Here is a 72089-nt window from a genome sequence, read left to right on the forward strand (position 1 = left end):
TTACACAAGGTTCAATCGGGGCAAGTATCCATCCTGACATATTACCTGTCTACATACCTTCTGCCCACATGTGACAGAGCACATTTGATATGGATGGGTCGGTGAAACAAACTTGTTTAGAGGAGTGAAAACATGTGGCTTATTGTCTTTCATAAACAAGCCTCCCCCATTTCAAAGGCATTTTTTTCTTGGATTTCTTGGGTATAGTAATTAAAACTTAAAATGTAAATTTGGCTCTCACCCTTACTATTTTTAGTTAAATAGAGTTTAAGAACTATTTCTTGTTTCCATAAGTCTGGCTTTGTGTTAGGTCACAAATGACTAGAAATGATGAATATACTATTTTTCATTGTATTGTATTTAAATCTTAAAGCAACTGAGATTTTATATCTATTTAAAATTGTAAATAGGCTGGGGTAGAAATAAAATAAAGGATTCCGGTTTTCTAAGAAGTTACCTTATTGCCCATCTGTAGCTCCTTCTGCTACACACACACACACACACACACACACACTTCTAGATTATGGAAACAAAGATGGAGAAGGCGAGGCATGTTCCATCAGTTTCTACATGCTGACCCTCTTTGCTGATTCACTTCCCATGTTCAAAGACATCCTCTACAGGTGGCAGAGTGACTCCCAGCAGCAGATGGAGAGCAGATTGGATGGAGGACTGTTTGGAGAACTCCAAGGGAATGCTTCCTGGGAGCTGTTCCTTTTGTATTTGGTTGAGCATCTTCCTCCATCTAATTGAGTTGAACTGGTGCCTCTAGTTCATTTTGAATGGAGAGAAAAGACAAGTCAACTAGGATTGGAGGAGCAGTCTTGTGGGACAAAGGAGGAATACAAAAGTGCCCTAGAGGAGCTGCCTTCTGTGGAATGGACAGATAGAAAGTCAGAATGATGAGCTGTGGTATGGCATGAGGTCAGGTATCTACCAGAACAGCAGGAGCAGGAAGGGTGGACTAAGGGGAAACCACTCAGACTTCATGTAAGAGTTTGTTATTTCAAGTATCTCATACAATTCCCATTCTCAACCCTCAAGTTGCTTTCTAAGAAGTTGCTTTCTAAAGACTTTCCCAATTCTGCAGGGTCAGCTGCCCATACCCAAGTACAAGGGTGAAGCCATGGGAAAGGTGAGTCTGAGGGGAAGAGGAAGAAACCACCCTCACTTGTTTATCTTGAATTTCTATGAAAGATTTGGTTTTGAAATGTAACCATGCGAGTGTGGTGAGGAAGAAAACAGGTAAGAAATGACTTAAGAGACAGGCAGAGAAGCATGCAGACAGACAGACACATGCTCTCTCTCTCTCTCTCTCTCTCTCTCTCTCTCACACACACACACACACACACACACACAATGGTCATTATAGAACTATCAATGAGTTTTAATAGCCTAGATCAGTGTCCTTTCCTGTGATTTCATTCCCACTTTTGCTGTTATTTTGTAGAGACCTGATTAGACCTTTTTAGAGGAAGAATTTTGCTTGATTGGAAGAAGGTAATAAAAAGGATGAAAAATAAATAAAATGTTTGCCAGCCAATACCAGGCATCCACTGGATAAAACAATAATTAACATTAGTAAACATAAACCAAAGGATGAGGACTTATAAAACTAAGAGATATCAACAAAATGTAACTGGTTCCTTAAACTTATCTGTGAATTATTGAATTTGAAAGCTGATTTAAGTGTTTAGATGGAAACATATATGAGAGGTTTAAACCCTCTTCAGCAGAGACTCTGGAAATCATCTTTCCCTTTTCCTTCTCCTCCATCACCAGTGATAACTGAGATTATCAGGTCACTTTGTGTTTTCATGATCTTTCTTTATGTCTGTCTATGTTAGTGTTCATATTTTTTTCTTAGAAAAGAAAAGTAGCTTCATACCACACCTGTCGTTCTTCTGCTTTTGCTTTAAGGGTCTTGATCAGCACATGAATTCCACAGAATTAAACCACCACAAATCATTTAAGCACACCCCATATGATACACAATTAAAACTTTAATTGTTTTGTAGTTACAAAGAACCCCACAAAGTCATCCTTGGATTGTTTTTGTAGATAGAGGGGTTTGTCAGGACTCTTAGATTTACTGGTTGCATACTTAATTTGATACAATGACATCACTCATAAAGCTGGATTGATATATATGTCTACCCAAAGAATCTAACTGCACATTTATTTGCAACTTTTCCAGTAATGTATATCATCAAACTATTTATATCTGGTAGGCAACAGTTAATGTTTCCTATTTTAATTTTCTACTTCTGGTTCACTAATAAGGTTAAACACTGACAAAACTATTGGTGATTTGTATTTCTTCACTAAATTATATGTTCATTGCATTTTGAAAAATATTTTCTAAGAAATATCATTTGAGGTACTCTATTTGCTGTTTCCTTTTATCACTAGTATTCTTTTTCCAATTATGTGGACTGAACTCATGGCCTTGCACTTTTCAGTGAGTAGGAAGAAGCCCCAATTCACACACTCCATTTATTATAACCACTAAGTAATTGTTCTCACAAGTAATACCCCTTTGGCTCTTAGTTTCCAGGCTTGTCTGTCATAGTTTTCTCTGGACAGAATTTTCTCATTTATGTTCTGTTGATATCTCTGAGTTTTATAATGCTTGTCATACTTACACTTCATTATTAAAATTATTTCATTGTTACAATGCAATATCATAAAGAGACTTAAAATAGTGGGAAAACCATTCCCAACCTTATCTTATTGAAATAGTCTGTATTTTCTGTGTCTTATATATTCTATATATTTACATTTAACTGCTAAAGTATTAGGAATTTACTCAGTTCTGGTAAAAGTATATGACTTTTTTTTTTTTTACCCAAATAGGTCCTAGTTTTATTTATTGAAGGGTCTATTATTTTCCTAATGGGTCAAAATCACTTGATTATATAAGTTTGTATATATGCTTGGGTATGTTTGGGGATTCTTTATTCTTTCGATAGCACTTGATAATATTCTTTTTGTTGATCTCATCTGTTTAACAATGCAGCTCTGAGTTACATTATATTACCCAATACTCATAAGACCAGTTTCCCAATGCCTCTCCTTACTTCTATTAACAATTATTATTTTGCAATTTATCTTGACTAGTCTTATGCCTCTTCTCTTTCATATAGCTGTAAGAATGTTTGTTGAATATTATAAGCAAAATCTATGAATCAGCACATTGACTGTTTTAGAGCATTTGAGGATTACCGAGGTAGCCAAAGTTGTTTTTTAATTATTATACCTAAGAGTACCATTAAAAAAATATAACAAGCCACATGTTTTCTCTCAAGTAAACAAAATTGTTTGCTGGGTGTTGGTGACACATGTCTTTAATCCCAGCACTCGGGAAGCAGAGGCAGACAGATCTCTGTGAGTTCGAGGCCAGCCTGGTCTACAGAGTGAATTCCAGCACAGGTTCCAAAGCTACAGAGAAACTCTGTCTCAAAAAAACATTAAAAAAAAAAAAAGATTGTTTGACCCAATTGTACCAGATGTGCTTGATCACATGTAGGTGGGAGATACCTAGGCAGGAAATATGTCAGGATGTATTCATGCCCCTGATTATATGTAGGCAGGAGGTGTGCAGGCAGGAAGTATGTCAAGATATATGCTTGGCCGTGGTGGGAAATACGTAGCCTCATGGGTTTGCCTTTATCCATCTCTGTGACTTGTCATTTTCTGGGAACTCCAGAATGGACCAGGCCACAGTCCTTTATCCTGGCCAGGGTTTAATTAAAGATTATTTCAAATTACCAAATAAGCATGGTTATAAGACAGCTTCTGCTCGGGAGTGTGGTCTATGTTTCCCTCAGTCTAGACTTTATAGCCACCCTCAAAGTTTAAAAATGCTTGTTTATTACACTGTAGCTGTTCATGATAATGGTTCTTTTACCCACTATTTTAAGTCTCTTTATGATATTGCATTGTAACAATGAAATAATTTTAATAATGAAGTGTAAGTATGACAAGCATTATAAAGTATCATATGTAAGAGTTGCAGTTATATAAGCAACTTGCTTATATTCGTATTTTACTTTTGCACCTAATATTTTGGAAAACATTTGCTAAGTTTATTCTTCCCTTCTTTGAAATGATTGATACTATGTTGACCAGGCTGGCTTTACCTCCTAGGATCATGCAATCCTCCTGTGTCAGTGTCCTGAGAGGCTGGAATTACTGGACTGTAGCATGGTGCCCAGCTAACTGCTCTATAAGAGCTGTCTATCTTGGGGAGGATAGTCAGGAGAGCCTAGCATCGCTACATTATTTGTGTGCATGGAGTACAAGAAGTGGAATTGCCAAAAACACTGACCTTTCAATATTATCATGCATCTGAGGATATTTTACTTTATATTAGATCACTTGTTTCTGTTGAAACCTAGCTTGCTTGAGATTTTTTTAAAGTAAAATTAATACTTAGAGTGCCTCAACCTCTGCCTGAAGGGTGGCTGGATGCCACAAGGCTGTCTTTGCCAAGCAAGCAAGTATGGTTCCGTTCAGCTCAGGCCAAACTGAGCAAATGCATAGAAAAAGTTGGTTCTAGAAAAGATTTAGGGAAACTCAATCAGGTTTCTTTTAACTGATGGTGACACTGTTTGCTTTGTCTCTTTATTGAAAGAGACTTATTTTCCCCCAGCGCCCTCCAAAAGAGAGCCATGTCCATGGAAACTGGAGGAACCGCTCATGGCTTGACACTCTGTTACGGAGGAGTGAATAGGCTATTGTTCTTCACACACTGGGTTTAGGCTCCTTTCTGTCTTCTACAGGCCTGCTGTTTTCGCTTGGCTTTTATTTTTATCACCTAAGTAAATTATGCAGTATGGAAGGAATACCACACAAAGGGATTCACAATAGAACTAGTCCAGGTCACGGCCAGGCTGGAAGTCAAAATTGGGTGTGTGCGCCTATCACCTGTTACCCTTGTCGACAGGAAATTTAATGAATTTCCTTTCCTCTGGAAAGAGACAACTTCAAGATTACTCACTCACTGCCTCTAAAACCCCAGAAAAGGCTTGTACACTGCCACATAATTTTGGCTAACAACTGGAGCCGTACACAGGCGAAGAAGGTAGCACACATTCCGGCTCCGAGTGACTCGCACAAGCCTCTTTACACTGATAGCATGACTTCTTACAGACCTATTTTAGCCATGTACCCATTGCTGTGTGCATGCTCTCTAGGCTGAAGCAGGGAGGGACGGAACTTTTATGAAGTCGTCAGTGATGTTGCTCTGTGATAACTGAGTGAATGGGTGTGGAAAGACATCTATTTTTACACTTGAAGACAGAGTTAGCTCACCCGATTACTGCAAGAAAAGCTGATCTTGATAAGACAAAATGCCTTTAGGGGCCTCCCTAGGGTGATAATATGGTCCACCCATAGCTTCATGAGTAAGTGAATTGAAACACGAATCGGTTAGAAAATTGTTTCCTTGTTTGCATATTAAGAACATTCTGTTAGTTATTGTTGATGTTAGGGTTAAAATTTTCTCTTTTTTGTTTAAATATGTGTTGGTAATTCTAATGGTTCTAATGTTATGCTTCTCAACACTATAGTTACAGGAGCTTTAATGAGCTGACTCTGTTACTTTTCTTCCTTGAACTGGCTACTCTCTAGGGACAGTCTTTGCAGTATAATCTTAGGTTGCCTTTTTTTTTTTTTTTTTTTTTAAGACGAATCCTTAGTTTTGTTTTGAGAATGGTATCTAATTCCCATCGATTCAGGGAAAAGGGAAATATCAATCTGCCCAAGCCAGTCATTAAACTAGGGTGGTAAGGATGCTAGAGAGATGGCACAGTGATTAGGAGCACTTGCTACTTTTCCAGAGGCCTAGAGTTCAGATCTCAGCACCCATGTTGGGCTATTCACACCCTCCTGTAGCTCCAGTTCCAGGAGATCTGACACCCTCTTCTGGAACATGCATGAAAGTACATGCTTACACACACACACACACACACACACACACACACACACACACCTACCTCAAAAATGTTTTTAAAAATCTTAAAAGAATTAAGATGATTTGTGTATTCAAAAAACAAAATAAAGAATTTTACAAAATTAAATTTACTTTCTGCAAATTCAAATACATAATAGTCCACTTTCATCTATATGGCATTGACTTTTGTCTTTCTTATGTTCAGGGAGTCAAACAAAAGTTTTCTGCATAATAAAGGCCTAAAATAAAACAAACTACTATGGTATTCTAGAACGCCAAAGAAAATCTTGAACAAATAATGTCACAAAGCTAGAATGAAAATCTAACTAAATGGCTGTGGAAGTCGCACTCAGTACCCACTCACTTGTCTTCCATGTTCATGTGAATAAACAGATATATTGAGCTAAAAGGGATACAAAAATTTAGGAACTGGCTCTGACATTGTTCTGTGAACACATCTTACTACAGGGACTCACATGTCATCCAGCTTAGTGTTCTGTAAGGGAGATGAGGGCCCTCTGCTTCACACGTGGACACTGGTAGTTGACAGGCAAGTTCATGTGGAGCTAAGGTTGTTTGCTCTCAGCATTCCTTTTGAGTTCTTTTCACTAGTAATAGTTTCTTTTGTACTGTATGGTACTCATGGGCTCTTTTATCTGTTCCTCCTAAATGCTCATTTTAAATATGTGGAAACTGAGGTTTAGCGTGTATATGAAGCAGCTCAGGCTGCTAGACAATGGCCAACATAGCAAATCCTGTAGTATAAGACTCATCATACACTGGGTGGCTCTACATATATTTTTGTTTTCAGGGTTCTGGGGGCTTCGAAGTCCAAGATCAAGGTACTTGATCCACTTGATACTGTGGATCTCTTCCTGCCTTTAGATGCTTGCTTTCTTGCTGTGTCCCCATATGGAAAGAGATCTCTCAGATGTCTGTTCTTACAGGAACATAGTCTGTTAGATCAGGGTTCCATCCTGCTGACCTCAGCTGACCTTGATTACCGATTTATCCAATGGCAGTCCACACTGGAGGATATGGCTTCAACAGGGGCACACAGTGAGACACTCTTTAGTCTCTATTCTTAAACCATCAAAGCCAGAATTTGAATCTAGGGGGTCTGGCATCAGAGCAGTGGGGTCAATATTCTTGTTGTATTCATGGATGGTTAGCAGGTTGGCCACAGTTTCTTGAAGAACTTCCTACCTTTCTGTCTGTGTTCTGGAGTCAGCATGTCTCCTTACCTGCCTCTACCAAATCTTCCCGCGTCCATCAGGGTTAATTCACTTCATTCATATTAAGGATGGATTTCTACATATAAACAAAATGCTCCAGGTAAGAGGATTACTTGCCTCTAGACAATGGAAAGTTAGTTTTTGGAGCACATGGCAGGTAATCTTTTAAAGAGATCTGTTCTCACACTCAGAGCACCCTTGAGGAACACAATAGCTCCTTTGGAATGACTTTCTCTCTCTCTCTCTCTCTCTCTCTCTCTCTCTCTCTCTCTCTCTCTCTTTGCTTCTCAGGTTGGTTTTCCTTTCTTGATGCTTTAGGAAATTAATTTTAAAATATGATTTATTTCTTATTTTTATTGACAGACATTTCCTTCACAATTTTTGCATATAAAACATAAATATAAACTTAAAGTTAAAAGATGTCTTTTGATCTTAAGAAAATGAGAGGAAATGGTGGATTGACATAGAAACAGTCTTATATGTGTCTCACTATGACTCACATGTAGTATTTAGGTCTTGAAGGAATGATCTTAAAAGTATGGCTAGCCCCTTCAGAGATAGAGTGAGAAAAGAACTCTGAATATGTCTATTTTGTCCTATGGACAGTGAGGCATACCTGAGCCCTTCATGGTGGACAGCTTGACTAGATCATCTTCAGCAGCCCCTCCTCACAGTGGTGTAGAGGCTAATGGGGGACGGGAAGCAGGCACTTACTATACTCTGAAAGTAAATCCTAGAGGACAACAAGAAACAACACAGAACTTCGAAATCTAAACAGTAAAACACCTTTGTAAGCCAACAATGTGAGGAAAAGCTACATTGTCATTGAGAGATTAGTGTTTCACTGCTTGGTATCACAACTGACACTTCTGATCAGGATATAACTTACAATATGTAGTAACATATTATATTGCAGTTGTTACAATATGTAAGGTTTGACACAGGCCTTAAGAGTTAGAACAGAGCAGAACCATAGGAACTGACCAGTTCACAAACACATAATCAGTGGGTGTGACCTGACTGATATGTTATGGGCAGGGAGCAGACCTACCTTTGCCTGATATTTATATTCACGGAGTACACAAGTAAGTATACTTATTAAATGACTCAGCTTGTTAAATGCATTTGGTAACTCATATAGTGAAAAATGCTTCCTTATTTCTCCAGTTAATCATTAAGGTCTGTAGTCTACAGTCTAATATCTTGTAACACTGAACTCATATAATTTTAGTTTCCATCTATAAAACTAGGCTTAATTTGATGTTTTGAAATATTAGCACACTTACCTAACTGTAAAGTTCCTAGAGGACAAAGAATTGATGTTATCCATTAATTGTGTAACATGCTTCATGACTTCTCTAATATCCCCTTCTAACACACACACACACACACACACACACACACACACACACACACACTTATAGTATGCACTTACATAGATGCATATGCACTACTTGAATGCTTTTATGATCCATTTTGTTTAGCTACTGAGGTCACTGCCACTCCCTCTTGAACTATACTTCCCTGTCCCCTAAAGGTGTGTGTGTGTGTGTGTGTGTGTGTGTGTGTGTGTGTGTGTGTGTGTGTGTGTAAATTCTGACTTGGATTTTATATGTTTTGGTGGACACCTTTTTGCTTCTATTTTAATCTAGTCCTACAGTAAGAAGTCATGCGATGGTAGGGCTTCACCATTTCCTTGCTTGGCTCCCTCTTTGGATTAACTCTGAAGACTTTATAATTCACATTGGGCAAGTTCTGCTTGAGCTCAGTTCACCTCAACTTCTAGTACACACATTCCATTCTGGCTGGAAGCTTTTCTATTTCTTGTAAACTCTGGAAGTGACCTTCCAAATGACTTTTAGATGCATGTTTGACTTTTGTGCTGTTTAAAACTTCTCCTTTTTTTTTTTTTTTTTTTTTTTTACTTTTGTTTTGATTCTACCTTCGACTTTCCTACTCTGCTTCTCTGTGGAACGAGTTCTCTATAAATGACTCAAATAAAAAAAAATTAAAAAGCAACTGTTTTCAAGTACCGTGTGATAGCACATATCAACAATGGGCCACGCTGTGCTGTCTTAGCTTGCCTAGTTCTTTCTTGCCCACCCATTCTTTTCCCCAATGCTACAGCTATGTTCAGTCCCCGATATGACCAACACTCTGCATTCTATATGTTGCCTTTCCCCCCTCATTATGCTCTCTAAAGATAATGGATAATTTAAGTGAGGGCATGGCAGAATAAAGGCAACCCAGGGGGATGTCAAATGGCTACAGCCCAAGTGATAGAATGTCTTCTTGATGAACTTTAACGAACTAGGTGGTACTTCAGGGGAGGGACACTGCAAGTACTTTATGGAAAACAACATGACCAGCATGTGTGATGCTTACACACGTTTGTGCTGTCTACCTTGTGCACTGAGGGTATGGGTAGGAAATAAATGACAGAACTTGAGCAAGGTTCTTTTTCCTTTCTTTTAAAAAGTGGAAAATTCTGTTTTGAATACACCCAAGCATAGAGTATCAAATTCTAAGTGTTCTGGTTGTTGGAGGGAGAAAAAAGTAAGCTGATTTCCCTCCTCCCTGCCTTTTTTAATTGTAGAAAAGGAGCACCAGCTTCACTCAGGAGCTCCAAGGAGTGGGAGTGAACTCCTAGATAGGGTTTGTGTAACTGTACCTCAAACCACAGTAGTCACATGGGTCCTTTCTGCTTTGCTACTTTTTTGACTGCGTGTCAGAGGGTTGTGCATTTTGCTTCCTCCCTCCTGCAAGGTCCCTGCAGCATGTGCTGGCAGGATTAATCTTTGTCCACAATGTCTTTGCAAAGGCTTCTACAGCATCAGAACGGCAATGGCAACTTGGAGTACTATGTTGATTCTTCGTACAGCTCCTACTCCACACTCACAGGCCCGCTCACAATGGAAGACAGCAGAAGGGTTCAAATGCTGGCAGATACTGTGGCTACTTTGCCTCGGGGACGGAAGCAGGTATGAATGCCCTTCTGTCTAGAATGTTCACGCTTGTCTAACTACTGCTGAAAGTGGTACTTGCTCCTTCCTGCATGGCTCCATAAATTCCTTGACTCCTGGCTTCACTCCTCATCCTTAATAGGCATTTTGGTTCTTATTCAAGACAGAATTCTTTTCTCCCATGAGAACAACCTCTGCCTAGGAAGTCAATTTACTTAGGAGTTAATGACTGAGAGAGAACATGTGAGGAAGAAGGTGACAGGCCCCACAGAGATAGAGTAGCAGTCCAGAGATGGAAAAAGTCACTTTTTTTTTAAAGTAAGACATAAGTATTTCTTTTTAATTTAAGGATGTGCTCAAGTTAATGAAGCAGTTGAGCACAGGCTTTTGCCCTCAGTGTCTCTGTTGACTCTCTCCGTTCTCATCTCACCTCCAGGCCTTGGTAGTCCTATTAGTTTCCAATCAAGAGAAGACATCTCCTGGAACACAAAGGTTGTCAACTAAGTTGTGCACTGACTCAACCAGAGGATGTTGGGAAGTAAGGCTTATGGGGGGAGATAAATGTTGGGTGGAGACCCAGCTTGGCTTCTCAGTAGCTGTGGCATCTTGAGCAAGTTGCCAGCCACCCTCACATTATGTCCTTTAAAAAAAGAAGCTGTTGCATAAAATTGCATTCATTTGATGAAGCAACAACAGAAACATCATTCTTGAATTCTCTGTTCCTTAAGTAAGGAAATGTTCAGGGTAGTAGGCACTCAGTAAAGGCTGTTTAGAAATTTTTATTGCATAAAATTTCTTTAGAGATGAACACCCACTTAGACAAATCTATGTGTATACGAATTTCTTGTGAATTTTTGGTCTTTAATTAGCCATATACCCCCGTATATTTTGATCATATAAATTGCTATAAGGATTACTGTGTATACTTGGACTTATATACAACAGTTGTGCACAAGAAGTTGAGAGGTGACTGAGAGCATGAGAGTATAGCTCTGTGGCCTGCATTCTTGTGTGCATCATGTTCTCCTCAGAATGCTTTTAACTTCAGCATTACAGCATCCCAGCTCAGAGGAGAGGCCGGTTCTTCTTTCAGTGATGTGGTGAACCAATTCCTTGGCATCTTACTCAGTGAAGAAGATGATGGAATTATTTGTCAAGATTTGGTTATCACTGTCAATCCAAAGTCTCATGATACAAAGTTTGATGAACATCTGCATCCATTTATCATCAAATATCAAACATCTTTACTCAGATTCCAGATAGAGAACAGTCCATTTTTGTTTCTATTTGCCATGAAGCTGTTAAACCAAATTCTGTTATTTGTTTAGCCTATGATTCGCTCTCTGGGTACATTACTTATCAAGAAAGCAACTTGTTAATTTTGCATCAAGGGTGAGATCTTTCCACATCTCCTTTTCAGTTCAGGCATTACATCATCCTTGACCCTTGCAAGGTAAAAAAAAATCAAGGATGTGTTTCCTTCCTGGAGGATTCCAGTTTAGGGAGAGAATAAACAGGTATTATACAGCAGATATGTAACAAGTTTCTGCAAACCATCCTGCAGTCTGTGTAAGCAAGAAACTCTCTAAGGTTGAGGCATAGACTCTTGGGCCTTGGGCCTTGGGGGCATGTTTGCATAGTCACATAGTGCTTGGTGTGTCAGGAAGATCTAGTGTCCCTGTGAGAGGACAGAGGAGAGAGAGGTGAGAGGAGAGAGGAGAGACAGGCTTGTGTGTAAACTGAAAAGGCGGTGCAGTTGACTGTTGCTATCCATGTTGGTTCTAAAACCACCCCCCATGAAAATCAAAGACCACAGATGCAGGAGTCCCTGATATAAAGTGGAAGCCAATTTGCATATAAACTACTAGTATCAGGGCTCCTACCTAAGTCAATATCATTAGCTGTATGAATAGCTGTCACATTATATCATTTGGAGAATGATGGCAGTAAAGAAACATAATACATGTTCAGTACAGATGCAGTGTTTTGTTTCTGTGGAGTATTTTCATCTGCAGTTGGTTGCATGAATGGATGCAAAGAGCTGACTATGATTGGACCAGCATCCAGAGCCACTGAATAGGCTTGAGATGTTGTGGATTTTAGGAACTTCATTCTAAAAAGTGGCATGTTGATGGAAGGGCTTTTACAATAGTTGGAGAAAGAGGGAAGGAAGCAATGGAGAGGAAAGGTAAAGACTTGGTAATCAATGGAACCAAAAACCGATGAGGCATATCTGGCTTTTAAGCCTGAGTGAAGATAGTATGAATTGGAGAAGGACAACCAGTAGCATTGGGTGATTATTTGAGGGAATCATAAGAGGGATTTCGGCATATAAAAATGTGTGAGCACACAGACTTCCTATACGAGAAACTTATGTACATGCACCTCTGTATTTCTTCTCTTTTCCTTCTTGTATTCTTTAACACACTGTGTCATATAGTTCACCTATTCTCAAACCTTTTCTTGGCCTGGTGGTGGTGGTGTACACCTCTAATCTCAGCACCTGAGAGGCAGAGGCTGTTGGATTTCTGAGTCATGGCCAGCCTGCTCTACAGAGTGAGTTCCAGGACATCCTGGACCACACAGAGAAACTCTGTCTCAGAATTTTAAAAACTAACAAAACCCTTTTTCTAAACCAAACATTTGGAGCATGCCCTGGTGGTTCTACATAATCACTGTCAGTGATATGCAGGTATATACGCCAAGATTTTATGATTTTCCACCTGGACATTTACTTATTAGCTAATATTAATGAGCAATTAAAATTTAATTAGCAAACAATCGTTATTTTTAATTGTTTTCTTAGAAAAGCAAGCAAACAACATTAGCAACCACAAAACCCCAACCCTCTGGCACTGACTGAACTGTCTGCTTCAGGATTCCTGTGAAGTAATAGTAGCAGCAGCGGCAGGTGTTCCTCTGTCTGCTGTTATTTTCAACAGTTTGAGGGCTGACGTCAACATTCATACTTCTTGTTATTGTGGCTTTGGTTTCTGCAAAGCTATATCTGGCTAGCTTCTAGCTTCAGCTTCAGCTTCAGCTTCAGAATCCACAGGGTGTTTGCATTCAGAACTACTTAAAAATAGATTTCTGTGTGTGCGTATTATTTCAGTACCTGCATTGGTGGGAAGTGCCAGACACACCAGTGATGCTTCTAATTTTGAACATAGTTTTTTGGGGCAAAGTCCCTGCAATATAAAACCCTGAAGGAGGTTGATAGAAGAGAAGGGAAGTCTTGCAAGCATTCCATGTCCCAGGGGTAGAAATTGTGCCTGGCTGGATGAAGGTGGCTCTTGCCTAGTTTGGCAGTGAGAACCAGTAGTCTGGCACACAGGTGTGAAGTTCGACTATGAATTAGACCCAAACTGTCATTGTCTAATTTTTGAGTGGTGAAATTATAGCTAAATAGGAACCTTGTAGAAAGCTGGTTTCACATACAATTTCAGTTAGGGATGGTGCTAAATGCTTGTAGTGAGAATAATTATGGCTTGGTTTCCATCCATAGGGACATTCTTTGTACATCTGCCAGAATCTTATTAGACAGCATCAATATCACAGTGTTATGCTGGGGCTAATCCCCAACCATTCTTCTTTAAAAAGAGGTGTGGGGCTGTAATCAGACCTTCCATGGAAGCTGGAACATGGTATTCACCTCCCATAAGGGTATTATAAGTTGAGCTGTTGACTTGAAGTTCATTCTTCTGTTGTGTCTTTGGAAAGTTTGATGGTTTGTTCTATAATAATGCTCTGACTTTCAAAAGATGGGGAGAGATGTATGCATGAAAAAGTTTGGAATAAAAGTGAGATAGGCAGGGGATTGGAAAGAGCCAAGGACATAATTCGAAACAAAGTATTAGAAGAAAAAAGCACCCCTCTGAGTCTGTACCATCTCCTAACCACACCCACAACTTTTGCAGGAAATGAGTACACAGAGCCAGGACAAGAACACAAGTCTGCCTTCGAAGCAAAAGTGCCTTCTGTGTTGGTCTCTGAGCTGCTCTGAGGAGGGTTCACCATCAAGCCATGTTTCCGATTTCCTCTCTGTTTTGCACACTGACAGCTGCTGTGTTTGGTCTTGATTTCCCACTAAAGAAAGACCTGCGAATCACTGCATAGCTGGGGACATTGTGTGTAGAATATTAATGCCTTGTCTTTTAAATCATCTCCCTGAAAGCAGAGGAACCTTCCTAAGATCAGCCCCAGACATCACTAGACTTCTGGCTAGGAAGAAGCTAAGAAGTCTCGTTTGCTGTAGTTAGAGCCGAATGTGTGGCTTTCAAGCCTGCCAAAACACTAAAGCTAGACTTCTCATATTAGATGATGTGTAATAAAAGACAGCTGTTGCCAGCATATGCTGTGATTTGCACACCAGTTCTCCATTCATGATTTCTTTTTTGTGTGTGTGCCATCACTACAACTCAGAAAGACTTTGGCTAGGAGGGCAGTCTGTCTGGGCAACACCTACTCCAAGGCCACATCTTCAAATAGGACTGATGCATGCTAGAGAGAGGCAGCATCTAGCTCAGAAGACGCTTGATGAGGCCTTAGGAACACTCCAAGTAAGTAACAGGCAGTTTTGCAGGTGAGCAAGGCAGAGCCTTGAGAGTTTCTTTTTATATCATCACTTGGACAGCTCAGATCAAAACCAGGGAGACTCTGTGTCAAGATGTTGCTGGCCACCCCACCACCAGAGAGTTTGATGGTAGCTAAAGTATTTAAATTGCTCTGTATTTATATGTTCCCTGTTTACCATCTCTTTACCAGTCCAGAAGGAAACGAATTTCTAACCTGATTTTGTCTGAACATTTTGTGTCACTAATAACCCAAACATATCAGCCACGAGAGTTTTCCTCATTAGTTCTTAGCCAGCAAGCTACACAGAACTGATACAAGGAGAGATGTGAGGAACAATCTCTTCTGTATGGAGAAGTCTGATCTAGTTGGTGTGCTTAAAATATTTTAGATTTGAATCTATTCAAAATAACCTGTCACTTAAAAGGCAGGTTGAGGAAATCCTAAGGTCCCTATCAATTATATGGATATGGGTCTAAGATAGTGGCATTTAACATTGTAGTAGTCAGACATTTTATGAATTCTTGCCAATTGGTTAATTCTTGAGGATTGATTAATTCTTGTTAACATTTGTTTATTTAGCCTTAGATATTAAAATGCCACTATTTTACTTTGATTCTCTTAGCTCTCTTTCTACTACTTGATGGTTTTCTAAAAAATCCTTCTACATGTTTGAGACTTTCCTATATTTTAAAAATTGTCTTTGAATTTTTCCCATGAAACTTTAATTTAATGAAGGACAAACTTAAAGAAGATCTTAGCAAATCCTATTGAACTTGAATATTTTACTTGGGGTCTCTCACCATCATTCAGTCACAGATGGCACTGAGGCTCAGTTCTGTCTGTCTGGTTTACTATTTTTAAAGTTACACTCTACTCTAGGCCTCGTGGGAAGCACCAGGGTGGAAAGTAAAACCAGTGTATTTCCCCAGAGTCCCAAAGCATACAGATGGTTAACTGAAGAAGCGAAGCATTTGATCAAATATGCTCCTCATATAGATGTGTACATATGGACACACATAAACCTCCATGTGGATGGCAATGGGAGGGATATGATAAACCATAATAGCAACAGCAATGTTTAACAAACACATACCCTTTAATTGTGATTAGAGTTAACAGAATTAAATAAAGCTGAATTAAGTATTTGACAATCTGAATGAAGGGTGAAATCCAAGGAGATAGCAATAATGAAAACAGATCAAGAAAAATGAACACACTGTAAGGGTGAGATGCTTGCATGAGTTTTACTCCCATTCACTGGGATGCAGTCTTCTGATGTAACTGAAAAGTTCCCATTCTTGTTAATCTCTCTCTGTCTCTGTCTCTGTCTCTGTCTCTGTCTCTGTGTGTGTGTGTGTGTGTGTGTGTGTGTGTATGTGTGTGTGCTCACAAGTGTGTAGGCATGTACATTAAATACTTTAGACACAAAATCAGGTTATGACAGACTACTCAAATTGCTATAGGTATCCTATAAGTAGTTCTTATAAATCATGATTAGAAAGTTATTATAAGCCTACAGAATAATTTGGGGTCTGAGCCTTCTGCTTATGAATCCAGGTATAGTTGACAAAGAAGACAATGTAGTTGTTACACAAAGTTTGTGGGATGACATCATCTCTCTATTATATATAGTGACTGGTGGCTGAATTCTTAACACCAAGGCATTCCAGAAAATTTGTGAAATTGTTGGCATTTGGTACCTGACAATTTGAATTTATGGTAATGCAAGCTTCTGTGGAACTTGTCCTGTGTGCATTAATTTCTCCTATGTATTTTCTGTGTGTGGTTTTTATCCTCACATTATTTTTATTTATCTATATCAACTGCCTTGATTTACTGTTTTACTTATTTGCTTATAAATGACAATTACATTGTGTTAGCAGTTAAATGCCATGGCCTATAGGCTGGAGAGATGGCTCAGCATTAAGAGCATGTGCTGCCCTGGTAGAGGTCCTGGAATCAGTTTCTGGTACTCTCGTGGAAGCTCATGACAGGCAGCCCTTAATTCCACTTCCAAGGATCTGCTGGGTCCTTCTACATACACAAACACCAGTCATGCACAGAGTACACACATACATCCAGACAAAATATTCATATATATAAAATAAAAATAAACAATTATTTTAAAAATATTATGGCTTAATTAGGTACACAATGTTATGTTTTGAGTTCCTAGAACAATATTTAGGAACAGACTAATTAATAATTAGCATCTACTAAATATTTATTAAGCAAACGAAATCAAAACTAAAACTCGTCATAGTCCCTTAAAACAAAGGTCTTCCCTTTTGCTGACTTTCTCTCTTTGTAAGAATTTGGGTATGTCCCAGAAGCTTATGATTATATCACTTTTCCCAAAATGTGCAGGCGAGTTAATGTGATGTTGTTTATAGCATTATGAGGTTTCTTTGCTTCTTGGCAGGAAATCTCACTACAGTCTTCCAAAACTATTATGAAAATAAATCATAATCAAAAGTGGGGTTTTGAGTACCTCCCTCTTTTTTTCTGAATTTTTTCTTATTTTCTATCCCAATTATTTGTGTGTGCGTGTGCGTGTGTGCGTGCGTGCGAGTAATACTATGCATTAAGAAGTCAGAAGACAAATTGCAGGAGTTGGTTCTCCCCTCCCACCAATCAAACCTATATGGTGAGGCCTGTGAGCATCTCTACACACTAAGCCATTTTGCCAGTGCCTCGAACCATATTTCTGCACATAGCTCATTCTTTGTAGATTATCTTAGCCTGGTAAAAAAAGAGTAGCATGTTAAACTGTTATAGTAAATATAAGCATTTCACAAGCAGCTAAAGAAAATATGGACTGTGTGGTTTTCATGCCATTTTATGAGTGGGTGTTTCAGTATGGCTGCAAATTGCTAAAGCACATTTTGAGAGGTTAACACAAACATGAGTTAGACAAAGCAATTATTGGAAGCTCGGAGTTCTGCTATAGAGAGTGAACATTCTCCTTGCACAGTATCTTACTATCTGAGCTTCTCCTCATCTCAACAGAACCTCTGGGAGTCCCTTTTCTCCCAGACTCTCTTTTGCTGTTATGAGACACTGGACATTACTAATCTTATCTATGAGTTTTCCAGGATGATGATGAAGAACAAAGTCCTTTGTGACCCAGAACAGTTGCGAATGCATCTTAAAGACCTTGAGATAACTGTATGCTTTTTTGTATTTTTCAGCTTGCTTTGGCCAGATCGAGTTCTCTAGGTGACTTTTCCTGGTCTCAAAGGTAGGAGATTTTTCCTTCCTTCCTTCCTTCTTTCCTTCCTTCCTTCCTTCCTTCCTTCCTTCCTTCCTTCCTCCCTCCCTTCCTTTTCTTCCACTCTCCCTCCTTTCCTCCCTTGCTTCCCTTTTCTTTTTTATGAAGTCTCTGTCCAAGATATTTAGGACTGTAAGTGCTCCAGTATGTGTGCATGTCCACAAACATGCACAACCACACATGTGCACACACAGGCACACAAACACACAAGAATGTACATACATACTCCTAACTACAATTACAGAAATGAAAGCGAGTTTTCATTGTAACAGTAATTGTTAATGCCAAATACATGCCAAATATGATAATTTGTTATTTATGCAGTTTAATTTTTTTTCTTACAGAAAGCTTGTTACTGTGGAAAAGCAGGACAATGGAGCATTTGGATTTGAAATTCAGGTGGGCAGTTTGTAACCATTCTAGATTTCCAAAGAAAAAACAGACACTAATTACATCATCATATTTGCAAAGAACAATGAGGTTAGGATAGGGTGAGATTGAAGACGGACACTGGACTTTATTTAGTGTGTGGCTGCTTTTCAGTATGTTAAGTACTTTAGGGAGAGAAAACATTGAGACTTCTGTTTCTATAGAGATGCACTTTGCTCCTTGTGACAAGTTACTTCAGTCTTCAGGATAGGCCCAGACATAGACGTCTGATACTTCAGGACCTTAAAAAAAGAAAACAAAAGACATTTTACAGAAATTTATTTTCATATAATTATATCCTCATACTGTATGTATATCAGATTCTAATACTTGAGCTGGGCATGGTGGTTCATGGCTTTAAATTCACCCAGCACATGAGAGGCAGAGGCAGGAAGGGAGTCCCAGGCTAGCTAGCACTACATTGTGAGGCACTGTTTCAAAAAATAAAAAGGAAAATAAAAATAAATACCAATTGATGGCATATTTGTGTTTATAAAATCCACATATGTCATAACAGAGACTAAACATTTCTTATTGGGTATAACAAGAAATCGGAACTTTGACACACACACACACACACACTGATTGTAAGATAATAGCACTTTATTACTTGAAAACCACTGGTGGGGAGTTTTTGCCGATATTCATAGGTTTCAATGTGGCTGTCCAAGAATTTCATTTATTTGTTGCCTGTCTTTTTTATGATTACATTTGTGAATATGGTGGATGGAGTCAAGTGGACTACAGTCTAATTAAGTGCCTTGGTTGGTAGTAGCAACCCATGTCTCCATTTTTCCATATCATTTCTGCATTTCTTTTCCATCTGCTTTGCATAATCGTATTTTTATGCTATATGTCAGATTTTAGATCTTAGCTCCTGTGAGTGCGGCTTTCAGAAAACTTTGGTGTGATATCAACCCCATAAAAGGAAGCTTAGTGTATATTTTACAACAGGAGCAGGAAGCTGCTATGTTAAACATGTTCTATGAGTAAAGAAACAACATGGAGTAAACAAGGAAGTAGTGGGAGAAGGGTTTCTGCTTTCTGAGCTCCCTACTTTAAATTTACCTGAGGCATAATTTTCTTCAAAAGATGGGCCAAATCACATGAGCCATTTGTCTTTGTCTTATGGAATCCTGCATGAGATACTGCATGTCTATCACTGCCTCGTCAAGGATGCCCAGTGGTAGCAAACTGGAAACAGGGTCCTCAGTGCCTGCCCATCTTGTTTTCCCATTCTGGTGGGAAACATATGACTGCTTCCTTCTGTTTCTCTCACCACAATTGTGTGTGTAGAACCAAAGTCAACATCATCATTACTGGACAACAGGCCACAGAGAGATGAGACCTCAGGAGCTCAATGAGACCTGATGGTTCAACCTCTGAGCTACGGCACACACATGATACCTCAGAAGTCAACAGTTTGCGGGAGTATCTTGGCAATTTCTTGCCAAGTCAGCAGAAACACATGGATTGGAGTTGTGGGTGGGAGACAGGGAATATTATTTGACCAAGTAATCTTTTCTGAGCCTTCATGGATTTTGCCTTTCTATCTCTGATTCCCAAATCTTCAGCTATATAAATCAAAGTGTTTCCCCTGCGCTTTGCATACATTGACACCTGGGAAAGAAGGTCGGGTCTCCCTGTTGATGAGGATTGCTAGAACAGTGATTTCTCAAAGGTGTATCAGTTCAGTCTTTGTCTCTGTAGCACATGAATGAGATTGGCTTCCATTTCTTGAAGGAGCTCAGCTGTGGTGTGGTTGAGGACAGGAAACTCTCAAAAAGGCTTCTGATAGAGGAGGGGCCTGTGTTATAGGCTACTTAAAGCTGCTCTACTTTTCAAAAAGTGGGTTCTAAATGCATTATGGTTGAGTAAAAAAAAAATCTCTCAGCATTTAACAGAGCCAAGTGGTTAGCTCTGAAAGAGATCTGCATGCAACTGATTATGGTGTCTCAGACATTGGTTTCTCTAGAAGGAAGCAATACTCTCATGTGGCTTAATTTGTAGTAATCAGATCTTTAAAAGACAACTCAAAACACTGAATTTCTAGATGGAATTCTACCCCACAATTCAAATGCATTAAATAGGAAAGCATGCTTGCTTGAAGTTATGGGAGTGCTATATGTAGCAAATGTTTCCTTAGTATTTTTATACATTTTGAAGCAAAAACTGAAAACATCAACAATAAAACCCAGTACTACTGAACTATTTATGTGAAACCAAGACACCTGGGTAAGCATGTCTCTTTTTATTTATTTGGATGACTGAGGAACTGGTGGGAGTTCATTGCAGGAGGGGTCTTGTGCACTCGGAAATGAAACTGATCGGGCCAATTAGAGTACTTAGAACAAACACAGGACAGACTGTAATTTGCAGAACTGATTTACTATAACTAGTGTTGGCCTGTCTCCCTATGGGACATTTTGTATCTCATACTCTCTTCCAATGCCTACTTAGCCTGCATGGCCCACAAGGATCTTTTTCTTTGCACGTGGCTACCATTGTTTAATCATGTTGAGAAACAAGAAACTTATTTTTTTCTTAATAAATACACAGTGATAGTGTCAGGTGGTCTCTCGGGCTTGAAAATAGACCATGTTGAGATACTTGCATCCCACTTTCTTTTTCATGCCAGATGTATTTTTATGAATGGAATTGGCTGCCAATTATCTGCTGGAATTACAAAATTGGTACCTTCAGTTCAGTGTACAGTGAGGAAAGCTTTTCAACAGTTGTCCTTTGCACTTACCTATTGTGTCACTTAATGCTGCTGGCATGAGTTTATGTTTTAATAAATATTTGTTGACTTTTTTGAAAAGTTACTATGTTATCCACTTACATTTTATAGACCTACAGACTCCAGAACCAGAACATCTGTTCCTCGGAAATTTGCACCATGATCTGCAAAGTACAGGAAGACAGCCCAGCTCACTGTGCAGGCCTGCAAGCTGGTAATGTAGCTCTGCTCATGCTAGAAGCCATTTAAATAGCAAGAAGCTCTTTGATAGTGAAGGTTAGGAAGCAGTTGCTGCTTTGAATTTTCTTGAGTGACACTATGGTTGGAACGTGCTTGTTTGTCTTCATTTCCATGTCAGGAGGCTTTGTTTAAATAACTAATAAAACACTTGTTTTTCTTGGCATCTCCCAGGTGACATCCTTGCAAATATCAATGGTGTGAGCACAGAAGGCTTTACCCACAAACAAGTGGTTGACCTGATCCGATCATCAGGAAATCTGCTAACGTAAATATCCACTTAGTTGCTGTGGGGTTTCAAAGATATTTTGGTGTCTAAGAATGCCTTAGGGGTGAGTGAATAGGCTATTTGTCTGTGACTGACATGAAGGGGGCAGCATATACAGCTTTGGGACGGGCACAGACAGTATTACGGGTTCCTGTTGTTTCTCTAGGTACCATGCATCGTGAATATATTGTCAACGTCTGAAGTCAGGGAATGTCACTAGACAAAGGTGATTTCTAGAAGGGACATAATTTACTAATGTATTTTTAATATCTGATTCAAGAAAATAGGAACATATTTCTTTGGACCAAGAGAAATTGGTCCCATTTCCAAGGTTCATAAATCTTTCAGCTATAACACCTTTTTTATCTCTCATATTTCTCAAGCCTCTTGATTTTCCAGTTACTGTTCCATATAGAATAATGAAAAACTGTTTCCTTAACTTTTCCCACCTTGGAATGTACATAGTAACATGTACTAATGTTCAGCTTATCAGAATGGCACTGGTCTTCCCAGCTGCTCAATGGGATTAATTTAGATTAATCTTTGAAATTGATCTTAAAAATCTGAAGGTGATATAGCTACAGGAACACCCATTGCTATTCACAGCATCATAACTACCTGAGAAAATAGACAGCATTCAACTTGCTTTTATTTGTTCCCAAGAACCCAATAAGATATTAATAAGCAGCTATAATCAAATGTATTATTGCATTAAAATCATATACACTGAGCAAATATTAAGTTTTTATCTCTGTGTATATTCTAGAGGCAAAAATAAAGAATGAAGAACTCTAAAAATTTCTAAGAAAAGCCTGAAATTTTAAAATTGAAGTTATTGGTAACCACTATAAGAAAGGAGAATAGTGCAACACTGGAGAACACTGAATAAGAAAAGGGCCAGGAGAGATTCAGTATTCAATGTGCTCCACTCTGGGGATGTATGATTAGCGCTGAGACTAAACAGAGGGACGAAATGGTCATATGAACTCCTGGTAGGAACATGTTGGTAAAGAACGATGTCTTTGAGCTTTGGAAGTGGATTTGGCAAACCCCGAGGACAAGTGAAATTGGTGGCTGGGGGATTAGAGAGAAAGTATGAGTGATGAAGTCACAGTTGACCAAGCATCAGAACTTGAGATGCATTGCTGTGCCAGTTATTTAGATTTTATTCGGAGTTAGGTCATTTCAACATTACCTAATTCATTTTTTTCATAGCCTCTTTTTAAGCCTGAGTTTATTCCTTTAAGTACAGGAAGTGCCTGAGGTAAGGAGGGGTTAGTTGTGCTCAGCTGAGTAGTGGGTGACAACAGAATCTAACCTGCATGGATGTCAGATTTGCTCTTGCCAGTTACAGCTGCTCATCGTGAGCTACCAGTAGACTCCACTAAATTCTTCACTGATACTTCAAAGAAAGTTTGGGATGGATGTGTTGAGGCAGTTTTAAAGATGACTGATGATGGTAGAGCTGAACCCCATCCTCTTAGTTTTAGTTCTTAAGAGCATTCAGGAGGCAGAGGCAGGCAGATCTCTGTGAGTTCAAGACCAGCCTGGTCTACAAGACCTAGTTCCAGGACAGCCTCCAAAGCCACAGAGAAACCCTGTCTCAGAAAAACCAAAAAAAAAAAAAAAAAAAAAGTTAGGAAAGCTCGTCCCTCAAAGAAACCCAGAACCAGATAGACAAAATGCTATTGGTTAGAGTCAGAAAAATATGTCCCACAGATAAAGCAAGAAGGCAAGAAGACCACAGATAGATAAAGTTAGAGATAGTTCTTAGAAATAAACAGATTGGGAGAATGTAAGATCGTGTGAACAAATCCTGAAGGAAGGGCCCATCTCCACACATCCCTTGCTTAGATAGGCTAGAACAAGGCCGAGAGTCTTACGCAGCTTTCTAATGATTCTATTGTCCACAAAGCAGAGAGTATCTCCACTAGCAATCAGACAGTATTTGTACTATCATCTTATTATGTTGGGTCTGATTCTGGAAGAATAGAGGAAAAGTAGTTCACACATAGTGCTCTTACCACGTCTTTAAATTTTCTCAAACTTCCATGAATATAATTACAATTTAGCAGTCAAAAGGAATTAGAACAAATACTTTAAAATGCTTAAGAGTGTGATCCAAAGGTGAAATTAGCTACTGTACTTGGATGATTTGTAGCCAAAACAACAGTGAAAACAAACCACCTCCAGGGAGAACAAGGTTCCTATTTTTAGGAAATCTTTGGTGTAGGACAAGAAGAATGTTGTTAAACTGATAATTCTAGGACAGCCATTTGTAAACTAAAGATTTTGAGATGAAAAGGTCATATGAGGTTGCAGAAAAATTTCCCTGTTTCAACACTTTGAGCCCTCTATAGTGAAAGTCCTGAATACTATTTTTGTTGAGATACTGTTTGGCTCATAGTAGATGACCAGTGAATATTCACCAAATGACTGAGATTATTCAGCCAGTTCAGGTAAGAATAGATTCTGGTGGAGTGTAACCACCATTAGCACATAGTGTCTTCTAGAAAAGTTATAGTTTGTAAATTAGCCAGGATCTTTCCATATACTCTTTGTCAGACAATTTATCATCCCCTTTTCTCTCTCCCAGGGTTGTTGGGAATTTGGCTTAGGTCCATACACTCAAGTATCCACACTCCATGTGGAGAGCCTTAGGAAAAGTGCATTTCTAGTACAGTCTGCCCTTCGCATGCAGTGCTTCATAAGGATGGGACCTCTTGGAAGGCATAGATCTGCTATTTACCCCCACCTTTCCCTTCTCTTCAAGCAGGATAGAGACTCTTAATGGAGCAATGATTCACAGGAGAGCAGAGCTTGAAGCAAAGCTGCAGGCTTTAAAGGTAATTTGATTTAACACAGCACATTATTTCTCATCCTTGAATGTGTGAGGAGTAGAATAATGATCTATCTGAGGAACTGAGGTAGCCCTTGAAGGGGAAATGTCAGGATGCATCTAAACTACTGACTCGTCAAGGGCCACAAAATTACTTCTGCAGGAGTATCTAAGACTGTGAATATGTGTAAATCACCCTCTTCCTTCCTCATTCAGAGTCTATGAGGCTCAGATGCCAGCAGGGAAGGCATCTTCAGGGACGGCAACTTACCTGAAGAAGGATTTCATTGATGCACCTGTGATCACTCTTGATTTACATTTTGTTAAGGAGGAAAAAAGGAGCCCTGAGTGCTGGCAGGCCCATCACTTTTGCTTTCCCAGTGTCCTTTGCGTCCTTTCTTCCCAAACCATTCTGAAAATGGACTATTTACCACCAACCCTGTGGCTGTCCTTGAATCTGCCTCCACTGGCAAACACACTACTGGCTTGGAAGGAAAGAAAAAGGTCACAGGTTACAGTGCCTAATGTAGGATGCTCAATGAAAATTCCCTAGCATGACTCTTTGAAGGTTTTCAAAATATCAGTTCTCTAAGTTGGTGAGCCTTCCAAGTTATGAACTCCAGACACTCAGAGTCAGTCAAAGATGCTCCTGACTCCTCCCAGGTCCTAACTGGCCACCTGATCCTAGTACTACCCCCGTAGGACAATGGAGCAGCCTACGCAGAGATGGCTTGGCTACAACCAAGCTATTTACTTTTACTTTGTTAAAATCTGCATCCCTTAGTTTTTCTCATGAAGCAGTACACTTATTAGTGGTAGATTTCAAGGGAACAGTTCACTGTATTTATAGTTTACCTAGAATCTTTCCTTTATACCATGAATTCACTAGCAAACTTCATTAATATTGGTTTTGACATTCTTGCAGTAGTGTCCATCCCCATGAATCTTAAGATCAATTAAAAAAATCATTGAAGAATCCTCTCTGCTCAGATTTTGATAGGAATTAAATTTTAGAGTAGAATACATGAGAACAATTAAAATCTTTATGGCTTTCATTTTTCCTACTTTGAATATAAGTTTTCCCATTTTTATTTTATACTTAATATACTCCAGAGTAATTTCCTTCATGCATTTTCAAATGTATTCTCGAGGTAATAAAAGGTAATCCTTTGATGTTTATCTTTAGTTCAATTATTCGATTAATTTACTTTTCTTCTCATATAGCATTGGCTAGGATCGTCAATATATTATAAAGTATTGTATTATTCTTCACTTTAAAGAATGGCTTCTATCATTTTTATTGCATTTTTAGAGAGGTAGTAAGTAATTTATGCTATATTTAGGTTTATTAAACTTCCAAAATTTAATTTGTTTTTGTAAACAGCAAATACTCTTGCTGAACATCTTCTTTCAAATGTTTAGTCCTCGGTATTTTGTTTTAAAAAAACGTATATGATAAATAGACTCTTGATTTTATGTCTTGTTACATAAAATAATGCATTATTATTTCTTGGGATGCAGTGCTTACTTGAGTAAAGCACTACTAAATGCTTTTCAGCAATTTATAACTCTTCGAACATAATTTTAACAAAATTTCTGTAATTTTAATGTACATAATTACCTAGTTTTAACTACTAGTGTGCGTGCCTTTCAGTATCACTGCTCTCTTCTAGACTATAAGTAGGACCTTAATATACTTTGAATATATACTTAAGAACACATCTTCTCATTATTTACTTTAGAGCATTTCATCAATTATCATTTTGTGAGATTTTATTATGAATAGCTTGAAGTGAAAACATAAACCAATATGTCTCATTGGTGAGCTTTCATTGCTCCTTCATTTTACTCTTGCAAATTATTTTATTAAATTATGACCATTTGATCTCTCCAGAAATGTTCTTATATTTCTCTGCTACACTTGAAGAACTGGTTTCTAGGTGATTGAAACTATTCTAGGTTAATGAGGTCTAAGTTTTGTCTCCTCAGTTCTTTGAAAACGTTTGAAATATTTGTTTATAAATGACTCCCTAAACATTGATCAGTTGTCAGTCATCTACATTAAAATTTTTTCTTTTTCATATTGAAGTCTTTAATTCATTTAGAAATATTATTTGCATATACTACACAGTATGGAATAATTTGATTTTTTCCATATGCACAGGAAGTTCTCCCAATATAATGAATTTTTATATTTTGCTTTTTTCCTCAATTGAATTGCTGTAGAACTTATATTTTAAAATAATTTTCATGTAAGGCCATATTTACTCACATATTCTCCATTGTGGTCTACTGGTTAATTTATCTTTTATATCTAACTCAGTTTGTTATAAATTGTGATATCTAATTGGACAATGTTAGTCTGTTGATCATCTGTCAAATTGTCAAGTTCCATGAGTAAATGATACAGGTTTAATTGACATTTCATTTTATATAGATAAGTCGGTGCCAAGAATATTAAATATTACATGGTATTTCATTTTTTGTTTATAGTTTATTGTCTTAGTTAGGATTTTTATTGCAGTGAAAATATACCATGATCACAGCAACTCTTATAAAGGAAAACATTTAATTGGAGTGGCTTACAGTTTCAGGGGTTTAGTTCATTATCAACATGATGGACATGATGGCATATGGGCAGGCATGGTGCTGGAGAAGAAGCTGAGAGATCAACATCTTGATCCACAGCCAACGGGAAGTGAACTATTATCCACACTGGACATAGCTTGAGTATAGGAGACCTCAAAGTCTGCTACCATAGTGACATACTTCCTCCAAAAAGGTCATACCTATTCCACTAAAGCCATACTTCTAGTAGTGCCAGTCCCTAAAAGTGTATGGGGCCCGATTACATTTAAACTACCACAGGTATCTTTTTTTAATTATTTACTTATTTTATATCCAAGTCACAGTTTCCCCACTTTTCTCCTCCTATTCTCACCCTAACCCCCACCAAGTTATCTTAACAGTTTTACTATTTTCCATGCATCTTTCATAAAATCTGATAATTTCACACATATAGGTCATATAGTCATTTGTTGTATTATCCTTTCTACCTTATAATTATTATTTTTGTTTTATTTTATTTTGTTTTGTCTTGTTTTTTGAGACAGGGTTTCTCTGTAGCTTTGGAGGCTGTCCTGGAACTAGTTCTTGTAGACCAGCTGGTCTCGAACTCACAGAGATCCACCTGAGTCGGCCTTCCATGTGCTGGGATTAAAGGCGTGTGCCACCACTTTATAATTTTATTTATTATGGGTTTCTTTTATAAAGGTAAAATTTTATGGCTAATGTATAGGTATAAATCAATCATTTTTATGCTGTGGCTAATAATCAAGCACTTTGTTAGACCCTATAGTCTCCCTTAAGTTGTTTGTATATTATTTGGTGTGCTCTGTAAGGATAATAATTGTACAAAATGGAACTGGTTCCTTTTTTTCTCTGCTCTATTTTCTTGGGCTAAGATTTGCTTAAGATAAGGGAAACAATCATAGGCACCCTTATTTTGTCCTTTAAGGTGATTCTTCCAGATCTTACACTTTAGGAATGAGATCTGTTGATGAATACAGTTCAGGTTCAAGAATGTTCCATCTAAACAACATTTTTATGATGCTTATGTATTAAATTTTATTCAATACTTTTTCATGCATCTAATAAGAAATTATTTTCAAGGATTTATTAAAAATATCTGTCTGTATGGTGAATGGTGCTAAGTATTTTTTCTAATGTAAAAGTACCATTTATTTTTGAACATAAATCCAACATGGTTACCTTGAGATTCACAACTATTTTATGTTCTTTTAGGCTTACTTTGCAGCAGTTGGTGAATTTTTAAAATAGCTCTGATTGATTATATTTTTATTTCTCAGGATCCTTTTTATGTTTCAGTGTTCAACTTACTAAGTGTATGATATGAGCAGGGTTGTTCCTCTTTTGTTCTCTGGTAGAATTTTTTTTAATAGCATCTGCATCATCAGGATTTGGGGTTCTTTCTGGAGGGAATACTTCCAAACCATGGTTTCAATTTCTTTATTATTAGTAAAACTACTCAAAGGTTCTTTCTAAATAACAGCTTTAGTGGGTTCTGTTTTGGTCAATGAAGTTTTTTAAATTTCAAATATTTGACAGGGCCTGATAAACTTTTATTCGTAACATTTAAACCTCTGCCATATTAAGATTTTTGTCCTCATTTTCATGTATTCTATATTCATGCTTTTTTCCCTCTTGACAATTTTCTCTAGAGTACTTTCAAATTATACTACCCTCTCACCTCTATGTGAGTATGTGTGTGTGTGTGTGTGTGTGTGTGTGTGTGTGTGTGTGTGTGTGTGTGTGTGTCTTTCTCTCCCTCCCTCTCTGGTCACGTTTGACTATAACTTAATTAGGTACAGACTCAATTCATACTGTTTAAAAGTTGGCACTGATCTTTATGTCTGCAGACATTTGACTCTAGCTCTGGGGAAACCATTTCATTGGATGCATTTTCCTTTTTACTTCCCCTATTCCCTTGTGGAGTTGTATTAGAAATGCATTAGGGTCTTTTGATTTGTCTTCCTTAACAATGACATCAGTAGCATCATTTTTATCTGTCTTCCATATAGAATGTGTTTTTCTAATTAGCTTTAAAGGTGATTTACACTATATTGACAAAATATTCCTTTTTATATCTATCTGATATCATTTCTGTCAACTTCTTTGTGCTAATAAACACTGACACTGATCCTATTTTTTTCATTTTTCTATCAGAATTTATAAATTCTGACTTGGTATCTGTTTTGGAGCCTGCCTGTTTCTTTTGCTCAGAGAGAATCCATGTCCTGAGTGGCATGCCTTTCTGTGGATGCTGTCAGGTTGAGTGTCAGCTTCTTCTTTTTCTCCATGAGATAGTTGTACAGTTCCCTCCATTCAGAGCTTCAAAGCTCCTCTTGCAGGGCCAGGTCTGGCAGCTTGACTGCCTCTCTCAGAGAGTAAAGGCACAGTCCATTTAAGATCATGAGGCCCTGCGGTGTTCCTGTCTCCCAAGATGTCAGCCTCCAGCTGCTAGCAGCTTTTGTCAGCCTCCTTTTCGTAGTACCTGGTGCTCAGCCAGGGGTCATCTGTCATGAAGGAAATTTGGCTGAGTTCATTGTGTTAAATAGACACACTGAATCCACATATTACCACAGAATCTAAATTCCTAGCTAACTTTTGATGCTTCTGCCTGACATATTTTGAAGTTCATTTCTGTTTAGCATCTTGCATTCATGTCTCTCATCCAGTCTTGCAATGATGAGACTTGTAGTTAGTCCCTCAAGGCAGAGATGACTGGACCTGACCTATAACTAAAGTCAGGCTGGCTTCCCCTCTGCACAATGACATTCATTTTGCATCCTATTTGCAAAGACTGGGTGGAGCCCCAATCTCTTCTCTGGAAGAAGTTGTCCCTTCTGAGTCACATTTTCAGGGATTTCCTTTATCTTAACCTATGCTTCAGATGCTTAGCACAAATAGTGAACTAGTTAAAAGACCTAGTTTTAAATGTATCTCTGATACCTACTAGTTCTATTATATACCTAGAGAAATATTTTGCTTCAGTGACATTTTATGTTCTGGCCTACAACAAAATTATGAAATTTAATGGCACATTATTTGTAAGAGCACAATGAAAAAGTTAGGTGCCAGGAGAAATGTTATTTATATTTACATAGAATGGAAAATACTAGGGACAAATCTGGAACCAACTCAACATGTGATAGATGAGGGTTGTTTTCAGGAAGCTGTTCCTTTGTATATCTATTCAATATTTTCCATCCATTCCTTCAGCTGCCATGTATGGGTCCAGTGACATAACGTGGTAGCATATGGTCAGATCCATGCGTGCTTTAACACTCATCTGGTAAAGAAAATTTAGATATGATTGAATGTATGATTGTAATGGCAGTGACACAGATAGAAACAACCCTGAGGATAATAGAAATCAGTTTCAGATTGAAAATAGTCACTCTGTTTGCTGTGTCTCTTCTTTATAATGGTGTTTTTTTTTTTTTTTTTTTTTGGTGTAAGTCATGGCACATTAAGATGACTAAGTTAGACAGGCAAACCAGCAATCTTAAAACCTTCTGTCACAAATATGAACATTTCAGAAAGCTCTGTCCATGTACTTTTGAAAACTAAATTCAGAAAGACAACATTTTTGTCTTTGTGTTTCTAGTTTTGACCAATAGCCCATCCTGTTCCTCTCCTCTGCTCTATTCTCTAGTAGGAGACAAATGTATTTAGCAAGGAAGACATGTGTAGGTACATACAGTAGCTCTGGCCGCACCTCAAGCCTCTGAGTCTGATCCTCACATAACTATAAACTTACGAAATGACAATCACAATGACTGATACAGCCAGCCTTCCTATGACTGCTGGTGAATGATATCACAGTTAGGAAAGAAAAGCCAATGAACCAAGCTAAGCATTTGCTGCTTTTGTTATTTGACAGCCAAAGAATTGCTTCAGATGCTTCTGTGAGCCAAACTAAGTGTTCTACAGACTGAGGAATGACCCCCTGCTCTGTGTACTCATTTAATGATGTTCTTGAGACTTTATTTTCTTCTCTTTCTCCCATTTCCTTTCAAATGTACATTTATAAGAATCTTTGTATTAGAATCATCATTTACTCCCTCCAGGTGGTGTACAAAGTACTTCTCTTTTCCAACTAGGCCGCATTCTTATGGATAAATGTCCTTGGCAAGTCTGAGCTGCAGTCACATGCTGGCCTTGCTATGGGGACCTAAAATAGCAAAGGCACAGGTGAAATGGGGAGGGCAGGAAACAGGAAGGAGAGTGAGCATGTTACACCTGCCTTTCCAGATGGCTTTGTCCCAGTTGGCTTTGACCTCCTTTGACCAGGCCAGGCCTTCTGTGCTTGTCTCCTCATTCTCATGATGGCCACTCTTTTCATTTTCCACAGCAGCCAAGAGAAGAGCTGTGAAGGCAGGGTATGGGCTGGGGATACAACTCAGTTGGTAGAGTGCTTGCATAGCATATTCCATGCCTTGGGATTTCTCCCTAGAGCCTCATAAGTGACATGGTGGGGCATGTACTTGGAAATTGAAAGTAGGAGTATCCAAAGTTCAATATCACCTTCAATTACATAGTAATATCAAGTTTCAAAGTTAACCTGGGCTACATGAGGTGACACCTCAAAACAAATCAGTTAGGGTGCTTAAGTGTGCTCTAGGTAGATGTCCAATAAAAGGTTTGTTTCGGAGCCCAGACATTGATTGATGATGGTATATACTAAGCATTGATTAACATTTAGTTGCTGCTCCAAACTTTTCATCTGTTAACTACTCAGTTTCTATTCCATGTTATCTATATCATTCATGTGGAAACAGCTAATAAGCACTTTCAAATGTAAGCAATCTAGCTCTATATTTTTGAAATGAAACTTCATCTGTTTTCTTCTTTGTGAAGAGAAGATTTGTTGGTCCTAAGAAATCAGTTTTCCTAATATCCTCTGTAATTCAGCAGAAGTCTGAAGAATGGCAGTGGCTGGCCATGCTGCTGGTCTCCACTGCCTTGCCTGTTTGGGATTTCCTAAGACTCAGAACTTTCCCCCCCATCTTTCTCACAGCAAACCTTGAAGAAAAAATGGGTGGAGTTCAGGTCTCTGCACTTACAGGAACAGCGACTGCTGCATGGTAAGCTCAATTTCCTGTCAGGAAACCACATTCTCATTGCACCCTCTCAGTATTTTTACCTCCAAATATTTTAAGATGATCACTATTACGGTAAATGTCTTGTTAGCACCAATGAAAGACACTAGTCTGTATTTTGCTGCGATGAACACTGGGTGACCTGTGTGTTTGGAGGAGGGTGTGTCAAATTACACTCCCTTCTCCACACACAGTGCATAATCATATAAAAACATGTATGGACACACTTGCCATAGGTGATCATCAACAATTGCAGAAGAGCTGACGATAACATCACCTGCTATTTCTATCTACCACACCAGCCAATGAATTAGATTTCTAGAAATGATTCTGGCTGAGGCTATTCAAACTGGCGTGGCTGGATCCTTTATAGGTAGCATGCAAACCATTTACCAAATTGTATTGGTTACATTTATACAGAAAATCTCAGGACCAAGACAGGCATATAACAGTATTATGATGGTAAGCAGTGATTGCTGTCTACACATTTAGAGCAATGAGTTGATTCTAGTCAGCCAGCTTGCTCTTTGCTGTGTTACTTGAGGAAGTGGGCATCTCTTTTGGGAGGTCGGTTGTGGCAGTGTCCTGCTATATAGCCCTACATAGCCTGGTGATCACTATGCAGCCCAAGGTAGCATCCTCAAGCTTCTGTCTCCCAAGCACTGAAATTCCATGCGTGGCCCTTCATAGCTAGGAGGAAAGAAGTCCATGCACAAATAATGTGCTGATGTCACTAGCTGTTTGGGCTGGAATGTAGGTCATCTCTTCTTTAGGTAATACTCTGCTCTAACTCTATTTAGCATCTGGAATATTTGTTCAAACAGTAACTACCTTGCAGAAAAAGCTGCCATTTAAAAATCACCTAAAACTGATTCATAGAACCATACAAACTGTATCTGGTCATGGATGTCATGTGATACATTGTGATGTGATGTGGACATTATACAATGTTTAAGTCAAGATTGACTAGCTCCTCAGACATTTATCTGTTTTTGGTAGTAAAGGCTCTTAAAATATCTTCCTTGTAGCTTTTGGAAGTTTAGTTTCTTGTTTGGTATAGTCACCCTACCATGTGAAGCACACTGGATGTCCCACTCGTAACTAATTGTAATTAGGGCCCATGGATCATAGTTTCCATGAACCTCTCCACTTTCTGTCCCTGCCAAGCCTCTGGTAACAACATTCCACTTTCAACAACTGTTAGACCAGCAAACATTTTCAGATAGTGCATGAATTGAGATCCTTTCATATTTGTGTTTTTGTACTTGGGCTCCTTCATTTAACACAACAATCTCCAAGCCCATACTAACACAAATAAAGAAATTTCTTCCTTTTTTTCATGAGTAAATGGTATTCCACTCTGTATTACTGTATTTTCACCCTCCATTTGTCAGTTGGCAGGTGTCTTTGTAGAGCTCATGCTTTGACATCTGTGAATAGTGATAATCTGAGCATGAATGTGCAGGTTTTGTTGATACACTCATCCTGTTTTCTTAATGCTAGTAACATTACTGGATGATATGATATGGCAGGTGTGTGTGTGTGTGTGTGTGTGTGTGTGTGTGTGTGTGTGTCTGTCTGTCTGTCTGTCTGTCTGTGTGTGTGGTCTTTACACTATTCTCCATGGTAGATTAAATGTTGGAGGGTTGTTTCTTTTCCCACATCTTCACCACTAATTTTGATTTTGTGTCCTTTTGGTATAAGCATCCTTACGGGAGTGTAGTGAGTCACTTGTGCTTACCAGATAATTAATGACACCAGACATTTTTCATATATCTGTTGGCCAATTTGATGTTGCCTTTTTAAAAAAGATTTATTATTTTTTTTATTTTATTTATTGTGTATACAGCATTCAGCCTTGGACACCAGAAGAGGGCACCAGATCTCATTATAGATGGTTGTGAGCCAATATATGGTTGCTGGGAATCGAACTCAGGACTTCTGGAAGAGCAGTCAGTGCTCTGAACCTCTGAACCATCTCTCCAGCCCTTGATGTCTCCTTTTAACAATTATCTATCCAAGTATATTCTTCTTTGTATCTTAGAGTCTTTTATTTTTCTGTTTTCTGGGGTTCCTTATAAACACTAAGGCATCATTTAGACACTGATAACACTGTAGAGATTTGATATGCATTTTTTTACAAGACTAGTTTGAAACTTGTAAGAGTTACTTCTCTCTATAAAATTATTTATTTATACTGTCTCTGTGTGTTTGTACTCACACACATGTTTTGTGCCACAGAGGATATATGTGAAGGTCAGGGGACAACTTGCAAGAGTCAGTTCTCTCCTTCTACTCTTCTATTAACCGTATGGGTTCCAGGAATTGACCTCAGGTTATCAGGATGGCCTACTTTTCCTTTTTTATGATTTTTTTTAACTTTTGTTGTTGTCATTTTGGGAGAGGGTTTTGCTATGGCAAAAGTCTCTTTCCTCACCGTTCTGATGCTAGTTCACATTACAGGACTTTATTATCATGCTTGGGTCTATCAGACTACATTGTGAGGAATCAGAAGGTTATTTTTTTAAAATAGAGAGTGACAAAGACTTCCTTAAAGCCTTGTTGTTCAACTTCCTGGTTTTCATAGATATGGGTATTGCAGAAGCCTTTGCCCCAACTACTGATAGTTCCCAAGCAACCCCAGTGTGTACAGTTTCCACATATATAGGAACAGTATGAAATAGACCTAATATCAAAAGCACACTGTTGCACATTTTTGAGAGTGTCCATTCATCTGCTTTCTATAGAACTAGAAGAAGCTCCCAGAACATGAGGGTCCATAAAGCAGTTGCTCTTCCATTCAGATTTATCAGCTCATTGTAAGATGAGACCAAGCAGGCTGTAGTAGCAGAAAGGAAAGTACTGTGCATGCTGGCTGCACATGGCCTCATAGATCAAATGGAGTAAGAGAGGTATCTCTTTTCCATGTTGCCAAGCAAAGACACAGGAGAGCAAAGATGACTAACACGGGACACCCTGTGGAGGGCTTGACATCTCACACTCTCAGTTATGCTTTTCTGAGCACACTAGCTGACCGAGTGATGAGAAGCTGGTGGGGCAGGAGAGAACATGACTCATCACTCAGTTTGGGGAACCCATTTGTGGGTTATGAAGCATTGATGGAAAAACTTGGCCAAGCAAATAGAACTCTGTTTTCGGTGGTACATGCTTGAGGACAGAGATGCTTCCTAGGCTCAGCACCATTCTAGAATTCCCAGCCATTCCAGTAGGAAATTGGGAATATTGAGGCTGAAAGGTATAGTTGACTTCATAAGCCTTTTATAAGCACATGGTCTGATTTGTAACTGGTTTTTTACATACACTTTAAATGACTTGATAATAAGCTTAAGATTCTTTCAAGACAGCTAATAAGAGTCAGAGGAGCATTTCTCTGAGCATTTATTTCGACCCCACTTCTTTGAGCGTTTTCACAAAAGTTTCCAGGGTTACACAATTTAAGAAATTAGCACCTGGAGGTTCATAGAGTCACACTGTCATAGTGTCAGTTGGGTTGAACTGATTTCATACCTGCTATCTGCCACTAAATCAGCTTACAGAAATAGAAGTTTTACTTGGCTCAGAGTTTGGAGATTTCAGTCCATTAGGCATGGACCTGTGGTGGCATATCATGGTACATCATGGCTGAAGCACTCAATAAAATAAAAGAGCTCTGTTGGTGGCTGGAGAGTCAGGTGAAAGAAAGTACCAGGACACAGAAGTTGTAATCCAAGAAAGACCATGTCCCCAGTGACCTAAATCCTCCCAGGAGACAGACCTTTCAGTTTTCACCATCTCCCACCAACGCATAATAAGTCTCTTGGAGCACATTCCACATCCAAGGTATGCACATGAAATATCTTGTTTAAATTTGGATGCTAGTTTGGGAAACTCTTCTAACCGTATGTGTGCTAGTGAAAACTCAGGCCAAAGTATTTGGCCTTCTCCTCTTGTATTCTTTAAAGACGGGTTTGCTTTCCTGTAGGGACTAGTGGTCACTTCCATCCCACAATAGACTCTTCTCTGTATTGTAGGAGATGCTGCTAACTCCCCAAACTTGGAAAACATGGACCTGGATGAGTTGTCCTTGTTTGGAAATCTGCTGGGGCCTGGCCCAGCCCTCCTGGACCGGAACCGATTGTCCAGTGAGAGCAGCTGTAAAAGCCGGTTGAGCTCTGTGACCATGGACAGTGAGGACGGCTACAGGACAAGTGTGTCTGAGGACTCCAGCCGGGGCGCCTTCAGCCGACAGACCAGCACCGATGATGAGTGCTTTCTCTCTAAGGATGGAGATGACATTCTGAGGAATGCTGCTTCCAGGAGAAACCGGAGCATCAGTGTCACTAGCAATGGATCCTTATCCCCCTTGTGGGAGGGCAATTACTCAAGCATGTTTGGGACTTTACCCCGGAAAAGCAGACGGGGAAGTGTCCGGAAGCAGATTTTGAAATTCATCCCTGGCCTTCATCGTGCAGTGGAAGAGGAAGAGAGTCGCTTCTGATGGGTGGCAAAGACCATTTGAGTGGGCTGGTTTCACAATTCTCGCTCCACTTGCCTAGATGAGCTCCACCTGGCTTAGTGAGGAAGAACAGCCTGGCTGAGAAGCTCACATCCCTTTTCACAGCAGCGTTGACCTTTAAGTTCTTACATTGTTATTTTTGGGTCTAATATCGGTTTTTTTTTTGTTTTTGTTTTTGTTTTTTTTTTTTTTTTCGTCTAGTACAGCTCAAGTTCTAAGCAGACATCGGGGGAAGAAAGTTACAGGTTAGATAATGTAATAATACTCCTCTTCATTCTAACACTGGCCACATAAGTACATAAGTATTTATTTTAATGACTATGCATGTAAGAAGTGGAGAACTCTTGGGAGTCAAGTGTAAATATAGAGTGGCAGGATATAATTATTGGGTTGCCTTCTTTAGGTTACTTGGTAGACTACAACACCTTTTGCTTGCTTAATTTACTCAGTAGCCTCCGGGGAAGTCTTCATCAGAGAGAATTTAATTTTTTTCAAACTATTAAAGGATCATAAACAAAGATGACCATGGGCAACTTCTCACTTTGACAGTGACAGTGAGGCAAGAGGTTAGCTTTGGAGGAGAAGGCCTAAGCTTCCTGAGAACCATGGAATGGGGTGCTGAGGTGGGCACTTGGGACCATTACCCCAAGTTTTTCTTTTTGGATGTCTAAATAGAATGGATGAGACTCTTACTAGTTTTTTTTGCCCACTTCAACTTTTTGTGCCTAAACATAGATGCCAAGTCCTGAAATCTCAACATCCTATGGATCTGCGATTATATTTTCCTGCAAATGTGTAAAATTCTAAAAAGGTGGATAGGAAAAGAACTTGTTTTTCCTGCTCCTCCTCATTATGCATTCCACATAGGTGTTGCCTCAGCCTTTGCTTCCCTGGTAGCTATGCTTATTGTATTCTCACCTTTCAATCATTTTCTATTTCAACATCCATTAAAGTCTTTGTTCTGGTGATGCAGCCGTTTATTATCCATATGCTGAAGTAAACAGCATGAACCACGTGATGAAGGCATGTTGATTCTAAGTTCGAATGTGTGTGTGTTTTCAATAGAACTGCTACATTTAAATGAATTTCTAGTTGATCCATAGAAAGTACTTTTGAGAAAAAAGTGAGATAAGGAAGTTTGTAGGGTAATAACCAACAAACTAGTAAAAGATGTAAAAGATATCTAGGTGGGACCTGCTGTCTATAAATTCTCTAAACTAAGACACACCCACAAGAGGCTCTATGTGGCATGTTTCTTAGATATACCAGCAATTCTTCCCCCCAAATATGGAGTATCAGGCATTCTAAAAGCACCTTGCCTATGATCCTGGAACAATTGGGGACAGGATACAAAAAAATAATTCAGAGATGTAGACTGGATATCACATAGCTTGTCTGTCCTGGCTGAAACTGGAAGCCATTTCTTCTTGGATCTAGCCAGTACTTTTGGACTCTTTGGTTTTACTTACTCTTGCTGGTTCTGTTGTAGCTATAATAGAACAACTGGCCTTCTCTCAGCTTGCATGTATATGATACAGGGATTTGGGATGTCAGAAACTCAACTCTCACCAAAAATCCACAGTGGTTTTTGAGTTGTCTCAGATGAAGATTAAAGACACAGACCTATGTAGGAGTGAGCACAGAAAACAAAGGGAAAGTGAGAAACTCCTGAAAGTGGGAGGGGTGAAAAGCCATTTCTAAGAGTGGGAAAGCCAAGGAAAAGTCTAGAAAATTTTATTTTTATTTATAGGATTTTCAGCAGAAACTTGACAAATGCTGAGATAATTTCTATTGAGATTGGTTAGTTTTCTAGGGTACCATGGGCCAAGCTAATGGAGGGAAAACACACTCTCTGCATGTCTGTCTGCCCCAACTCTGAAATGATCATGCCCTGTTTGCTTGTTGTCCACTCCATCAGGGTAATAAAAGCCCAACTCAGTTCATCACTGACTTCTGTCATTAGCTATTGGACTTGATCTCTGTCTGTTAGCAGATACATTTCTGGATGCTAATTAAATCATGGTCCCTTTGTTCCCACATTCACATGACCAGCTTATACTTTTATTGTGGCAGAGGGCTAACTTGATCACAGCTACCAAGATGCGGCTGCAGCTGTCCTTTATTACTTCAGTTTCACTTTGTGTATAGGGTAGTCTCCTTTCTGAACTTCATGGGAGCTTCTTGTTAGAAGACATCCTTACTCACAATTTAGTCTGTGACAGCTGAATTAGAAGAAAGACTTTATGAAAGGGCAACTGTGCCTTGTTTGTGTTCTGCCATTGATGCAGCCTGCCTGGGATTGATTGGATTAGGGAACAGGGGATGAAGAAATGACTGGCACATACAGAAAAGCTTAGAATATATAGGCAAACAAGGACATGGGTTAGCTATTCCTGGTAAGATGTCTCTACATGGAGGCTGTCTAGGACTTCAGTCAACCGAGAGTAGAAAGCTGTGGTTGACACTTGCACACACTGTCAACATCTGTACTCAGACAAGGGGGAGTCTTTGGCATTCCTGTGGGTCTGAGACACTAGGGTCTTCTGACATGACTGCACTTATATCAAAAATAAACATTCATTCTAGACTTATCCACTCCCTAGGACACTGGACATCTGGCTTGCCAGTAGTGACCTTGCTACCTAGAACCTATCTTTTTTTTTTTTTCTTATTTAGTCATCATTGTTGTATCCAGGCAAACCCAGCTCCGCCTCTCACCCACCTGTGCATGGCATGGCAGGTGTATGTACCCTGGCCCTTTAAAAGAAAAACTCCACCCATTACCATTCTCTTTCCCACTGTTCCTCAGAAAGGGAAGACAGGACTTTTCCTGTCTCCCTCTTCCCTTCTGTCTTCTCCATGTCTCTTTACCTCTTTTCTTTTACCTTCCCTTATTTTCTTACCTCCCTCCTCAATAAAACTTCCACTATGAGTCATGTCCACATGTCTCTGTTTCCCACCAGCCACCATCCATCACCTGGGGACCTGCCACTCATGGTCCCAAGCCATTGCGCTGTATTCCTAACAATCATAGTAGTCTCATACTCAGCTGCAAGCTTTCATTTTCATCTTCCTTTGCAGTTTTAACTCCAACCTTCATTTTAACCCCAATATCTGCATTGACCTTTATCTTTGTGATCAACAAGAAATCTTCACCATGAGCCCCTTTCTCTTACTGCCTACAATGAGACATTTCCTGCCCCAGTTCTATTCAGTTCTCACTATAATACTAGCTATTAGTTACTGTTTGGCTAGTAAAGCATTTTTCTCATCTGCTAGGATTATCATTAAGCTGATATCATAAAGATCAGTTTACAGGAGGACAGCAGCTGAATTTTACTTCATGAAGTACAGAGAAGAGACATGGATTTATATGGTTAAAGATGACTGTAAAACTTCTCTTACATGAAAACTCCTTTCAGAGTTACTTCAGATCATCTCAGAAAAGTGGATCATAGGTCATCAGCTTCTCTTGTGTCTTTAATGGAGAAGTGCAAACTTCTGTTAGTAAATGTCAAATGCAAAGTGGGGACAGGGAAGGGACAGAGCAAGTGTCAAGTTCATCTGTCTTGAGAAGAATTAGCATCAAGAAGGTAGATCTTTATTCTTGGGGGTTGTGGGGAAGAAGCAACGCTAGTTAACCAAGGCACAGGAAGGGAGGTTGCGGGTGTTGAAAAAGCAGTCTAATTGAAACTGGGGTGAATTTCACACCATGTTAATCTGCATCTGGTCTGAATGAGACATTAGAAGAAGCTTCAGTGGCACTGTGACTCACCTGAATGTAATTTATGGGGAAAATAATTTAAAAGCTCTTTTAAATTCCAAAGTTGTCACGTCTGTAATTTTGTTGCATAGCATTGACAATTTGTCATGAAAATACTGTTTTCTAGAATGGTGCCTGATAAACTAATTCTGAGTCATGCATATTCTGAACTGCATAATCATATAGCTACACGAATATTGTATCAAACAAGTAGGAAATGTATTTTTTATATTTTGTTATTTTACCTGTATGAGTATTGTAACTATATCCATATATTTGCCTGGCTCTGGTAGAGATCAGAAGGTATCAGATTCTCTTGGAACTAGAGTTATATATAGATGGTTGTTGCCCTCAGTGTAGGTGCTGGGAACTGAACCTGAACCTCTGCAAGAGCAGCCAGTGTTCTTAATCACTGAGAAATCCCTCAGCCCCAGGAAATGCATTTTTTAAAATAATGAACTTTAACTCAAAAATACTCTACTTTTATATCTTGGGTGCATGACATAAATGGTAACCGAAATAGCAGTTTCAGCCAAAGAAACTAAACTTGGATATAGTTTCTATGCACTTATCATGAAGTGTATTTATGCCTGTAAGCAAAGGAGAGTAAATAATACATAACTAGACTGAACCTTTCAGGTTACAAACACTGTCACTGTCTACTTACATACAGAATTATGTACTACAAATGAAATTGTTTATTTTTAGAAATAAAGAATGCTCTTCTTGGTTATGAGCATTTTCCCTCTGCTTTTTCCTCTTCCTTTTCTATTATAAGTGAGAGGTTAGTTTTAAAGGCAGATTTCAAAACATCTGAGTGGCCTCTTGAGAGTTTACGATGCCATTTGTGGTGCTCTGAATGAGATTGGCCCCCACAGGCTACTATGTTTCAATACTCGGTCCCCCACCCCACCCAGGTGATGTAACTGTTCAGACTGTTCAGGAAGGGTTAGGAAATGTGGCCTTGTTGGGGATGCCTGTCACTAGGAGTGAGATTTGAGGTTTCGAAAGAATGAGGCCTATCCTGGTGTCTCTCTGCCTCATGGTTTTATCTCAAGATATGAGCTCTTAGCTATAGCATCAGAGGCTGGCCTGACTGTCTGCTGCCAGGCTCGTGCCATGTTGGTCATAGAACTAAACCTCTGAAACCATAAGGCTCAAATTAAATGCTTTCTCTTATAAGTATAGAAAAGTAACCAAGACAACATTAAAAGGCACCACAGTGCTAGGGGGTAGAGATTGGGGGAGAGTGTGTATAAGGCTCTGTGCTCAATTCCATTACCAAAAATAACAAAATCAAACCAAATGTTACCTAATTTTTTGACAGTTTATAATAGTTAATTTTCTATAATGACTTAAAAAATTGTTGCACTTGCAGAGACTGAACTGGGTCAGGTATCCAGGCACAAGTTTGGGTCTGTTTAGTGTCTCAGAGACCTACAGTAAAGAGGCTGCCCAGGTGTGAGTTTTCATCTGAAGTCTAGACTGAGAATTCACTTGTAAACTCCTGGTTATTGTCAGAGTATTGTCCTTGTGGTCCTAAGATTCCAGTTATCTCATTTCTTCAAATACATCAATAGAAAGGAAGGGAGAGGCCACAGGCAAGGCAGAATCTTAAGTAATTCAGTTTAGTCATGGGTGATAGACCATAATCTTTGTTGTGTAACATGAGCACGGAAATGTCTTCCCATGGGCTATGCCAGATGAAAATATTCGCTCAAGAGAAAAGAAGAACAAAGAGAAAGAGGAAGAAAAAGAAGAACACACATTGGGCCAGAAACCAGGCTGCCACTAGCCAGCCAGACATGGAATCGATATAGTAAGAAAAAAAGGTAAAAAGCCCTTAGTCAAAACATATATAAAGAGAAACATATTAAAATAAGAGCTGAGACAAAATAGAGCTATCTTAATTAATAAGTCTCTCTGTCACGATTTGGGAGCTGGTTGGTGGCCCAAAAGAAAAAGCCCATTACATTCTCTTCCTTCTTTTAATTATCACTCATCAATTTAAATGCACTTATTTTTACTACACTCTGTTTTTGAAGTTTTATATTTACAAAAAATAATTGTGACAGTATCCCATTATCCCCATATACTTTGTGCAGTTTCCCCCACAGTTTACATCTTATATTGTTGTAGTTTTGGTGTATGACTTTTCCTGGGGGATGTGAAGAAATGTCTACTTACACAGAGCACTGAAAACTGACCATAGAAATTATTCCACCCAAGTCTACCTTAGTGAATCAGTGAATTTCTTGGAGCTACTTATCAGAGCATGTGGTAAGAGTTACATGAAGTAGCATGGGTACTCAAAGGGAGCTGCCTGAGCAACAACAGAAAAACAAAGCGCTCTAGCATGAGTGACAGCTCATAAAAGCTCCACCCCTGGAGCTCCTTGTACAATCTACCAGAGCTCTAATGGTGACTGGATGTCAGCTCACAGTGATTGTTATTGCTCCTATAACCTTAGGGAGAGGCCTTGTGACTCTTGTTTCAGTTTCAGGAGTGTGAGTTTTGTGCATGACTGAGATTCATTTTATTTACTATTTGGGTCTTTTGTGTGTGTGTGTGTGTGTGTGTGTGTGTGTGTGTGTGTGTGTGTGTACGGGAGCACCCATGAAGGATTCCCTGGAACTGGAGTTACAGGTGGTTGAGCACCACCTGATGTGGAAGCTGGGAACTGAATTTCAATCATCTGGAAGAGCAGCCAGCTCTGTTAGCCACTGAGCCTCTCTCCTACTTACTGAACATCAAGGAGCCTTCTCCCTCGAGAAAGGAGTACGTCAGTTTGGAGGAAATAACTACATACATATGCTTGGTACTGTTTCTCAAAATTAGTATCCATGTCTATATAAACTAAAGTTTACAATTCATCCAGGATTTCTTCTTACCTGGTATCTTCTGCTCTTCCAGAGGGCTACATTACATCTGGTCGTCATGTGTCAGGCTCCTCTTGAGAACAAAAGAGTCTCAGAGTTAATTGATAGTTTTTAGAAGGGCTGGTTTTTATTTTATAGTGCCTAACTTGGGGATTGTCAAAGTATTTCTTGAGAGTGTCCTGGGGCTATGGGTTTGGAGGAGGAGTGCCACGGAAGTCAAGTTTCTCACGACAAGGTATCAAAGGTGCATGTTACCAACATGACCAATACTTATCTTGACCACCCAGCTGAAATAAAGTTCACTGAGTACTATAGTTAATATTTATTCTTTCCTTCCCATTCTATGTCAGAGACTTTCCAAAGAGGTATGTAGAGACTTATAGGAATGGGAAAGATTTATGTAAATAATGTGAACTCTTGAACTCTTGAACACTACAGTTATAATTATAAATATAACTAAAAATAGGACACTTTTATTTTCTCTACTTGTGTCTTTTTATGCAATATTTTGTTGGGTATTTTAAGTGGTTCACCTTCCCATGTAAATTTAAGAATAATTTTATACATGTCTAGCAGAAGTTTGTCGGCATTTAACTGATACTAAACTATAGATTAATTTTAAAGTAGGTGATATCATAAAACTACGGAGTCTTCAAACCCACAGAACTTGTATATACATGGAATTTTCTTGATCTCTTTCATTCTGTGACTTCTCACACAGAAATCGCATACACATTTTGCTGGATCTCTATGCCTGCATATCATTCTTGGCACAATATGAAAATTTCAGATTACAACTGTTGATGGCTGATACATAAGAGAGCATTGGCTCTATACTGACCTTGCCTCCCGAGATCTTGCTGCACTTAGAATTGGTTCTGACATTTTCCATTGAGTTAGTGATGCTATAGGATGCTTTATATAAACCATCTCATCAACAAACCTTTCTTCCTTAACAACTTGGATGCTCTTTGTTTCCTTTTCTTAACTAGTTGCACTAGGCAAGATAGTCAGCTCTGCACTGAATAGGAAATAAGAGCAACAATAAAGGATATCCTTGCTTTGTGCCTGACCATGGAGAGGACACACCTAGTTTCACATCATTAAGATACTTGAAAACTGTTTTATTAACTGTAGGTTTTTAAAGATGCTTTTTATCATATTTTGAAAATTACCATCTATTGCTAAAATGTAAGTATTTCATATTTTTCTCAAACTGCTTATTTTCCTCATTTTCCACTAATTTTGATTGTGGTGTCTCCTGATCCAGTCCAACCCCCAATTCCCCTTTTTAAACAGGGTCTCTGTCCCGCGCTGCCATCTCGCCAGCAAAAACGACGCAGCACACTCAGGATCCTTCTGCAGTAAAGCTTTAATGCGTCTTGAGAGGGAGAGCATAAGCTTACAGAGCGGAGACCCCGAACTCCCAAAAACCCATCCCTTATATAGGCTGGCAACCGCTGCCTCGGACGTGTTACCTCCTGACTGGCTGCAGCTCATCGGACCACATGACGTCACGGGAGAGGCGGAGACCAAGGGATGGAAAGTTACAAAGTTACCTAGTGCGCATGCGCACTAGCTTGTAACGGCTCCTTACATCCTGGGTAACTTTGTAACGGCTCCTTACAATGTTGTACTTAATGTAAGACAATGTAATAATGTTAAGAATTTCATAATTCCAAAGCAGTATACAGAGTCTATGAAACAGATATTAAACTCTCAGTGAGCGTTTTCTTTCCCTTTTCCTTTTATTGAAAACAGATTCTTTCTCATATAATATATTATGATTACAGTTCCCCATCTACTCCTCCCAGTTCTTCCCCACATCACCTCATTTTCTGTCTCACTAGAAAGAACAGGCTGCTAAGTGATAGCAACCAAACACGACAAAGTAAAATATAATAAAATAAAACAAAAACCAACACATCAAGGATGGACAAGGCAACTCAACAGAAGGAAAAGAGCTCCCAAGAACTGGCACAAGAATCAGAGAACCACTTGCTTACATAATCAGGAGTCCATAAAAATACTAAGCTGAAAGTTGTAACATATATGCCAAGGATCTGAGGCAGACCAATGTAGGCCTATGCTTGCTGCTCCAGTCTCTTTGAGTTCATTTGATCCTTGCTTAGTAAATTCAGGGGGCCTTTTTCTCCTGGTGTCCTCCATCCCCTCAGGTTTTTCACTTTTTCCACCTCCTCTTCTGCTGGGTTCCCAGAGCTCTAAGGGTAGGTAATTAATGGAGATATCCAATGTATAACTTTGTGTTACAAGGACTCTGTCTGCATAATCTTTGGCTGTAGGTTTCTGCATCTGTTCCTATCTTCTTTCAGAGGAAGCTTCTCTGAAGATGACTGGATAAAGCACTGATGTATGGGTATAAATGAATATCATTAGGAATCATTTTACTGACACTTTTAAAAAATATTTTTTAGCCTGTTTGGTCTCTGGGCTATCTAGTCTTCTCTGGTTCTTGATCACTCAAGCATGCTGGGTATGGATTCTATCTTCTGTAGTGGACCTGAAGTCAAATCAAACATTGGTGGCTACTCCCACAAGTTCTGTGCCACCATATCAGTAAATATATACCACATATATCCTTCTGGGTTTGGATTATCTCACTCAGAATGATTTTTTTATAATTCCATGAATTTGCTTGCAAAATTCATGTTGTCATTTATAAAAGAGATCAGCAATGCTCTATTGTGTAAATGTATCATGTTTTTTTTATCTGCTCCTCTGTTGAGGGACATCTAGGTTGTTTCCAGTTTCTGGTTATTATGAATAAAGCTGCTATGACCATAGTTGAGCATGTGTCCTTATAGTAGGATGGCGTCCCCTTTTGGTATATGCCCTAGTGTGGTACAGCCAGGTCTTGAGATATATTGATTCCCAATTTTCTAGGGAACCACCATGTTGATTTTCATAGTGACTGTACAAGCTTGCATTCCCACCAGTAATGGACCAGTCTTCCCCTTATTCCACATTCTCATGCATATGAGCTGTCACTTGTGTTATTGATCTTACATGTGGAAGATAGAATCTTAAGTTTTAATTTGCATTTCCCTGATGGAAAAGGATGTTGGACATTTGCACCAGCTGAGAAGGCCAGGGTAATAGGGAATAGGGAAACTAGCTGAAGACTTTTTCCACTCCTCCCTCCCCTCAACCAAGTGCCAAGAATGCATATCACAAACAAAAATCAACTCAAATTAATTGATGTTTAAAATGTCATACCTGAAACTGCAAAAGTCCTAGAAGGAAATATGAGAAAAGCATCATAATACTTATTTTGACTATGGATTTTTGGATATGATAACGTAAAATATGTAAAGAACAAAACAAGAATGAGCAAGAAGGGCTACTAACAAAAAAGCTTTTACAGAGCAGAGTAATCATAGTGGATGGTAATAGGCAGAAGAAGACAAAGCATTGGCCAGTAGGTGCGACAAGTGGTTAGTCTACAGAAAGATATAAGGGATTCCCATTACTAGGAGTTTAAAAAAAACCAAAACAAAAATAAAAATAAATAACAAACCAGTAACCTGATTTAAATTGAAATGGGGTAAAAGCTGGAATAAGCTAAGCACTTATTCAACAAAAACAAAAACAAAACTCTAAAAATACTGCAAATGGTCAGATCAAAAATGTATAATTATCATTTATACATTATATATATATAATATGTATATAATATATGTAAGAATTGTATAAGTTGTATAACGTTCACAACATCTCTCATGAAATTGTCAGAAATGAGTTTCATCCCAAGTATTACTATTGTGGAGAAAACAAATAAAAACTCTGTCAAGGATGTAGAGAGGGGAGAACTGTTGCAAACCACCATAGAAAACAGCATTGAGGTCTTTCAGATTATTAAAAGCAGAATATCCGTAAAAGTCAGTAATTCAAAATGAAGGTATTTAGCCAAATAATTGAACTCATGATCTTGACATTGAGCCTTTTTTCTCATTATTGTAGTATTTACAGTAGCTAGGAATTGGAAATAAAAAACCAAGTGCCTACTAATAGAGGCATAGATAAATAAAATTTGATAATGTATAGACTGGTGTATTACCTACACAACTTTAAACATATCTTCCAATATAATGGACAATGTATATGAATATTAAGTATATTATGCTAATTGAAGTAGACCAGAATGGTAAATCCTGCACAATTCCACTTATAAAAGGTAACTGAAATAATTAAATCAATAGATTTCAAGAAGAACTGATTACCATGGTCTAAGAAGTAGGAAATTGAGGGCTATTAATCAATGTGCAGAAAGTTTCTATCAAACAACATAAACTAGTTTTAGAGATCTGATGCCCAATTTTGTATCTACACCCTACAGCACTGGATTATACACTAAAAATGATAATGGTGTAGATTTCATGTAAAGTGTTTTTAACCACAGTGAAAGACTCCAAAGCCAGCAACAAAATGAAGAATTTTCTTAAGAGATTAATTAGGAGACTAACTAGGAAGGACTCTTTGAGGTGACATGCTGAATCATAGAAACTGATGAAAGATAGTAAGACAGATAGAAAAAAATGGAAGAATGAAAGAGTAAAAATAACAGAACTGTGAGACAGCTACAGAATTTATAACAAATAAAAAAGGGAAATAAAATGGAAAAGAGGAAAAGGAAGAGAACCAATATTTGAAGCAATTATGACTGATTCTTTCCCCAAAGTAATTTTAGGAATTAAACTCCAGTTCTCCTAAATAGAATGAACATCCAAAAAATGTACTTAGCATGTTATCCTCAATTTTTAGAAAATCAAAGCTTGAGAAAAATTATTGAAAGCAAACAGAAAATAGTACGTTGAACCTATCATTGTAGCTTTGTGTAACGGTGATGAAAATGTACAACAGAAACATTTCAAAGAGATGAAATCAGTTTTAGCTCACAGTTTTAGGGAGACCAGTCATCATGACATGGAAAACATAGCACAGAAACCCTGTTCATGATGGTAAGAGTATGAGGCGCAATTGTTCACTTGGTTCCAGACCAAGAACAAGATAGGGTAGACCAGAATATGAGGGTACAATCTTTAAGGATTCACCCCTACTGGACTACTTCTTTTACCTAGATCCTAACTTCTAAAGGCTGTGTGGCCTCCAAAATAGTGCCACAAGACTAAGCATTAAAAGCATGATCTCCCTTGGACTAGTGGCACTTAGTGATTGCAGCTCTTCCCTACAGATGTTCCATGTTCTTAACATCTCCAACATCCCAAGTCTCTACTGAAATGTAGGTTTCACCTGCATAGCTTCATTTGTGTTTTAACAGCACAAGGACTCTCTGTAAGGAGTACAATCCTGACATTCATGTCCTGGACTCACATGCTTATGTTTATCATCTTGGTGCCAGCCTGCAAGATCTTAAATTCTCTATTCCTAAAAACCTAGCATCACATGAATAAGGCTGAGTGTCTACACAACTAAAACTGGAAAATACTTCCCTAGGATGCCATTTCCCTACAAGGCACCCCAGTAACATTCTGTCTTCAGATGAAAGTCTCAATCTTATACTCAGAAGTCTTAGATGAGTAGGAATCTAGCATTCAAGATACATTTCTAATTGTCTTAACGCAAAGTGATTTAACTTTTCTTTAGTAGTACTATCCTCTAGTTTTTAAATATTTATTTGTATATGTGTTTGTCCACAAGGGCCCAAAGATCCCTCGAACTTGAATCAAATGTGGTTGTTTGTGAGTATGTCTGTGTGTTTGCTAAATACTGAAGTAGATTCCTCTGGAAGATCAGCAAGTTCTGATCAATCTCTACAGTCTCCTAATCTTTTTAACAGTTATTGATGTTGTTTGTATCCATGGTTGCTTTGTCTGGAACTTTAACAATGTTCATGCTTGATCCCTTACAAATTACACATTAGTTAAATATTTCTGATTTATTTCTTAATCTCAATTCTTGCTAAAAGTCAGGCTAAAAGTAGCAAGCAATAACAATGACACAGATGAATGATAAGTCATTTAAAAATTTTCTCCAACAAATAGAATCCACTCATTACTTTTTATTTTAGTATCATCCAAATTTCTAGACTGTGGGTAGAATTTAGCCGGAGTCTTTAACAGAATGCAACAAAAATGGCCTTTGCTTCTTGTAGAGTCTTTGTGTGTATGTGAAACTTCATGAGCACAGTCCTTAGTGCCACAATAAATATGGCAGCTTCATAAAGCATGAATGTAACAGAGGAAATACAAGCCTGGGGAAAAAAGATCTAAATAGAGGAGAAAGGCAGGATAACACAGAGCAATGGGGCAAAAACTTAATATGCCACTTTTCTCTCAGATGCAAAATCTAAACTTAAACATGCGTATTTATAGATACATATTTGCATATAACCAGAAAGTAAATGGCTACTTTTCAGGGAAGAAAAACTAGGAGAAAAAACTAGGAGATATGTAAGTAAAGATATGTAGGAGACAGGAGAGTAAAGGCAGGGAAAGGAAGTAAGTAAAAGGGAGATACAGTGGTGTGTGTTTGTAGGGGAGTGTATGCATACATCAAGATGAAACTCAATATTTTAGATGATAAGTAAAACATTAACTTAACAAAGCTCCTGGGTGGAGCACAACTTTACTCAGACCCCAAGGATTTAACTCAGATTTTGTGAAGTTGATAACAAAAAAACAGATAATAAAAAAAATTGTAGGCCCCAAATAGGTTATGTCAAACTATAAAGCTTCTACATAGCAAGGGAATAAAGTAAAGTGAAAACATGTTTGGGGAAACTTTTTTATGAATTATACATCGGATAAAGGGGCTAAAACCTAGACTAGACAAGGAAGGGAAACTATTCAATAATAAGTAATGAATCCTGTTTCTAAAATGGGGATAGGACTCAAGTAGATATGACACAAAAGAAGTCATACAAATAGCCACAGATACATGGAAAATATGTTCAACTTTTCTAATCATGACATAAATGCAAATTAAAACCATCAAGAGGAATTTAATATCTTAGATACTGATTAGTTCAGTCATTCTGAAAAGTGATAAAAGATAGCAAATGTTGGCAGGATGGAGAGAAAAGTTAATCATCCTTCCTTGCACACTGCTAGTGGTGTGAAAAGTCAGTCCAGTCATTCTGGAAATAGCATCAAGGTTCCTCAACAAAATAAAAATGGCATTATCCTATGACTCAATGTTACATCTAAGTCACTAGCTAGAAAACTGATAGCTTACCACGTTCACTACTGCATTACAGTATGAATAGTATGGAGGAGGCAGTTTTAGTGTCCATCAGGAGATGAATTGACTTCAAAACCTGGTACTGATACCTAGCAGAATATGATTCCACTCTACAATGTCCTAGTTTAGCCTGAAGTCAGAAATACGACCACAGCTTTCTATAAACTTTTCAGGTGAGGATGGAAAAGGACTCTCCTTGCACTGTGACATGAAATCAACAAGGGCTAATCAGCTCTCAGGACACAGAGGGAAAGGAAGAGATGTGTGATCTTTCTTTGGCTGCTAGATGACATTTTGTAATTACTTCCTCTTAAAATGTTCAGGAGGTAATTGGTTGGATATGTCTTTCAACATCATTCCTTTTTCAGAAAGAGAAAGTAAAAATGAAATGACTTGATCAGAACATGCATTCCCTTATTATAAAAACTGCTTTACCATAGTAACTGTCATTTTTGTCATTAAAAAAATTGAGGTTAATGGAAATGTTGAAATTCTTTTAAAGTAAAGAGTATGAAGAGCATGGGCTACGACAATGGCTGAGATTCTTGTCTCAGTGAGCTGTATTTGAAGAGTTGATTGTTATTTCCTTGCCACAGCACACTGCACTCTTAATCTGCTTACAAACTAGACAGATTCACTGGTTAAAACAGGATGTGGGTAAAGAGTCACCCATGAAATTGGCTGGCCCAGACATGAGCTCAGCCATCTGATCTTCAGTTTGCAGGCAACCACAGGCCTGCATTGTACCAAATGCAGATCTCCAGGCACCAAGGGCTAGAGATGCTGCCTAATAGGCTTGGATGGCAGAGGAATCTTTTCCCTCTCAAGTAAGTTTTCCAGAAGATTTAAGATGGATGGTCATGGAACTATATTTTGTGACATACTGCTCAGAAAATGTTAATTTATGTGCTCTGACATGGATTAAGGGTGAGAGCTATGATTAATGAGGGAATAGAAGAAAAATGACAAGAATACTAAACATTCCCTTGGAAGAAAACAGACTCCGGATCATATTTGAAGATTTGCCATGATGGTTTTGTGAAGTCATTTCCCACCTCAGTGTGTAGCAGTCCCAGATTCACTGAAGTAGAAGCCCTTTGCTTCCTGGTAAAAATATTTAGTCTTTTAAGTTTATATGACTTCTGCATGTATAGTTTCATTTATACCTCTTCAAAAACAATTATTTATTTATTTTGTGTGCATGGATGCATTGTCTGTATGTAAATATATGTACTGTATGTATGCAGAAGTCTATAAGGTAAAAATAGACAGGGATTACAGATAGTTTTGGGTGGTGAGAATCAATCCCAGGACTTCTGGAAGGGCACCCTCTCTTCTTAACCACTGAACAATTTACCTAGCCCTTCCTTATGTCTTTCCTTTTGTCCTGTTTCTTTCCTTTCCTTTCCTTTCCTTTCCTTTCCTTTCCTTTCCTTTCCTTTCCTTTCCTTTCCTTTCCTTTCCTTTCCTTTCCTTTCCTTTCCTTTCCTTTCTTTTTCCTTTTCTTTTCTTTGTTCCGTCACTTCTTTCTTTTTTAGAAACCACAATATATAACCAGTAGCAACAACAAAAAACAAAGCATTGAGACAAAAATTCTCTCAGAATATAATTGAGTTCATTTGAGTTGGATCCCACTGGACAAAACTAATTTTTCTTTTATGAGTTGTTAATTGGAGGTAGCCTCTGGGTTAGATATGGGAAATTGTGTCCATTACTCCCTCTTAGTTCTGGGACCCAATCTGTCTTAGACTGTGCATGGCCTATGAATACTGTTTCAAGACTCTGTGAGTTCATATGGGCATCAGTCATGTTGTGTCAGGAGGCATTTCTTCTTTGACATCCTCCATATTCTCTGGCTCTTAAAATCTTTCTGTTTACTCTTCCTTAAAGTTCACTGAGCCAAGAGGAGAGAGATTTGATGGATCCCTCCCATTTGGGATGGGGTGTTCCAAGGTGTCTGCACACTGTCCAGTTGTGGGTCTCTGTATTTATTCCAATCTGCTGCAAGTGGGGGCATCTCTGATGATGGTTGCATGAGACACTGATCTATGGGTATAGCTGACTGTTAGTCATTCTACTGATACATTTCTTGAGAACAACAACAGTATTCAGATGCCCCTATGTCCGTACTATATCTGACTCTAGGTTCTTGGTCACCCAAGCAGTGTCAGGCATAGTTACATCTCATGGAGTAGGCATTAAGTCCAATCACAGGATGATTGGTTACTCACACACTTTTGTGCCACTATTGCACCAGTGTACCATGTAGGAACTTCTCAATCATAGATTGAAAGGTTTACTTTTCTCCTTTGGTAATGTGTGGGGTACCTTCCAGTACTGTGAACACTATTCTATAAGGGTTAAGGCTCTATTTAGGCACTAGTTTAAATTCTACATGTTCAAGAATATATGTAGGTGTTGTTTTCAGCAATAAGGGCTTACCATAAGTTTATGGAGAGCTATAAATGGTTTCGGCAACAGCTTGAGTTGTATAGAGATTTCTGTGGGACTCCTTTGACTGACACCTCAATGATACTTGTTGTTGCTGGAGGTTTCATTTGATGGTGATAAATGTCTAGTTCAAGCTTTGTTTCCCTGTGGCTTGGTGATTCCATTCAGACTTCTTTCATGTATGTATCAATATTAAGAAGCTTAAAGCCAGATGTGGTGGCACATGCTTTAATCCCAGCACATGAGAGGCAGAGACAGGTGGATCCCTGGGTTCAAAACCAGAGAAGTTCCAGAACAGCCAGGGCTACAGAGAAATTCTGTCTCTAAAACCAAGAAAAACAAATAAACAAAAAGAAGTTTCTACTGTACTAGGTTTCTATATCATCCTTTAAATGGCACTTAATTTAGCTGAACTTCTCCATAGTCCCTCCCCTTCTCCCTTAATCCTTCTGTTCTCATCTACCATCCCCCATCTCTCCATAACTATATATTTATTCCTCTTATTCGGGATCCCCATGCCCCTAACTCCCTTACTCTATACAAAACCTCTGTGGTTATAGGGATTGTAGTATGTTTATTGAAGGCTTTAAAGGTAGCACTCACATATAAGCATATACATACCATATTTGTCTTTAGGATCCAGGATTTTTTCTAACTCCACCCATTTACCTGAAATTTTCATGATTTCATTTTTTAACAACTGAATAATAATTCATTGCATAAATGTACCATACTTTCATTATCCTTTATACTGCTGGTGGATATCTAGACTGTTTACAGTTTCTGGACATTGTGAATAGAACAGATATGCACTTGGTTGAACATGGTTGTGGTAGGATGACATGTCCTTTGGGTATATGCCTAAGAGTAATGTAGCTGGGCCTTGAGGGAGACTGATTCCCATCTTTCTGAGAAACCACCACATTGATTTCCATAGTGGCTGTAAAAGTTTGCACTCCCACCAGCAATGGGTGAATGTTCTTAAAGTGTTATAGCACTGAAGCAAAAGGTATACTGGTATTTTGAAGCCAAGGAATACCTATAGCTCAGAAGGGAAAGGCAGTCAGAAGCCAAGGAGTACCTATAGCTTGAAAAGAAAAGGTATGCTGGTAGTTGGATGCCAAGGAATGCCTACAACTTTGAAGGAAAAGGTATCTCAACAGAAGTGTTACAGCTCTTGTACAGTGGGAAACCATTTCCCCAGCTAAGTGTTACAGTCCTTGTTCCAGGAAAGGTTTCCCTAATGCAAGAGGAGGGTTTCCCTAGCCAGGTTGTTACAGCTCTGCTAGGGAGAAATGTGACATCTCTGCTCAGCTTCCTCAGAGTGTAACAATTCTGCTCCAGCAAGGGAAGTTTCCTCAGGCAAAGTGTTGGCAATTCTGCTCTGCTCCTGTTCTGCTCTGAGGAAAGCCATTGCAGCTCTGCTCTGCTTCTGTGAAAGTTGTTACATCTCTGCTCTACTCTCCTCCTGTGAAAGAAAGTCATTACAACAAACCTTACTCAAGAGATTTATTGAGAAGGAGGAATCCAGTAGAGTGGCTGCCTCTGCTAGGGTGGAAAAAACGCAACCCCAAACTGAACAGGTATAGGGCTTTTATAGGGTTGTTTTAGGACATGAACTTTCCAAGGTGATTTTCAGGGTGGGGATCAGGAGGGGATTCCTGATCTTAAGATGAACTCAGAGATTGGTTGGATTTCATGCTCAGGGATTGGTTGGTTTTGTGCTTAGGGATTGGTTGGTTTTCATGCTCAGGGACTGATTAGATTTCAGTTCCTGAGTAGGTTAGGAGTAGGATTATTTCCTTGACTCTGGTCTCTGGGCCATGTTGTTCTTTCACTGGCCCCCTTTACACCATGGTTCTTCTCTATAGCCTACATCCTCACCAGTGTGATTTGTCATATGTTTTATTCATCTTGGCCACTATGATTTGTTTAAGACGAAATCTCACAGTGGTTTGATTTTCACTTTCCTGATGACTAAGGATGTTGAACATTAAGTGTTTCTTAATCATTTATGTTTCATCTTTTAAGAACTCCCTGTTTAGATCTGTATCCCATTTTAATTAGATTATTGTTTTCTTAATCGCCATTTTAATTCTTTATACATTTTAGATATTAGCCTTATATTGTATGCTTAGTTGAGGATGATTTTCCATTCTTTCGCTCAGTGCTTTGTCTGAATGATGGTGTCTTTGCCATACAGAAGCTTTTTAGTTTCACAAAGTCTCATTTATTAATTGTTGATCTTTATGTCTCTGCTGTCAGTGTCCTGTTCAGAAATTCTTTTCCTGTGCTAGTCAGTTAAAAGCTACTCCTCTCTTTCTTGTCCATCAGATTCAGTTTATCTGGCCTTATGTTGAGGTCATATCTGGATTTGTGCAGGGTGATGAATATGGATCTATTTGGACTTTTCTACAGGTAGCCATCCAGTTTGTTCAATGCCATTTGATGAAGATGTTATCTTTTCCCCAGTGTGTATCTGGCTTCTTAATCAATAATCAGATTTCCATAAGTGTGTGGACTTATGTCTAGGTCATGAATTCAGTCCAGTTAATCAATGTGTATATTTTCATGCTGATATCATGCTGTTTTATTAATGTAGCTCTGTAGTACAATTTTAGATCAGGGATGGTGATATCTTTAGTAGTTATTTTATCATTCAGTAGTATTTTAGCTATCATGAACTTTTTTATATTTCCATATAAAGCCTAAAATTGGCCCTTCGGTGACTGTGGTGAATTTTGTAGATTGATTTTGGTAGGGTGGCCATTTTCAACTTAGCAATTCATAGAACATGTGAGGTCTTTCTTTCATGTTGGCCCCCAATACCTAAAAATACTTTCTATTCTGGATCTCCATTGGCCAGACCTGACAGGGACTCAGGTAGGTGAATCACACTATCCTTTCTGTTATTCAGTACGATCTCTCTATTCTCACCACAGCCTGGCAACAACCTGCTTACAACCCACCCTGAAACATTCATTCACTTCATTCCCTGCAGTTTCCAACTCTTGGTTCAGACCCAGGATCCCCTTATGAAAATATATGAATAATATATATACCAAATAATATACATACCAAATATATGAATAATAAGAATAAAGGAAGGAAATAAAAAACAGGAACACAAAATAGACTTTAAAGCAGTCCTTTCATGCCTGCCTCTCCAGATAATTCTTTGCCTTACTACAACCTACTTGCCAGAATCCTCATTCTTTCCACACTTCCATCTCCCTGTAAACCCTACCTCAAGGTGTGAACAGGAGACTGTTAGCTCTTTTCTGAAACTCCTCTCAGCATTTTCTCTTAACTCACTTCAATTCCTCTCTGCTACCCATTGGCCTGCAGGAACATTCTCTGCCATACAATCCACTACTGCGGTATTTCTATAAGATCCAGCAAAGGCAACAGAATCCCCCACCCAATAAAGACAAATCCAGATATCAATATATAGAATTACAACCATCCCAACCCCAGATGCCTAAAACCAGTGTAAAATATCAGCATTCAGGACAATATGTCTCCATCAGAACCTAGCAACCCTACCACAGTAGACCCTGAAAATGCAATACAACTAAAGAACAAGGCAAGGGCTTCAAAATAGCTATCAAGAATATGTTCAAGGACATTAATAAAGGATATGAATAAATCCCTTAATAAAGTCTGTGAATCACAGTAGGAGGAAATAATAAAACCAGTTCAAGACATGAAAGTAGAAATAGAATCACACACACACACACACACACACACACACACACACACGCACACACACACACACACACACACACACACACACACACACACACACACACACTGAGCTAAAACTGGAAATGAAAAATTCCAGAAGCCAAACAAAACCCTCAGAGGTGAGCTTTGCCAAGAGTACAAGATGGACAAGAGAATCTCAGATATTGAAGACAATGTAGAAAAAAAATGGATACCACAAAAAAAAAAATGCTGAATCTAAAAAAATTCAGGCACAAATCATTCAGGAAATGTGGGACAATATTAAAAGACCAAATATATGAATAATAAGAATAAAGGAAGGAAATAAAAAACAGGAACACAAAATAGACTTTAAAGCAAATCGGAAGAAATAAACAGGAACACTCATTCTAATCCAGGGAATGGTTAACCGAGAAGGTATTCTTACTGTAAACATACATGCACCAAACTATGATACACCCAATTTCAGTGCCAATCTATTACTGCTACATTTGCAGGCACAGATAACATAGCCATGAACACTAAATGATTTAAGTGCTGTACTTTCTCCAAAGTGTTTAACAAATATCTACCGAACATTTTGTCCAAACACCAAGGAATACACATTCTACTCAGCATCACATAGGAGCTTCTCTAAAATAGACCACATTCTAGGGATAAAGAAGTCTTTACAAATCACAAGAGATTAAAATAACTGTGTATCTGACCATAATGCAATAAAACTGAAAATTGACAAAAATAATAAATACACAAACATGTCTACATTAAACAACTCATTACTAAATGGGTCAAAGAAGAAATAAAAAAATGAAAATAATTTCCCGGGAACTAAATGAAAATATAAACATAGCACCACAGAACCTCTGTGACGCATTGAAAGCAGTTCCATCAGGGAAATTTATTCATTTATTTTATTTTATTTTTTCCAGTTTTTTGCTTTTTAAAATTGAAATTAGAAACAAGCATGTTTTACATGTCAATCACAGTTCCCTCTCCATCCCCTCCTCCCCTGCCCCCATTAGCCCCCTGTCCCATCCCCTTTCTGCTCCACAGGGAGGGTGAGGCCTTCCATGGGGGATTTAAAAAAAGTCTGTCATATCATTTGCAAAAGGGCCTAGACCCTCCCCCTTGTGTCTAGGATGAGAGAGTATCCCTTTATGTGGCATGGGCTCCCAAAGTCTATTAGTGTACTAGGGATAAATACTGATGCACTACCAGAGACACAATAAATTGCCCAGACCTCCAAACTTACATCCACATTCAGGGGGACTGGAACAGTCCTATGCTGGTTTTGCAGCTATCAGTCTGGAGTCCATGAGCTCCCCCTTGTTTCTGTGGGTTTCTTCAGCCTTGACTTGACTCCTTTGCTCATAACCCCTCCCTCTCTGCAACTGGATTCCAGGAGTTCAGCTCAGTGTTTAGCTATGGGTATCTGCTTCTGCTTCCATTAGATACTGGATGAAGGCACTAGGATGACATATAAGGTAGTCATCAATCTCATTATCTGAGAAGGGCATTTAAGGTAGCCTCTCCACTGTTGCTTAGATTGTTAGTTGGTGTCATCCTTGTAGATCTCTGGACATATCCCTAGTGCCATATTTCTCTTTAAACCAATAATGGCTCCCTGTATTATGGTATCTCTTTTTTGATCTCCTCTATTCTTTCCCAACTCAATCTTCCTGTTCCTTCATGTCCTCCTCTCCCCTCCTCTTCTCCCCTTCTGTTTACCCTAAGTCCCTCTCCCCTACCCCCATGCTTCCAATTAGCTCAGGATATCTTGTCCCTTTCCTCTTCTCTGGGGTACAATGTATGTCTCTCTTAGGGTCCCCCATGTTTCCTAGCTTCTCTGATGGTGTGGAATGTAGGCTGGTAATCTTTTACTCTATGTCTGAAATCCATATATGAATGAGTACATACCATGTTTGAGTTTTTGTGACTGGGTTGCCTCACTCAGTATTGTTTCTTCTTGTTCCATCCATTTGCCTGCAAATTTTATGATTCCATTGTTTTTTTTCCACTGAGTAGTACTCCATTGTGTAAATGTACACATTGTCTTTATACATTCTTCAGGTGAGGGGCATCTAGATTGCTTCTAATGCTGGCTATTACAAATAATGCTGCTATGAATATAGTTGAAGAGATGTCCTTGTTGTATGAATGTGCACCCTTTGGGTATATGCCTAAGAGTGGAATTGCTGGAGCTTGTGGTAAACTGATTCCTATTTTCCTGAGGAGTCGCCATACTGATTTCCAAAGTGACTATACAAGTTGGCACTCCCACTAGCAGTGGAGGAGTGTTCCCCTTTCTCCACATCCTCTCCAACATAAAGTGTCATTGGTGTTTTTGATTTTAGCCATTCTGACAGGAGTAAGATGGTATCTCAGAATTGTTTTGATTTGCATTTCCCTGAGGGCTAAGGATGTTAATCACTTTCTTAAGTGTCTTTCACCCATTTTAGATTCCTCTATTGAGAATTCTCTATTTAGTTCTGTACCCAAAGTTTTAATGGATTATTTGGTGTTTTGCTGGCTAGCTTCTTTAGTTCTTTGTAAATTTTGGAAATCAGTCATCTGTCATATGTGGGGTTGGTTAATATTCTTTCCTATTCTGTGGGCTGTTGTTTTGTCTTGTTGACTTTGTCCTTTGCCTTACAGAAGCTTCTCAGATTCAGGAGGTCCCATATATTAATAGTCAATCTCAGTGTCTATGCTACTGCTGTTATGTTCAGGAATCGGTCACCTAATTCATTAGAGGATACCAACTACTTTCTCTTCTAAGAGTTTCAGTGTGGTTGGATTGATGTTGAGGTCTTTGATCAATTTGGATTTAAGTTTTTTGCATGACAATAGATATGGATCTATCTGCAGTCTCCTACATGCCAGTGCCCAGTTATGCCATTGCCATTTATTGAATATTCTTTCTTTTCTTTCTTTCCTTTTTTTTGTTTCTTTTGAGACAGGGTTTCTCTGTGGCTTTGGAGGCTTTGGAATTAGCTCTTGTAGACCAGGCTGGTCTCAAACTCACAGAGATCCCCCTGCCTCTGCCTCCTGAGTGCTGGGATTAAAGGCATGTGCCACCAACGCCCCGCTGAAGATTCTTTCTTTTTTCTATTGTATATTTTTAGCTTCTTTGTCAAAATCAGGTGTTTGTAGGAGTGTGGGTCCATCAGTTCGATTCCATTGGTCTATTTTTTGTGCCAATAACAAGCTGTTTTCGGGACTATAGCTATATAATAGAGGTTGAAGTTAGGGATGGTAATGCTATCAGAAGTTCCTTTATTGTACAGGGTTGTTTTGGCTGTCCTGGGTCTTTTGTTTTTCCATATAAAGTTGAGTATTGTCCTTTCAAGGTCTGTGAAGAATTGTGCTGGGATTTTGATGGGGATTGCATTGAATCTGTAGATTACTGTTGGCAAAAATTGCCATTTTTACTGCGTTGATTCTATCTATCCAAAAGCATGGGAGATCTTTCCATTTTCTGGTATTTTATTTAATTTCTTTCTTTAAAGACTCAAAGTTCTTGTTATACTGGTCTTTCACTTTTTTGGTTAGCATTACCCCAAGATAGTTTATGTTATTTGAGGCAATTGTAAAGGGTGATACTTCTCTGATTTCTTTCTCAGTCCATTTCTCTATTGTCTGTATATAGTAGGGCTACTGGTTTTTTGAGTTGCTCTTGTATCCTGCCACTTTGTTGAAGGTATTTATCAGATGTAGGAGTTCTCTAGTAGATTTTTTTGGTCACTCACATAAACTATCATATCATCTGCAAATAGTGAAAGTTTGAGTACTTCTTTGCCAATTTGTATACACTTGATCTCCTTTTGTGGTCATATTGCTCTAGCTAGAACTTCAAGTACAGTATTGAAGAGGTATGTACAGAGTGGACAATCTTATCTTGTTCCTGATTTTAGAGGAATCGAGTTGAATTTCTCTCCATTTAGTTTGATGCTGACTGTTGGTTTGCTGTATATTGCTTTTATTATGTTTAGGTATGTTCCTGTTATGCCTGATCTCTCCAAGATCTTTATCATGAAGGGGTGTTGGATTCTGTCAAAGGCTTTTTCAGCATCTAGTGAGATGATCATGTGATTTTTCTTTTTCAGTTTGTTTATATGGTGGATTACATTGATGGAATTTTGTATGTTGAACCATCCCTGAATCCTCATTTATTTTATTGACAATGGATTTTTTTCATACAATACACTTTCCACTCCCCAAACTCTTCCCAGTCACTCCCACCTCCATTTCCCTCTGAATCTATACCCTTTTTTTGCTCCTTTGAAAATGATCAAGCTTCTAAAGAATAATGAAATACAACAAATAAAATGAAATAGGACTAAACAAACTAAAATAAAAAATAGCCAAAGAAAAGGCACAAGAAAAATATATAGATGCAGAGACACATAGAAATCTCATAAAAACACAAAAGCAAGAGCCATATTATATACACAAAATCATAAGATTACAAAAATGCTCTGAAAAAACATTATGAGATAAAGAACCTCCAAAGATGCTGTTGTATTTGTATTGGTTATCTACTTCTGGGCCTTATCCTTAAGAGTTATTTGATTCCAAATATATGCTATATTCTGAAGGGAAATGGAGGACCAGTGGATCTTAATTGGATGGGGGACTTGGAGGAGTGGAGGGAGGGGAGGCTGTTGTCATATATTATATGAGTAAGAATATTTTTTAAAAAATGCAGAAATAGAATAAATAAATGATTTAATGATGAAACTGAAACATTTCAAAAAAAAACAAGGAAAAAATCAAATTCAAACACCGTTGAGGTCAAGAAATAATAAAAATAAACCAGAAATTAGTTATAGAAAAACAATGAAAATGATAAAGAGAATCAAGGGATCTAAGACCTGCTTCTTTTAGAAGATAAACAATATTGATAGACCTTTGATCCAACTACCCCAAAAGGGGAAAAAGAGATTACCCAAATTAACAGAATCAGAAATGAACAGGGAAGCATTACAATAGACACTAAAGAAATTCAGAATATCATAAAAGAATATTTGAAGACCTGTACTCCACTGTTTGGAAAACCTAAAAGAAGTGAATGAAGTACCACATTCAGCCAAACCACCAAAATCAACCTAGAAAAAGTAAAAAACCTCAACAGACCCATGATGAATGAAAAATTACAACAATAATGAAAGCTTTCCAGCAAAATTCAAAGCAGAATTCTACCAATCTGTCAATGAAGAGCTACACTCAATTCTTCTTAAACTGTTCAAATATAAGAAAGAAACAAAACAGAAGAGGCACTCCCCCAGACTCTTTCTATGAAGTCAGGATAATTATAATTTCAAAACTAGGTAAAGACACAGCAACAGCAAAAAGCAGTAAAGCTACAGGTCAATACCTTTGAAGAACATACACTCAAAATGCTTGATAATATACTTATAACGTGCTGACATACATCAAAAAGATCATCCACCATGCCCAAGAGTTTTTCCTTTAAATGCAAGGATGTCCACATAACCATCTCAAAACAATGTAAAAAACCACATAAATGGACATGACTATTTCAAAAGATACAGAAAGAGTCTGTGAGAAGATGGTTCTACAGGGAACATACCTCAACGTAATAAAAAATACAGCCAATATCATCCTAAATGGAGAAAAACTAAATAATCCTACTAAAGTCAGGAATGAGACAGGGATTTCCATTATGCCCACTCCCTTTCAATATTATGTTCAAAGTACTAGCTGGAACAATAGGGTAAGAGGAGATTGAAGGGATACAAATAGTGAAGGAAGTCAAACTATCCCTATTTGCAGATGATATGTTATAAATTAGAAATTCCCTAAATTCTACCAGAAAACATCAAGAAATGGCAAGTTCAGCAATGTGTCAAGGTACAGACTCAATTTCACAAATCAACAGCTTTTCTACATACCACCAACAAATATACGAGAAAGAGATCATGGATATACCATGGTCTCTTCATGACCATTCACAATACTCGTAAATAAAATAAAATATCTAGGAATAAAGTTAACTAAGAAAGTGAATGACCTCTAAAATAAAAACATTAAACAGAGACAAAGAGAGACAAAGACACTACAAAAAAGAAAGATATCATATACGCATAAATTAGTAAAATTAGTATCATAAAATGACCATTCTATCAAAAGCTATTTACAGATTCAATGTAATCATCAACTCCCCATTTCCTTCTTCAAAGAAAAAAAAAGTCACACTAAAATTGATATGGAACCACAAGGGACCCCATATAGCCCAAATAGTCCTGAACAACAAGAACAATGCTGGAAGAGTTACCATTTCAGATCATAAATACATTACAGAGCCAGAGTAATATGGTACTGGAACAAAACAAACAGACTTATAGACAAATGAAACAAAATTGAAGATACAAATATGAGTGTATATAGCTTCAGCCATCTAGTATTTGTAAAGACTTCAGAAACATGCAGGAGAAAAGAGAGCACCTCCAACAAATACTGCTCAGAAATGAGGCTTGAATCTATCACCTTGCAGAAAAACTAATTCCAAAGGCATCTAAAACCTAACTGTCAATATCTGAAGCACCAAAACTGCTAAAAGAAAAGGTAAAGTTCACTCGGGATTCAGGTGTAAGGAAGGACTTCCTGAATATGTCTTCATTTGCCCAAGTATTAAGGCCAACAATTGACAAGTGGGACTTGGTAAAACTGCTGCATAGCTAAACCAAACTACACCAACCAACCAATCAATCAAACAAACAAATAACCAATCAAGTGAGGCGGAATCCCACATCTACATCTAATAGAGGATTAAAGCAATATCTAGAATATATAAAGAACTCAAAAGACAAAGGATCCAAAATCAAAAACCAATCCATTAACCTGAACCTGAACAGAGAGTTCTCAAAAGAAGGGGAAAAGATTTAAATAATATTTTAAAAACTATTCAACATCTTAGGAATTTGGAAGATCTAAATCAAAACATCTTTAACATTTTATCTTACCTCAGCCAGTATGCCAAGGATAACAAAACAACTGACACCAAATGCTTGAGAGGGTACATGGAAAAGGGAACCCTTATTTGCCACTGGTGGGATGACAAATTGGTGCATCCACTATGCAAGTCAATGTGGAGAATCCTCAAAAAAGATAATAATAATCTACTATATCACCCAGCTATACCACTCCTAAGCATAGGCCAAAATAACTCAACATCCTACTCCACAGATACTTGCTCAGCCATATTCATTGTTGTTCTATTCACAATATCCAGGAAATGGAAGCAGCCTAATTCCCTCCAACATAACACTATGGAATTCTATTCAGCTATAAAGAAAATGAAATCATGAACTTTGAAGGTAAATGAATGGAACTGGAAGAGATCATGTTGAGTGAGGTGACGCAGACCATGAAAGACAAATGCCACATGTTCTTACTCATCTGAGTTCCAGGTGCTAAATCTTCACATGGGAATAAATGTCCTGGATTAACTCCAGAAACAAGCAAAGTAAAAAGAGGTCATTGCAGGGATGAGTTGGGGGGGGGGAGCCATAGAGCTTAGAGATGGGGATGCCCTTCATTTTTGTCTTTATTTTGGAAAGGAAGAATTCAAAAATGGAGGTAAGAATACTGCTTGGCTCCCAGGGTAGGATGATCGAGTGGGGTCATCCCTGATGGCTCTCAGTATGGTGCCTGCCCATAATAAAGGTACCTGCTGATCATGTTTAAAAAACTGTAGCACTTTGCAATTTCTCTGACATTATTAGACATTCTAGGCATAACTACCTAAGAGGGCATGATGTCTTAAAGGACACTGAAGATAAGGAACTGCCAAAGATTTATGATTTCTTAAATACAAATGGATTTTTAAATAAAAGCAGATGCAGTTTTGAAACCTATGCCATAGTGTGGGTATGAGTCAGCTGCAGGTATTCTCCAGAAATATATATTTGTTAGGGTCATTTAGAGGAGTGGAACTGAGAAGATATGCATATATCGTATGGCTAGCACAATGGCTGTTGCCATACAGAAAAGCAGTTACTCAAGAATCTGGTAGTTGTTCTTTCCATGAGGTTGGATGTCTCAGCTGTGTCTTTGGTCTACATTGGAAGCAGTAAGTTCTAATACCAGTGATGGAGACCCTGTCAGGAAATCCGCAGCAGGACAAGGATGAACTTGCCATCCAGAGTGAGGGCAAGCAAACAAAAAGTAAATGCTTTCTTCTCCCTTGTCCTTTTATTCAGTCTGCAAACAGAAGGTGTGGCCAGAGTTAAGGTTGGCCTGCTGACCTCAAATAATACAGATTTAGTTTGTCTTCCTATGCCAAAAGATCCAATAAAGAACACCTTTCCAGGTGTGCCCAGCTATGTGGGCTTTAGTTGATTCCCAGCATAGTAAGTTGACACGATTAGCCATCACAAATGGTAAGGCACTTTTAAGGTGATGTCTCATTTGTTTCTTCCAATCACCATGTTCCAGCTAATATTGATTATTAACTTGATGAGATAAAGAATCATGAAGGAGACAAACTGTAGGTATGTTCTTAAGGGAGTTTCTACAAAGTTGAGGCGAAAAAATCTGAGTATGACACATCCACTAGAGAACACACAGAGACGCTTTAAATTCAGAGAAAAAAGTCTTTATTGGAACCATCAGTTGCACAGGGAACTGGCCAAAATCATGCAGCCCAGAGCCTCACTGTTCTTTGCCTTTTTTATGGCCAACCCCCCCACCAACACTTCACATCTTGATTAATACGCTCCAGTTAGCAAGAACAGGTAACAAGAAGCAAAACTACAGAAGCCAAAAAGCACAGTTTGTGCAAAAGGGATTTTCCTGAGTTCTGGAACTATGGACTAGGTCTTTGATGGGTTCCCATTTTGGCAGGTTTGGGGGGCTACATGCTGAGTTTTAAAGTAAGAATGTTTCCTCCAACATGGTGTCAGTTGTGCTAAGGTAGGGGTCTCTTACATGTAAACATGGGTGGTGTCTTCCCATAGGTTGGATTCTGGAATTGTATAAATAGAAAGTGAACTGAGTACCAGGATGTATCTCTCTCTGCCTCCTGACTGTGAGCCTCAAGCTCCAGTTGTCATGGCATCCTTGACATGATGGATTGACTGTGCCTTCAAAATGTAAGCTACAAGTAAACCCTTTATTCCTTAAGTGGATCTTGTCAAGTGTTTTGTTCTATAGTAACAAAAATAAGTAGTGCAAACCATGTGAGATGGATATTTGAATATTCATTTTGCAGTGAATAAAACTCAGGTGCATAAGTGATGGCCTCAGATCATACAGTTTGTGACAGACAGATTATGTAAGTAAACATGTTCTTTTCACTCTGTACCACATTCTTTTCCAATACTATATCATTTTCCAATCCAGATGCTCTTATTTATCTGTAGATACCAGCTTCCTTTCTTCCACTGAAGGCAAAAATTGATTCCAGGTTCTAGAGAGGGACATTACTGCTTGCTGACAGCTAATGGAAAGGAAAACCTATCTGTGTTTATAGCATGGATGTCTCCCTTGTTTTCCACCACTTAGTTATTCAATTAACCTTGGCTGTTTAACTTTGATTCTATATTAATACTTGCTTAGTAACATGATATCTAAAATTTAACTCAAGTGACATTTTCTTTTATTCAAAATACTTATAACAAAATATCTTAAGTAATTAATTAAAACTGTTTAGAGCTTGGAGGCTTTAAATCACTTTAAGCATTCTATATACTGTGGCTTCAATGAGCTAACGATTTGCAATCTGCCTTAAGTTGGCAACAATGTTTACAGTTATACCCACTCATAGAAATAATGATCATTACAGTTTTCTATAACCTGTCTATTTTCATGAGACCTTTTTTGAATTTGTATTGTTTATCAGGATATATTAAGGGCTACATATTCAAGGCAGGAGCTTTCTACAGGAAACTATTCTACTTGCATTGCAAAGGACTTTTCCTGGGATTGTATTCTATTCTTCCATTAAGGACAAAGATTCTTGGGCAATATATCTGTGATACAAATGCAGATGGCACAATTTTGTGTGGTACTGTTCACTCCCAGGAAGACAAAGCTTTGACACACATAATTTGATTATTTAAAAATCTTTCTACAAAAGATGCAAACCTTTGCATTCCCTTGCAGCCTGATAAACAGTCTGCAACCAGCCAACAAAGAGAATGGGGAAAGCAGAGGGGCAAGGCAAAACTGCCATGGTTTAGAGCTCCAACACACAGCTAAGTTTTTCAGCATTTTGTAAAAGTTGGCTTGCTAGACTCTATTTTTTCACTAAGAGAACCTTCTGAGTGAACCAAAAGATTAAGTTCAATTTTTCCCATTGAGAAGCTCATCAGATGGCTTATAAATATGCCTTTCTTGAGAGACTTGGTTTAAATTTAACTGTTAACGAAGGCACTTCATCTGTCTTGGCCACCTTTTGAACCCAATCAGCTCAAACTTCCTCGGTTCAAAAGTACAAAGAGCTGAGGATTAGAAAGGATCTCTCTTTGAATTTTCCAGGCATGATTAAAGCTTTCTCCTTTTATATTTTATGTCATCCTTTTGTGACTTTGTGGTTTTCCAAGATTTTTTTCTTTTTTTTTTTCATTGTCCACAAATATTGTGGACCAGATTTTGATGAGATTCAGTTATGTGGTAGTAGAGCTTAGTGAAAATTTAAAAAAGGGCATAGTCTTGTATAAAATGTAAATAGAAACAAAATAACAGCTTATGACACTGGAAAGCAATAAAGAATTCCACAAACTTGGAATCCCTTGTTTTTCTTGATATGGTCCCAAAAGCTAGAAACAATATTTGCTTGTGTGTCTGCAAGGGTAGCACAATATATTCTTTTGCACTTTTATAACATCTGGTCAACTCTCCTCATTTTCACTGTTTTCTGGTTATGTTTTGTCTCTAACTTTAACATTGAGCTCCAACTATGCAGTGCAGAGAGCAGCCGAAAATAAAGGAACTACTGCCTGGATTCCTCTGTTTGAAATGTCATATAAATAAAGGTTTTCTGCTTTTGCTACCAAAATATATTCTAAATCTGACCAGCTCTCAAAGTGACTTTTTCTGCCTCCACTCTGCAACACCGGGGCAAACCAATACCAATGCACTTTGGTTTACATTACTGAATGTTTAAATAGCTGAATGATTCCTGTTTTTTAGATGTTTATTATTTATTTTACATCCAGACTGAAGTTCATGTGCCTGGGATAAGTACTGGCCCCACTTCCAGGGGTCCTTCAACAGATCAAGCTACTCGTAAGTTCCAGCTAGCTCAGGTCAGCTGTCTCTGTGGTTTTCCCCCATCATGCTCTTGACCTCCCTTGCTCATATGATCCATCCTCCCTCTGTTCAACTGAACTCCAGAAGCTCAGCCCAGTGTTTGCTAAGTCTTTGAGGAGAAAAGTTGAAGAAGATATCAGAAAATGGAAAGATCTCCCATTCTCTTGGATATGTAGGATCAACATAGTAAAAATGTCAATCTTACCAAGAGCAATCTACAGATTCAATGCCATCCCCATCAAAATCCCAATACAATTCTTCACAGACCTGGAAAGAATAATACTCAACTTCATTTAGAAAAAAAAAAAACCCAGGAGAGCCAAAATAATCCTGTACAATAAGGAATCTTCCAAAGTATCACCGTCCCTGACTTCAAGCTCTATTATACAGCTATATTCAGTTTCTAATGGAATGATCATGTGGGTGTTTTCTTCATTCAGTTTGTTTATGTGCTGGATTGCTTTAGTAGATTTTTGAGTGTTGAACCATCCCAGCATCTCTGGAATGAAGCCCACTTGATTGTGGTGGTTTTGATGTGTTTTTGGATTTTGTTTGCAGGTACTTTATTGAGCATTTTTGCATCTACATTCATGAGGGAAATAAATTAGTCTCTAATTCTCTTTTTTTGTTGAGTCTTCGTGTGGTTTGGGAATCAGGGTGACTGTGGCCTCATAAAATGAACTTGGCAATGTTCTGTTTCCATTTTGTGGAATATTTTGAGGAGTATTGTTATTAATTCTTCTTTGAAGGTCTGGCAGAATTCTGTGCTGAAACCATCAAAAGCCCTGAGCTTTTTTTTTTTTTTTCTTTCTTTTCTTTTGGTTGACTACTCTGCTTCTACTTCCTTGAGTTATAGGTCTCTTTACTTTGTTTTTCTGATCTCTATTTAACTTTAGTAAGTGGTATCTATCAAGACAATTGTCCATTTCTTTTAGATTTTCTGCATTTGATTTTTTTCCTGACATCTACTCCTATTGGGCACCTCTGCATCTTTTTGTTGTGGAGCTTTTGGGTGTGCTACTAAGCACTGGCATGAGAATTCTGTAGTTTCTTTATGCAGGCACTTAGTGCTATGAACTTTCCTTTTAGTACCACTGTAATTGTGCCCCATAAGTTTGGCTATGTTTTGCATTAATTTTCATTGAATTCTAGGAAGTCTTTAATTTCTTATTTCTCCCTTGACATAGTGGTAATTCAGTAGACAGTTGTTTAGTTTCCATGAGTTTGTAGGCTTTCTGTTGTTTCTGTTGTTGTTGAAATCCAACTTTAATCTATATCCAAGATAGTCTGATAGGACACAGGGTGTTGTTTCAATTTCCTGTATCTGGTGAGACTTGCTTGGTGACTTAGAATGTGGTCAATTTGGGAAATTGTTCCCTGAGGTGCTCAAAATAAGGTATGTTCTTTTGTGTTTAGATCTATTACATTTGATTAATAATGTATGTTAGTTCCATTATTTCTCTCTATAGTTTATGTCTGGATGACCTATTCATTGGTAAGAGTGGGGTGTTGAAGTATGATGGGGATGTTCTTGCTTGTCTTATTGAATAAAACACTGATTGGCTAGGCAGAATGATAGGTAAGACTAGGATATGAGGAGGATTCTGGGAAGTGTAGACAGAAAGTAGTCATTATGTGATCCCAGGAAGTGACAGAGCTGGGCAGAAACTGCTACTAGCTAACCATAGATCTGGAGGTAAGTATAGACAGGCAGAAGTGATGTTGCTGGGCAGAATCAGAATATAAGCAGGGACAAACAGGAAATCTTTCTCTTCTCTGTGAAGACTTCTGATGACCTGTATGGCCTCTGGTCCAGCAGGGAGTTGCTCTTCAAGTTTAGAGCTTAAGTTCTGGCTATATGCATTCATGGCCTCTGATCTGGCTAGGGATCCTCTGGGGTGCAGGATGCTGGCTTGGTTACTGGTGGAGTAGGAGGCTTCTGCCTGGTTTTCAGGGAGTTGGCCTGATCTCTGGGATGCAGGATGCTGGTCTGGCCTCTGATGGGGTGGAAGGCTCCTTACAGAGGTATGATCCAGGCTATGGTGATGAGGAGAGATGGGATAGTTGAAGTGATGTTGGTTGAGCATGGGCAGGGTAGGGGGCAGTATTACCTGGGATTTAGGATGCTGGCATTGCCTCTGGTGGAAGAGGAGGCTTCTGTCAGAGTATGAGCTTGGATATAGTGACAAGGAAAGGGGGGCAGTTAGGGTTATGTTAGGCAGGCATAGGGAGGACAGTGGGAAGGGGTGGCTTACCTAGTTTTCAGGGAGCTGGCATGGCCTTAGATAGGGTGGAAGGTTTCCACCAGAGGTATATTCCAGGATACAGTGATGAGGAAATGAAGGGCAATTAGAGTTAATCTGGGCAAGCATGAAGTGGTAGGAGGCAATCTTACTTCTTTTTCATTTCTATCCCAACCTACACATAACCAGACTGAGTTTTTAAAACTATAAATCAGATCATACCAATGCTCTGCTGTCCAATTGCTGCATATTGGAGTTGGATTATATTAAAAACTTGTTCTCATGAGTATGCATCTATATTCTGGCTCCTGTCTTATATGCTGTCTCTCTGACTGCATTCTGATACCTGTGTGTCACAGATGCTGGCCTCTCTTTCTGAAGCACAGCTTTTTTCCCACTATGATTGCCTCTGCTGTCATCTTTCCTTACTCTTTGGAAGTCTTCTTACCATTCAACTCTTTCCTTCTCTGAGCACCTGCTCAAATCACCCACTGTAAACTCTTCTTGGTTCCCATCTCTGTTGCTTTTTCTTCTACTGTCCAGTTTAGTTTCTTTATGATACTTACTCTGCTTGAAATGAGCTATCAATTTACTTTACTGTTTAGTTCCTATGTAGATGCTGGGTACATGCTTGTTGAATGAATAAACAGCTTAAGTGTATTGTGTATGAAGAGAAAAGATGAATGTAATCTCCTAATAATATCACGTGTTCTCTATGTGTTAGCTACAGCAGGAAGATTTGTTTCAAGTGAATATAATGTTATAAATATGAAGATACATAAATAGTCCATTCCTTTGCCAGTTTGACAGCAAAAACTTTACTCTAGCATTTCACTCTACTCAGTGAAATGATTCCCAGAGGCTAAATGTGTAACGCATTAAAATAAACATATTTAGAAACAACCCCTTGGATAAATTTAAGACAAAGGAAAGCCATGCAGAAAAGCTATTTTGGGAATGATATGCCATCTGATTATTAATTTTTATCTCTGCTTATGTCACAGAACAAAAAGTGTGTCATGACAGGCTTCTGAACATCTCCCCTAGGAGTCATTGCCTAAGTTATAACTCAGCCTGTCTCATAGAGCTTAATATGTTATAGAAAGCTGCTTATTTCTTTATATTTAAAATTGTGAAAGGAAATCAAATGGCAGAAATAAGGGGAGGGATAGATGTAAGAAGGGCTACCCTGTGGTAAATTAGTTATGGGGGAAATGCCTGAACATTTCTATCCATTTGAAAATTCCAAATACCTTGTTTTTATTCTGTGAACCAAGCAGATATCTAAGAAATCCATTCTGCTCTGTAGATGAAAGTTTCCGTCCTGCCAAGTCCTGTAGTCATGCAATTCCAAATAAACACACAGAGACTTATATCAATTATAAACTATTTAGCCTATTGCTCAGGCTTATTACTAAAAAACTCTTACAACTTAAATTAACCAATAATTCTTATCTATGTTTAGTCACATGGCTTGGTTACTTTTCTCAGTAAGGAATACCCATCTTGCTTCCTCTGTGTCTGGCTGTCGACTGCATTTCTGCCTTTCCTCTTTCTCAAAACAAAAACAAAATCAAACAAGCTGCCACTCCACAAAAATATTTCAGAAGGCATGAAAATGAGACAAGTATTAGAACAACATTTATTCTCCTTTACATGGGCCCTTACTTCATATGAAAGTGGCAGTTCTTCCTGTGTCTCCCATTCAGGTGTCAAGAGAAGGGCAGATACAGAGTATGTACCAATTTCTTAGATGCCATGTGCAGTAACCCCATAAAAAGCAACATGGAGAAGGATTATGTAGCCAAGAAAGTA

General features: G+C 38.4%; 1 protein-coding gene across 1 annotated transcript; it reads left to right on the forward strand.

Moving 5' to 3' along the window:
• The first annotated feature begins 9998 nt into the window (after window positions 1-9998).
• On the forward strand, window positions 9999-36696 carry Cytip (cytohesin 1 interacting protein). The gene is made up of 8 exons (XM_027420400.2): window positions 9999-10172; window positions 17921-17970; window positions 18345-18399; window positions 21281-21383; window positions 21581-21674; window positions 24451-24520; window positions 32117-32183; window positions 36230-36696. The coding sequence occupies exons 1-8, from the start codon at window positions 9999-10001 to the stop codon at window positions 36694-36696; spliced, it is 1080 nt and encodes a 359-aa protein (XP_027276201.1).
• Window positions 36697-72089: the final 35393 nt, after the last annotated feature.

The sequence above is a fragment of the Cricetulus griseus genome, chromosome 6, assembly GCF_003668045.3.
Source record: "Cricetulus griseus strain 17A/GY chromosome 6, alternate assembly CriGri-PICRH-1.0, whole genome shotgun sequence".
NCBI lineage: Eukaryota > Metazoa > Chordata > Mammalia > Rodentia > Cricetidae > Cricetulus > Cricetulus griseus.

Bases quoted from the DNA above. Each gene is read 5' to 3' on its own strand.
- Cytip (XM_027420400.2), top strand. From the start codon at position 9,999: ATGTCTTTGCAAAGGCTTCTACAGCATCAGAACGGCAATGGCAACTTG. The intron at 21,384-21,580 runs GTAATGTAGCTC...GGCATCTCCCAG, and splicing joins CTGTGCAGGCCTGCAAGCTG to GTGACATCCTTGCAAATATC. The intron at 32,184-36,229 runs GTAAGCTCAATT...TCTGTATTGTAG, and splicing joins GGAACAGCGACTGCTGCATG to GAGATGCTGCTAACTCCCCA.